Source organism: Rhinolophus hipposideros (genome assembly GCF_964194185.1).
Source record: "Rhinolophus hipposideros genome assembly, chromosome: 18".
Classification (NCBI taxonomy): Eukaryota; Metazoa; Chordata; class Mammalia; order Chiroptera; family Rhinolophidae; genus Rhinolophus; species Rhinolophus hipposideros.
This window is the reverse complement of record NC_138064.1, coordinates 31868776-31940864: the sequence shown is the minus strand read 5'-3', so window position 1 is coordinate 31940864 and position 72089 is coordinate 31868776. Positions and strand designations below refer to the sequence as shown.

Genomic DNA, 72089 nt, shown 5'->3' with positions numbered 1-72089 from the left:
CTAAGTGATTAACAGGCAAGTGGAGTATATGGCATGGATATGCTGGACAAAGGGATGATTCATGCCCTGGGTGGGACAGCACAAGATTGCACCACTCAGAAAGATGTGCAATTTAAAACTTATGAATTATTTCTAGAATTTTCCATTTACTATTTTCAGATTGTAGTTGACCGTGGGTAACAGAAATCCACAAGTTAAAATTTTTATCTTCAAATAAGGACAATCTCACAATTTCATGGAAAGAACTACACCATGTACTGAATGCTGAATATCTGATCCTTCTTCCCCAATCAGTTCCCACAACACTGGTTGTCAGATTTATACCCCACAGATGAGGACATGAACAATTCTGCTTTGGAGAAAATAATAGGCCCAACAACCTGCAGACACTGACATTTAGAGGTTCCTCTAAGAATGCTGCCAGGTCTCCACTCATCATCCACTAAAAGGCCCACCAATCAATAAGCTCCAGGCACTTGCACAGAACTTCCAATTTTTTCATGTCTTCTTCTTGAATATACATAAACAGATACTCAAAAATCACAAGACATTTGACATGATAGTGATTAAAGCAAAAAGGGGAAAGTGGGACTGAAAATAAACAATGCAAGTTTAAATTAAAATTAAAAGATATTAATATCCTTAGAAATAAAAATATATTACACATCCATGACACAAGAATGCTATGAAGATGGAACATTTAAAGAAAAAGTCTTAAAAATAAAAAATAATAGTTGATACAAAAATTTCAACAGAAGAGTTAAAAGAGAAAATTAAGAGAAAAATCAAAAATATAGTATAAAATAAATGGGAAAAGGAGATAAGAAAATTAAAGAATCATTCAGAGAAATCAAACACCTCACTAATAAGAGTTTTGAAAAAGAAAACAGAGAATCTTACCAAAGAGACAATACAAAACTTGTTGATAAAAATAGCAGATTGAGCATACCCACTTACTTTTAGTCTCTCCCTAACCCACACCAAAATGACTATAAAGGAATTTGTTTTTAAGTACATAAATATAGTGAATGAAAAGAGAAAAAGCACTAAAATTTTGGAAGCTAGAAAGCAGAGAAATCAGTGGTAAATGACTAAACAGAATGAGGAAACTCAGTCAGAAAGCCAAGATGCAATCTGATTTTATTGCAGAGCTCCCAAAAAGGATAAGGAACTGGTCAGATGCCACGTAATTCTCTACATTGGGTGAATGTGTGTGTTGGCAGTGATGAGAGGTATTAGGAAGAAAGCACTACTAAAAATAAGTACTTAAAAAAAATAACCAGTTAAAACTTTCCCCAATTGAAAGAAGTCTGGAGATTTATGCTTTGCAGAGAGTAGAAAAGATGATCTCTGGCATATCCAGATGATTCAACAACTTGCCTCACCATGTACTCAGATCTTCCATTGAGCCTTTTAGTGCCTCACACTTAAATATGAACAGGCAAATATCACCAGATCTCTCTAAGAAAAGTCTTTAACATGAAAGACCAAAACAAACCAAACAAAATCAACTCAGTAAAAAGATATTTGTTACAAAGAAAACCTTCACAAAATCTATCAATATCTCAAATGGACACAAGATATGTAATCATAAAACAAGTAGGATTCCATGAAGGTGAGGGAGAGGAGAAACAGAAAAAAAAAGAGCTTTTGAAAATTAAAAATTATAGCAGAAATTAAAAACAAAAACTCAACTAAAGAATTGGGAACATTGAGAAAATCTCCTAGAAAATTAAAAAATATAAAAATGTAAACATAAACATATATCTGAGAGAAAGAAGAGTCTTAGAGAACCAGTCTAGGAGATCCAATATCTGAACAATAAGCATTCCAGAAACAGAGAAAATGGAGAAAAGGAAATCACAAATAAAATAATTCCAGAAAATTTTCTAGATGTCAAGATCATGAGTTTCCAGATTGGCAAAGTCTCAGCACAATGGATTAAAACAGATCCTCAACAAGGCCTCATAATAAATTTCAACACACTAGCTGGCTAAATAAAAGGTGGTTAATATTCAACAGAGGGAAAATATAAGACATCCAAAAAAATTCAGAAATCAGAATGGCAACTGGAATTCTTAAAGAGCAAGAATGGAACTTCAAAGACAATAAAATAATGCCTTAAAAATTAACAAGGGAATGATTTTAAACCTGGAATTCCATTCTCAATCAAAGGATCAATTTGATATTCAGATAAAATTAAAATATATTCAGGTATTCAAAGTCACAAAAAATGTACTTCCCCTGTAACCTTTCTGAAGATAATACTGGAGGATGTGCGCTACCAAAATGAAAGAGTAAACTAAGCAAGAGGCAGACATGGAATGTAAGAAAAAGAACACCAATTCAAAAAATGCAAAATGAATACCTAAGAAGTAACTGGTCCTTCCAGGGGGATAGTTATAGATCAGTTAGGAAAGTTAACCAGTCCAGGCTCCAGAAGAACTCTCTCTCAAAGATGAAAGTGATCTACCACCTGATGCTTCTGAACATACTGAGAGATTTATACGCGCAAAAGACTTTGAGTCTGAATTAATATGTACAAAGAAAACAATGCAAATGAAAAACTAAGACAAATATTTATCTGTGAATAGTATTAACATGATCATAATATAAACATTGAATATTCTTCTTAAAAACATTATGATACTTGGAAGATGAGGTGAATAAGAAATGATTGGATTTTCTAGTCAAGATGGAGAAGTAGGTAAATGCTGTACTCACTTCCTCGTAGGACTACATCAATTACAACTAAACTACAGACCAATCATCATAGAGAATCATCTGAAGTCTAGCTGAACAGAAGTCCTACAATTAAGGACATATAGAAGAAGCCACCTTGAGACTGGTAGGCGGGGCACAGACAAGGAACAGGCTGGTCCCACACCACCTGTGATCATTAAAAATTGGGAGGTAGGGCCAGCCCAGTGTTTCAGATGGTTAGAGCTCCATGCTCCTAACTCCAAACACTGCCGGTTCGATTCCCACATGGGCCAGTGGGCTCTCAACCACAAGGCTGCCAGTTCAACTCCTCGACTCCTGCAAGAGATGGTGGGCTCCACCCCCTGCAACTAAGATTGAACACAGCACCTTGAGCTGAGCTGCCGCTGAGCTCCCAGATGGCTCAGTTGGTTGGAGTGCATCCTCTCAACCACAAGGTTGCTGGTTCAACTCCCGCAAGGGATGGTGGGCTGCGCCCCCTGCAACTAGCAACGGTAACTGGACCTGGAGCTGAACTGTGCCCTCCACAACTAAGACTGAAAGGACAACAACTTGAAGCTTAACGGACAGCTTAGCTGTCCTCCACAGCTAAGATTGAAAGGACAACTTGACTTGGGAAAAAAAAGTCCTGGAAGTACACACTGTTCCCCAATAAAGTCCTGTTCCTCTTCCCCAATAAAATCTTAAAAAAAAAAAATTGGGAGGGATATCTTGGCTGCAGAGATCCTCCCTGAGGAGAGAGGGGTCCCAGCCCTACACCAGGTTCCCCTGCCCAGGGTTTCAGTGCCGGAAGAGAATTACCCATAACTTCTAGCTGTAAAAACCAAGGAGATGGTGGCTGATTGGGATGAAGGGCGGTTGCAGTCCCAGGTGCTCCCCTTGGAGGGCCCACACCAGACTTATTTGCTGATGGGCTCACTTGCTCTGAGCTCCATCACTGAGGTAGCAGCTCAAAAGGCACCAGGGCATACGGGAAAGAAATGAATTGTCTAGCTTCAAGGTGAGGGCTGGAGGGACAGCTTTCTCCTGGACGGAGGAGCTGGCAGAAGCCTCTGTTTCTCTACTGAGCCATCCAGCTCCCTGCATGCAGACACATGCAGACGCCATATCTGACTCTACATCAAACTAGCTATCCCCTCATCTGCCGTCTTAGTTATTCCCTCAGATCCCACCCTACCTAACTTTTGGGCACACCAAAGCTGCTTCCAGTCACTTTTCCACACAAACCACCTGCCTTGGCTCATGTTGCAAACTTTCCTAAAATCTGTCAAAGGTTCACAAAACTCAAACAAGCAGATTCTGGCTTTGGCATGTCTTATACTTCTGGCTGAGCCACCCTAAGTCACCCTGCACTACTGACAGCCAGCCTTGGTTCATGGCTTGGCCTCTCAAGGAACCTCCAAGCACAGTGCAGGCAGTGGCCATCTCTGAATTGTTTTGTGGCTCATGCCAGGTGGCTCCAGGCAGGGGACAGACTGTGGCTGACCTTGGCCTGCAGAGGGTCACCTCTCAGGAGGCCCCAGGGCTGGTAGGCCCAATGGCCAGCTTTGGACTGGAGCATCACCTGACTACCTCCAAAAATAACACACCCTAAGGTCCACTGGGCAGGCACTAGAGCCCCATTAAAGTGAACCCTGCTCCATAGGGTCAGCCCCTGTATAACAGGTCCTCCACTATAGTCACAGCCAGTCCTCACAACCAATCAGCTGAGAGTCAATCCTTCCCAAACAGCAATTAAGGCTCAATCACAACAGGAGAGCACACAGAACCCACACAAGGGACACCTTTGGAGTACTCAGTTCTGGTGACCAGGGAGACTGTGCCACTGGGCCCCATAGGACACCTACTATTAATACATAAGTCACTTTGCTAAGGCCAGGAGGCATAGCAGCTCTACCTAATACATAGGAACAAAAACAGGAAGGCAGCCAAAATGGAGAGACAAAGAAACATGTCCCAGCTAAAAATAACAAAACAAAGCTCCTGAAAAAGAACTAAACAAAATGGATACAAGCAATCTACCAGATGCAGAATTCCAAACAATGGTTATGAGCTGCTCAGTGATCTCATGGAGAACTTCAGCAAAGAGATAGGAAATGTACAAATGGAGATAGAAAACATAAAAAAGAACCAGTCAGAGCTAAAGACTACAATAACAAAAATGAAGAATACATGAGAGGGAATCAACAGTAGATGAGATGAAGAAGAGGATCGAATCAGTGATTTGGAAGATAGGGTAGCAGAAAACACCCAATCAGAACAGCAAAAAAAAAAAAAAAAAAGAATCCAAAAAAAAAAATATGACGAGAGTTTCAGGGTCCTCTGGGACAGCATCAAGTGTACCAACATTGGCATCATAGGGGTACCAGAAGAAGAGAGAGAACAAGGAATTGAAAACCTATTTGAAGAAATAATGACTGAAAATTTCCCTAATCTGGTGAAGGAAATAGATATACAAGCCCAAGAAGCACAGTCCCAACAAGATGAACCAAAACAGGCCCACACCAAGACACATCATAACTAAAATGCTAAAGGTTAAAGACAAAGAGAGAATCTCAAAAGCAATCAGTTACCTACAAGGGAGGTCCCCTAAGACTACCAGCTGATTTCTCAACAGAACTTTGCAGGCCAGAGGGATTGGCAAGAAAAATTCACAGTGATGAAAAGCAAGGACCTACAACCAAGATTATTTTACCCAGCAAGGCTATCATTTAGAGTCGAAAGACCGGTAAAGAGCTTCCCAGACAAGAAAAAGCTAAAGGAGTTCATCATCACCAAACCAGTATTACAAGGAATGTTAGAGAGTCTTCTTTAAGACCAAATAATAATAATAATAATAATAATAATAATAATAATAAGGCAATAACTACATATTTATCAACAATTACTTTCAATGTAAATGGAATAAATGTTCCAATCAAAAGACAGCCTAGTTGAATGGGTAAACAAACAAGACCCTTACATATGCTGCCTACAAGAGACTTACTTCAGATCAAAAGGCACGCATAGACTGAAAGTAACACCACGGCTGTGGCGGCCCACTCTCCCTGACACTGGGGACCTCATTCTTTTCTCTTGAGGCCTGATTAGATGAGGCCCAACCACATTATGGAGGTTATCAAGTGGAATTCCTATATGAAAAATACTATAGACAGGTTGATACAGGCAATACTGGAAGGGTATTGGCTTCTGATGTTGCTGCTTTCCTGACAATATCAGAGATTCCAGACTTGATAGATGGGAAGATTTGAGATTTAGCTGACACAGATGGCAAAGCTATCCTGAACAAACAAGAATTCTTTGCTGCTTTTCTTCTTGTGGCATGTGCCCAGAATGGATTCGAGGTTTCACTGAGTAACTTGAACCTGGCTGTTCCTCCACGAAGATTTTGTGATACCAGTAGTCCTTGTTAATCAGTGGAACCTCTGAAACTGAGCTTCCACGGGCTATAAAACTGAAGATAAGGCCAAATATGATGCAATTGTTGATAGTTTAAGCCCAGTAAATGAATTTCTGCCTGGTGATAAAGTGAAACCAGTGTTGTTCAAGTCTAAATTACCTGTGGATATCCTTGGAAGAGTTTGGGAGTTGAGTGACATTGATCATGATGGAATGCTCGACAGAGATGAGCTTGCAATTGCCATGTTTTTGGTATACAGCAAGGTGGAGAAAAAGCCTGTGCCAATGTCCTTGCCTCCAGCATTGGTGCCACTTTCTAAGAGGAAATCTTAGGTTAAATCGCCTGCAGAAAAAGCTAAATATGATGAAATCTTCCTGAAAACTGACAATGACATGGGTGGATTTTTGTCTTGATTGGAAGTCCGTGAAATCTTCCTGAAGACAGGTTTACCTTCTAACTTACTAGCCCATATTTGGGCATTATGTGACACAAAGGACTGTGGGAAGCTTTCAAAAGATCAGTATACCTTGGCTTTTCACTTAATCAATCAAAAGTTAATAAAAGGCATTGACCCTCCTCACATTCTTACTCCTGAGATGATTCCACCACGAGACAGGGCCAGTTTATAAAAGAATATGATAGGATCAAGTCTTGTTGCAGATTTCTCTGCTATTAAGGAGCTAGATACCCTTAACAATGAAATAGTTGACCTATAGAAGGAAAAGAATAATGTGGAACAGAACCTTAAGGAGAAAGAAGATACTGTTAAACAGGGGACATGCGAGGTTCAGGATCTTCAAGATGAAGTTCAGAGGGAGAATACTAATCTGCAAAAACTGCAGGCTCAGAAACAGCAAGCACAAAAGCTCCCTGATGGACTGGATGAGCAGAAAGCCCAGGTGGAGGAGCAGCTCAAGAAAGTCAGGAAGAAATGCGCTGAGGAGGCCCAGCTGATCTCATCCTTGAAAGTTGAATTAACGAGTCAAGAATCACAGATCTCCACTTATGAAGAAGAGCTGGCCAAAGCTAGGGAAGAGCTGAGTTGCCTACAGCAAGAGACAGCAGAACTGGAGGAGAGTGTTAAGTCACGGAAGGCCCAGCTGGGACCTCTTCAGAAGCACCTGCAGGATTCTCAGCAGGAAGTCAGTACTGTGCAAATGAAACTGATGGAAATGAAAGAGCTGGAAAATCATAATAAGCAATTAAATTGGTGCAGTAGCCCACACTGCATTCTTGTAAATGGCGCTACAGATTATTGTAGCCTGAGCACCAGCAGCAGTGAAACAGTGTGGGGACAGAACCCAGAAAGCAGTTTCCAGGCTCTCGGCCTCACATAGAAAGGTGCTGGCTCAGCTAGTAAATGGCCATCAACTGTGATTGGATGGCCATCAGCTGTGGCTAGTTGGCTGTCAGCTGTAACCAGTGAGCCATTGGCCACTAATATAACTGCTGTGGCTACGCTATCAGAAGAAATGGGGGCTAGCAAGAAGATGGTGGCTGGCAAGTGCAGACTGCTGTTAGGATGGCGGGTTGCAGATTATGTAGATCCTGCTTCCTGTGTCTCCAGCCCAGCCACCAGCGAGAATATATTGGTTTGACTCCCCTATCTATGGCTCCGTAGATGTTCCTTTTTGGCCTCACCATATCCTGTGTTCTTGTGTGGGGAGCGGGACCAGAGACCCCTCAGGAGACCCTGCACAACAAATGGCGCAGCGAGCAGCGTCTCCCTTGTGACAAACAGCCAACCTGAATGAGAACGCTCATTTGAATGAGAAGGCCAGAGCAACCGTAAGTCCATACACCAGGAGTCTCCAGCAAGAAGCAGTTCTGAGTACTGCTTTCTGGTATGACTGATGAAAACGAAGTGGTGACCGCAGCTGTTAATGAAAAAGTTTGTCCTGAATTTACCAGTGACAGACATTGAAAAAAAGAAGATCCATTTATTGTAGAATCAAGGTCACTGACAGACGAATTGCAGATACAGACTTGGATTTTTTTTCCAGTCTGATCCTTTTGTTGGCCGTGATCTTTTCAAGGATGATCCTTTTGGGAAAACTTGAGAGGTGATCCTTTCAAAGGTTCAGATCCATTTGCATCTGATTGTTTCTTCAAGCCATCTTCTACTGATCCCTTTGTCACTTCAAGTACTGACCCTTTCAGTGCAGCCAGCAATAGCAGGAATACATCGGTAGAAACATTGATGCACAATGATCCTTTTGCTTCTGGTGGAACAGTTGTTGTTGCAGCTATAGACCCTTTTGCTTCTGTTTTTGGACATGAATCATTGGAAGGTAGATTTGCTGACTTCAGCACATGTTCAAAGGCTAAAAATGAAGATCCTTTTAGTTCAGCCACACTGAGCTCTGTCAGCAGTGTGGTCATTACAAAAAATGTGCTTAAGGAAGCATCAGTCAAAAGTGAAGGTGAACCCCAGCACTGCCACCAAAGAGCGAACCTCCAACAAAACCCTGCCCAGCACCACCTATATCCCTCTGAAGAAGATGTGATTGAATGGGCCAGACAGGAAGAGCAGAGGCTTGCCCGACTCAGCAACAGCAGGAAGACTTAGAACTGGCAGCTGCACTCAGCAAATCTGAGATTTCAGAAGCATGAAGAGTTCTCCAGTCCTTTGTCAATCATACAACACTCTTCTGCCTGAATACTGAAGCTATTTACAGTGTGTATCAAAACCACCTATGAGCATGGGAATACAAAAGGAGGTTTGAGATTGCTGTAAATATGGGGGTGGGGGGAAGATATTTCATGAAAATGGAAACAAACCAACAAAAAAAGTCGTGGTAGCAATGCTTATACCAGACAAAATAGACTTTAAAACAAAAGCTATAACAAGTGACAATTAAGGACCCAGTAATCCCACTTCTGGATATTTATCTGAAGAAACCCAAATGCTACTTTGAGGGGATGTGTGTATCCATATGTTCGTTACAGCATTGTTTACAATGGCCAAGCTGTGGAGGCAGCCTTGGTGTGTGTCAATGGATGAATGGATAAAAAGGAGGTGGTACATACAGACAAAGGAATATTGCTTGGCCAGGGAAAGGAATGCGTTCTCACCATCTGCGGTGCCATGGATGGACGTAGAGGGTGTTGTGCTGAGTGAAGTATGTCACACAGCAAAAGACAGATGCAATAGGATTTCACTTACATGTGCAATCTAAAGAACAAAATAAATGAACAAACAAAACAGAAACACACTCATAGATAGAGAACATTTTGACGGCTGCCAGATGGGAGGGGGGTTGGGAATGGGTGAAAAAGGTGAAGGGATGAGAAAGTACAAATTGGTTGTTACAAAGTAATCACGGGGATGTAGGGTATAGCATAAGGAATATAGTCAATAATATTGAAATAACTTTGTATGGATCAGATGAGTACTAGATTCATTGGGGTGATAGACGGGAGGGCGGTCAGGTGGGCAGGATGAAAAAAGTGAAGGCATTAAGAAGTACAAATTGGTAGTTAAAAAACAGTCATGGTAATGTACAGTAAAGCAGAGGGAATATAGTCAATGACATGGTAATACCTATGTATAGTACAGGCAGGTTCTAGACTAGTCAGGTAGATCACTTCTTAAATTATATAAATGTCTAACCATTATGCTGTACCTCTAAAATCAGTATAAAATAATATTGAACGTAAACTATAATTGAAAAATTTAAAAGGGGGGACAAGGCAAAGGGGAATAAGAGGTTCAAATCTCGAGGTACAAATAAGTCATGGGGATGCAATGTACAGCATAGGGAATGTAGTCAATAATATTGTGATAGCGTGGTATAATATCAGATGGTTGCTGGACTTATGGTCATCACTTCTTTAGGTATATAAATGTTGAATACTATGGTGTACACTTGAAACTAATATAATACTGTATGTTAGTTATATTTTAATAAAAATTTTAAGAAAATTAAAGAATAAAATAGGTAGGCTAAAAAAAGAGAAAGAAATGATCGGTGGTAGATGACAATCTAGGAAGATGTGCAACGTCTTCATTTCCAGGGTGAAATGACAATAGTTAGAGCCTAAAACTAAAATCCAGCAGCGGTCTAGAACATATGGAAATATGGATATAAACATCAAACAGAAAGGGGCTGGGAGAAGTTGCCTCTGAAGAGGTGAAAATGGAAGAATGTTTAATTTTAATAAAAATAAGAAAAAAGAAAACAAAAATATTAACCCCATAGTGAAGGAAATATATTTCTAGATTTAAAAGCTAAACCTAGAACTTAGCACAATTGATGAAACTTCAGAACAACAAGAGGATAAAGAGAAAAAGCTTCTGGAGAGTATATGTAAGACAGGGTGGGGAAAGGGACACACATGTTAAGAGCAAGAGAGTCCCCAGTTCCTCAAGAGTCTTCAAAACTCTGAGGCAAAATTATTTCTTTCTCACAATTTGTGCTGAACGAAACTATCAATTGAGTATGGGGAGAAAAATAAAGATAATTTCAGGCATGCAAGATTTCAAAAAAAAAAAAGTACCACCCTTTCTAAAAACACTAGAGAAGAATGCGCTGTGCCAAAAGGAGAGTAAACCAACAAAGAAGAGGCATCAGGAATTCTTAGGAAGACGTGAAGAAAATCCCAGGGTTAACAGCTATGTAGGAAGCTTGGAGAACTGAGGGCTCCAGGAGGATATTTCCATGGGAAAACAAAATAGAAATGATGTACCTGAACTACTGAGGTTTAGAAATCTGCAGAAGAGCTTAGCTTTTACATAACAAGAATAAAATAATTGTTCAAGGAAGGTAACAGGACACTATAATGCTTAGTTATAAATATTTTCAGTCGTAACTAAAATCGACTACTGATTGAATTCTTTTTAAGTTGTCTCCTTACTTTTTTGAAAGAATAGAAGAAGGGGAAGAAAAGGGAGAAAAGTGCACTAATATCTAAAATTAAAGGAATACCATTATCACATAATATTTAAGCAGATGGAAGAAAATCCTAAAAGACATGAAAGTGGCTCCTCTGTGATATGAGACTCAGATAGGAAAGGAAAGGCAGGGAACTGGCATCTGTCCTTGTATTTCAGTTTTTAAACTATTTACTTCTACTTTGAAATTTTTTTCAATTAAATAAAGAGGATTTCAACAAAGAAAAGTCCTCTGATGATATAAAATCTTTTTCAAATCAGAGATGAGATCTAATGGTGTTACCTGCAAAAGGAAAATAAATGTGTAAAATAATATGAATGTTTTGAAGGAGACGTTGCAGAAGAAAGAACAAGCAGGCACCAGACTAAATGATATTCATTTTCTTTGTGGGCTTCATAAAATTGTGGTAGACTTCAGTTACTAGACACACAACTGTAGCAGCCACTGTGAAATCCACTAGCCACTAGTATTCTGGAAAGTGATGCAAGGCTCAAGTATCCACTTCTGTAACTGACTTTGTTTCTAGGTGGAACTCCATATCCTTGGAATGGTTAGTGGCTTACTTTCAATGTGATCATTATATTTCCTATCTTTTTTGCTTTTCCCTTTTAGCTGCTTCCTTGAAAGAATTCTTAATTCTTCTGCAGGATGTTGATACCATCTTAAATTACAGAGTGGCCGTCAAGCAATAGAAAAGTGATGTATAATCTTCTGCATGACACTAGTCATCGTCATCATAACGACCAGCTGTATACTTATTACATCCAGCAAATTCACGTTCTTTGCTTTATAAATGACTAGCTGAACTGCTTGTGCCCATAGATAAATTGGAACAAAATGTTTGTTATCCAAATTCTTTCAAATTCTTATAAAATAATTATGTATTGCACCCCAACAGAGAATGTTACTGTATTCAATTTTAACATTGTTATACAAGGTCACACTGATGTAGGTGATGTTGGATCTGCCGGCAGTTTCTGAGTGTGGGCCAGAATCAAGTCTCGTGAAGCCGAAAAATGGAAACACGGACCAGGGAGAGGCAAAGAGTTTTAAAAATAGGATAGTTTATTAGAGGCAGGAGAAGAGGTTGTAGCTCCCGAGCGGGAGGGGGTCCCAAATGGGGGGTGCCCATTCGGGAGGCAAAAGCTCTTACTGTTATACTTTCCCTTTCCTGCTTGGGGAAGAGAAACTGTTTGGGGAAGGGAACTTGTTGGAAGAAGGGAATTGGCGCCTTCTAATGAAATTCGTCTACCAGGTTTGTTCTGCTTGTCCATCCTAAAGGAATTAACTAACCCACTCTTTATCTATCAGACCTGCTCCATTTGTCAGGCCAAAATGAATTTTATGATTAACCGTAAGGCTTTGTTACATTATGTCCTGGAGCAAAGGAGTGATTTCAAAACCTGAAGTTTTAGGATATGGCTGTCTTTTGTTTATTCCACCAGGGACCTCCCTGTCTACCTAGGGACATGCTAACTCTCCTGTATCAATACCTGAGTGTCATATTTGAAAATAAATGACATTTAATTAGATATGGAAATCCCATCATTAAAGAGCATATGTTGTATTTTATGTGTGAAAGCAATGCCTACAAATCCCACCCAAGAAAACTGGCCTGGTACCTATTTTATGGTTGAAGCTTCACAGGTCACAAGCAACATCACTTACTGGTTGGCCAGGAATCTCAGCATATTTGGGATTTCAAGTAGAAATGAATTTACCAGAATCTATAAGCAATGAAGGTGAAATCTTGGCAGGTGGGTTTTCTTGGGCTTGGTTTACTAGTTTCAGGATAGAAAACAAATAGATGCTTTTAAATTATTGAATCCTATACTACTTAATGAAATTACTCAGCAGAATGTAATCAGTTGGCCTCTATAGTTGCTCCATACTGAATGCTCAAAGAGGCACATATGGTCAGTTAATAGCCCTTGCTGAACTAGGCCAAAACATAATGAAACCAGCCTTTTGCATGTGTGTGATCAATAATAATCTCCAGAGGTTTTTTTTTTTTAATAATCAAAAGATTAGACTGTTAAGCTAAATTATTTAAAACTTGAAATAAGGTAAAAAGGTGAGCAGCAGGACCTTTCAATATTACCATGAGATATTGTTTAACAGGCTAAACCGAAGATTATTTAATTATCTAAAGGAATGTATCTCTGCTTAGCTTGGCTATTTTCTATTAAATACCCGTCTCTACAACATATATGTTAACTTGTAGATATTGACTGGTAGATAGCAAATTTAAGAACTGCTGGTGAATTTACCAGTGACAATGAACTTTGAAGGAAGAAATAATCTTTTATTGAGCATCACCCAAGTGTCAAAAACTATACATTACTCACATAGTCATAAAAACAACCTTGAGTGATAGGTGTTATTATCTTCATTTTACAAGTTAGAAAGTTGAAGTTGAAAAGGTAAAATGATTTGCCACATTATTTAGCGAGTAAATGGTGGAGCCAGGTGTCAAACCCTGAAGGTTCTTTTCAAAACCTATGCTCTTTTACGGTACTACATTATTCTACCCCTGTAGTATAAACTTTTTTTCTGATGACCGATAAGTTTTACCTGCCATTTCAGCAAACTGAAAATGATATATAAATGTCACCCCCCCCCCCAAAAAAAAACAACCATGCTGGTTAGAAAGGCAGAATTTCATGGTGAGAAATGTAAGTATATGTTCCGTGTACATAGAATAAAAGATCTATGAGTCATCTCCTGCAACCCACTAAGTGTTTAGTTGAAGATTGCTCTTTATCATCTAGCTAGATGGCAATTAGAAGGTGTGAGACAAAGTATCCCTTAGGAAAAACTGGCTAAAAAATAAATCATTTAAAGTGTTTTACAGACATTATCTAATACATTTTCACACATCCCCCTGAGCTACACAGCCCTACACAAAAAGCGATCCTAATTTGTTTATAGACTATTCAAAGGTGATATAGTATAAAATGGAAGGCCAAGATGCTGCTAACCAGATTAAACTTACCTAAAGCCTAGAGCAGTTTCGGCCATTTTAGCTGAAACACCACTAAGTTAATTAACCTCTATTGTTTTCCTTAACCTACTTAATGAAAATGTCAGTACCATTTGGGCTAGAAGGCTATGAAACCAAGCAGGTCATTTAGAATTTTTTTCTCCCCTTCAAGTTGCCCCACTCTTATCTGATCAATGGTTAACATCCGTCACCTTAGAAACACCGGGAGATATTTATATTCGCCTTCCCTAAGGGAAATGGTACCTTTTAAAAAGCTGTGAACTGTGAATTTCCAGCTAATTTAAGACAACTATTCTACAGAAAGGAGAATTTGTCTTAGCCTGTGAGGAAGACTCAGGGCAAAATAATAGTTACACTACCATCCCTCTCCCTTTATTTATTTAATGGATAGGAAATGTTGATTTCACCTGAAAAAAAGTGTGCAACTTGGGAATGGAGTGGGAGATGCAATTTCTGTCCTAGAGAAAGGGTATTGAGGGTGGTGAGGTGAAGCCAAGTTTCACATGTGAAAATTTAGTATGTATTGTGCTTTCTGGGTTTTCTTTTTTAAACATACTTCAATGTAAACAAGAAGAAACTGTAGTAATATTATGATAATCTTTCCCAAGCTAGTCCCCACTCGTCTTCCCTTGTCAGTATGTAGTCCCTGAGGACAGAACAGAAGTCATTCTTGATTCTCCCTCTCCCTTATCTCCCAAATGCAATCCATCAACAAGTTCTATCGATTTGATTTCTGAAATCTGTCTCCAAACTGGCCACTTTTTTCTTATCTCCTCAGCTTTCACTTTTGTCCAAACCAGTAAAGTGAATGAGGCTACCAGGGTAGAGAATAAAGACCTTTCTCAAAAGCACAGACGTTTGGGAAATGCTACAACTGGTAGAAGAGGAGCTGAAAACAGGGGAGAAACAATATGAGATAAAAGGAGAATTTAGATAGAAAGGATCAGAGACCCAAGGTTGACCCTCAAGCATTTTCCAGTCTCAAGACAAGTAAGACAGGTGTGAAATATAAGGTGAATTCAGAATGTGTTTCTTATATTTAAGACAAGTATGAAAGAAACATTTACTTTATACAAACTTCCAAATGATTACTAAGATTTCTGCATAATTTTTTTCTAAGTGATATCCTCCAGATTAAAAAACAAAACAAAAACAAAAATCATGTAATAAAATAATTGAGTACTACTTTAGAATTTCTTATTCTTTTGATTCACTTTTTGGATATTTGAGTAAATACAAATCAGGCATTTGGTTTTTGTTTTATTTTGTGTACAATCAACTTGATCAAAACTCCAAAGGCCAATCAATGTTCAAATCATTCTGATCAAAACAAGTTTTCAGTCTTCTACAGGAAATTGTTTACTTGTTCAGACAAGCCAAAATTCAATTTGGAAAATACTTCTCTACTCCATAATCTTAAAAATTCTAAGAAGAGAAGTGTCTCAATTTCCTCCAGTGTTCTTCATTAAAAGATATTTCATCTTAATTTAAGAAATATTAATATTTATTAAGTTCAAGGTATGTTCATATATTAAAAGATAAGTTTTAGAAGACGATATAGTATGACTTTCATACAAATATAAAATGAACATGTGTCAAAGCTTTGATTTAATTCACTAATTAATGAGGGAACCAGTAAGATATTACAAATAAGTCAAAGGAGAATTCAAAGAACCACACATATACGGACATTCAGAATTGTGAAATAAATTTGCTAAACAAATATAAAACTTCAAAACTGTTCAATATCTACAGAGTAATAATCAACTGAATCCCAATAAGATACAATTTGCATTTCTGTATACAAGAATCATTTGCATTATTATAAGTACTATATAACTTACAGCAATGTAAAATAATTTAAAGCCAATAAAAGATTCAGAGACCCTGTAGAATCAGATAATCTGGACAATGCCCAGTTTTCCATTGAAGACGATCATAATATCTTGGTCTATTTCTGTCTTTCACAAATTTTCCCTACAAATAATACAAAAAGTACTAACTCCCTGTGCCCCAATGCACAAAACCTGGAGGGAGGAGAATGAAGAAGAGGAAGATAAACATAATAACTGAATAAATTATAAGGCACAGTGGGTATGTCCCAAAAGACAGAATTTGTGTGTATTGTGTGCATCCCATACACACAAGACGCACAAGTAAGGAAGACCTCTGTTCTGATTGGATGGTGCCTGTGCTGAATGCATACTTAAGCATAGACAGAAATAAAGAACTATGGGAAATATGAAGAGGGAAAGAGTTATATTTCGATAAGGAGCCATAGGGCTTACTTCATGGAAGAGGAATGCAGCAAGTCTTTAAAGGAGAGAGTTTTTCTGATTGTAGTAATCATTTCACAAAGTATGCACATACCAAATCATCACATTACACACTAGACATATAAACAAATTTTATTTGTCAATTATACCTCAATAAAGCTGGAGGGGAAAAAGAAAGAAGAACAATTTTAAGTAAGCAGAATATGAGGTACAGGGAAAAAATATATTTCAAGTTAAGGGACTAGTAAGAGAAAAACAACAGACATATAATGTTCCTAGCTTGTAGTTTAACAAGGTTGGGTGAAATGAGAGCTAAACAGAAGATATTGAGATTTAGGCCGAATCATAGAAAACCTTAAACATATTAAGAGGCTGAGAATTCATTTTGTTCCAATAGGGAGGCACCAAAGCTTTTAAGAAGGGAAATGACAAGATCAAACATAAGCCTGAGACAAATAATTCTAGCAGCAGTTGAGATAAAAACTGAGATTGAACAGTGAGAAATTAGAGGCATAGAGGCCAGAAGAAACTTGTTGCAATGTGCAGGTCGGAGCCTAAACCAGAGCATTGTGGGGAGAAGAAAAGAGCTTTGAGGAAGGCAGAATGAACAGGATATTGTGATTCACTAAATAAGTGAGTCTAGGTTTTTGTACACGCATATCAGTTAAAAATTCGAGCACGCACCCCTCTAATTCATGCATATACTTATTTGGCTACAAAATATGTATTGATCTACTAATGAAGTAATATATATAATTTGAAACATTCACACATGCTCACAAACTTTTTTTGCTCTCAGAGAGAGAGGTTTAATTCATGTTTGGATGCTTAATTTCTAAATGGCTTGCTAATTTTGATGGCTTCATATCAGTAGTAACTTTCATCTCAATGTACTTAGAGCAAGATTCATGGTTTACAATGAGTGGATGTAAACTTTTATTTCAAACAATCTTGATAATTTCAAAGTTTTTTCTGATTTCTTACAGATTTAGGTTGTCCACATATGTTCGTGATGTATGTAATCTGTGTTTATATATATAATATATATGATATATATATATGTGTGTATATATATACATATATGTGCATATATATGCACACATACTTTTTTTTAACTATGTAATATAGCTTACAAAGAACTTGTATTAAGAGTAGGCGATCCCATTCTGAATATTCTCCTTTTTTGCTAGTGCTTGTATGATTAGAATTATCTTCAATTCACATTCCCCATAGGGATTTTTAGTCACTTTCCATTTTGTGAGTTTAAGTGAAAGGAGGTAATATAATCTGTGAATCCCTAGACTCACAGGCACAATGTACTCTCTCCTCAGGATTCCTCTCCAAGTGTACTTGACACGACTCTACATGTAGAGCAAATCAGAGTACCAGGGGAAGTCCTTATATTAAATATTAATGAAGCCCTTGTTTGATTGTAGTTAGGGCTGTTGGAATAACTTTCTCAGCCCAAGATGAAACTACTCCTGCCCCAGGGTGCCACATCAGCAAACTGAAATTTAGATAACTTTCCTGTCCCTGTAAATGCTCCACTTGACCAAAAATGCAATACATCCAGTCAGTCAATCCCCAAGCACCAAGCCAACTCTGGGCTCTATACTTGCGGCCTTGTTTCTTTTTATCGCAAACAAGGTAGACTGTGTGGCCCCAGTCGATCAGATAGTTGCTGTTTTTTTCTTCCTTGTTCTTGGTTCTTTATTCTTCCATCTATCTTGCAGTTCTCCAAAAGGAGACTATCCACTTCATAAAGTATTAAAGTTTGTTTGTATCACCTAAATTCTTTTCTTTCATCATTTTTAATAGGGATTAACTATAAATAGAAGTTTCAGTACTTTGTTCTGACTATCCAATAGCTCATCTTGTACTTTGTTCTGACTATCCAATAGCTCATCTTGTGCTTTGTTCTGACTATCCAATAGCTCATCTTGTACACGCACTACCCATTGAAAACCCATATTTTAGACAAGGCAGAAAGAAAATGAGTCAAAAATTAGCAGGAATGACTTGAAGGATAGTAGTATCAATGAAGTAAATGGTAAACATAACAGGATAATGTGTCTGGAAGGAAACTAAAACTGGTTCCTAACATATTGAGTCGGAGGTACCAAGAGATACATACTCAGTGAAGCTGTCCGTGAGCTATGTGACAGAGGTCTGGAGCACATGAGAGGAATCCAGGTTACATGCATGGGTCCAGTGTATAGTTGAAGCCAACTCGTAGTTTTCCCAAGAAGAAAAGCATGCAAACAAGAGAATTTTAAAAGGCACTTTCATGTAGGGGGTTTTAAAGCAAGAGGACTCTCTTCTTAGAGATGCATGGGAAAGGAGAGAAGAGAGCCCAGAAGAATGTAGTGGCATGGAAGCCATAAAGAGAAGATTTTAAGAAAGCAAATATTTCAACTATGCTGCAAAGCCAAGAAGGATGAAGCTAAGACAAAGACACTGAGCTTGGTTGACATTTGAAAGACTGGTTTCAGTAATTAAGGAGCAGAAGTCAGTTTTCAAGTGTTTAAAGAAACAATGAGTAGTTGGGGGAAAAATGGGAACAGTAACCATAGACTGTTCCTTCAGGAAGTTTGATGGTTAAGGGAGAAGACAGATTACGTAGAGAATTAAGGAAGGTGCTTTAAAGAGGAGGTGTTTGGTTTTATATGTAGAGAAAATAGTGAAAAGGGATAAACTGAAGGTAAAGGTAAAGAAGAAACCTTATGAGACCAGGTTCTCAAATAAAATGATGGCATTGCTACAATCAAGGAAGTAGATAAAAGGGAGAAGGGAGAAGAAGAATTTTTCAAGTCAGAGGGAAATATGGTTAATACGGTATTGCATATTTCAAAGTTACTAAGAGAGTAGGTCTTAAAAGTCCTAATCACAAGGGGAAAAAATTGTAACTATATATGGTAATGGTTGTTAACTACACTTATGGTGGTGATCATTTTGCAATATATACCATTATATTATACACCTGAAACTAATATAATGTTATATGTTAATTATACTTCATTGAACAAAATCACATCAGTATAAACAGTAATGAATGGACACAGTGGAGCAGAAACAGTTTGTATTAAAGATTCTCACCTCGAAACTGTGCTCCTCCTATTGCGTTGGCTGCTCCATTTCGATCTCCTTTTCCCGTCCTTTTTATCCCCATGATCTCCTGTGGTACAATGGGAAATAAATATTTGTGTTTAAAAAAAAAAAATGAAGGGAAAGGATAAAGTGTGGTAGTTTTTTGTTTTGTTTTTATGCACCTTGAACGTGTTCCTATCAGATGGTTTATCTTTTTATCAGCCTATTAGGAAGGTGAGGAAAACTTATGAGCATTAGTTAACATTCTGGACAGTTTAGGGGTGGGCAAACAAACTTGGAGCCACTAACTAGTTGTTAGCATCATCCAGAATTGAGCTGAAGAAAGTTCAGAAGTATGTCTGATCAGAGGAAATAAGACTAGATTTTTGAGCCAGCACTGAGGAAGATGAGTTAAAAGGATGAGACATTCAGGCAAGAAAACATGACTTAACCAAGGCAACAGCAAGGGGATGGAAAGAAGGCAACACATTTGAGTCATTTAGAAGGGAGAATGGGAGTGGAGCAAGTGGACACGACAAAGTCAATAACACTCTTTCTAAAATCTTGTCAGAAAAGGAAAGAGAGACAGCGAGGTAAATACACAGGAACACAGAGTTCATGGATGTGTTTCACTAAAAAGAGAAACTTACTGGTAGGAAAGAAACAGCCAGGAGAGAGGGAGAGGTTCAAGACGAGACAGAGGGAGGATGATTGACAACTGGAGTTTTTAACACCTCCAAGAAAGGGGGACAATAAGAGATTCACAGCAGAGGCGAGGAATTAGCTTTAAACTAGAGGGAAGAAAGGAAGAGCTCCAAAAAGTATTTACAGTATTTCAGAAAGCCTTCTGGAAATTGCAATTAAATAAAATGTCAAGTTTCTTTACTTTTGGCAGGCATTAAATCAACTCTGGTTATTGCACACTGATCAGAAATTCTAATTTGCTGTTGATGACATCATAGAAATTTTTAGGTTGTGATTGGTGGAGCCTATATTGTTAGCTGAGTTATTTATCTGGTTTTTACAATATCTGATTTAATTCTTCTAGCAAGCATGTGATCACCCGTGGATTAGAAGAGTGACAGCTGAAATTAAGCGAGCATTTCCAGGGAACAACGCCTAGTGTTTGTACACTTATTTAACTTTATTGCTTATTAGCATTACATCCATGACAGTGATGTATGTGATTTCATTTAAGTGACAAAATCTTTCAAGATATGGGATCTGTGGATGAAAACATAATAAAAAGAGTCCTTGGATGAAAAGAATTGAGATCACAAGACCTCTATTGTCCCTTCGCATCTAACATTCTATAATTTGAAGAGAGGCCTAGAAACATAAGTTGGGGAATGGCTAAATGGGAAAGTTGTAAAGAATACTCGAAAACACCCCAACTAACCAATGACTCCCTCTAAACAAGGCCAGGAGAAAGGGAAGCAATGTAAATAACCATTCCCACCTGGAAGGCAGCACAGGCGAGACCTAAAATTAAAATTAAACAAAAGAAGGGCCAAGGATAGATAGCAAGCGCTTAATAAAGGAGGAGTGCTGGCTTTATTGACCACCACAGAACAGAAATGATTGTCCTGAGCAAACTTTTTTACGTTTGGCACATCCACCCAGCCAACCCTTGTGTACACACACACAGAGTGAGATTCCTTTCTCACCACCGCGTACACCAAGCGAGGCTCATTCCGAACCTTCTACTCTTGGCGGTGTATCTTCGGCCACTGCAACTGGGCAAACTGGGGGCTTTGAAAAAAAAAAAGGTACAAGAGAAATGGGCCAAGAAGATGAGTTAAGAGTCAAGACTGGTCTCATCCGTGGGTTGGGTGCTTGGGCGACCAGCAGTCTCAATACCTGGCAAACCTGGGGACAGCCAGGCAGACCAGATAACCTTAAGATAAACACTGGTGACGTCGGGGTGGCCTTCGCACCCTACTGAACAGGTTCAGGGCGTAGAGAGCCCAGAAAAAGAGGGAGTGGAACTATGTGTACTTTTCTTCCGGAACTGTAGTTGTGTCGCCCCAAACTCGGCTCAGGTACCGGCCGGTAAACCCCAGAAAGCCCCAAGGCTCGCTTTTGGGCCAGGCTGGATCCCTGGTCCCCTCCTCACATCCCCATGTCTCTGCGGCCGCCACTGCCGCCCGCCGGCGCCCGGGACCCGGTGACTCCGGAGGGCCGTCCGCGGCCCGTGACCCCGGAGCCCTGGGCATCCGGACCCCCCTCGGAGGCGCAGCCGCTATTAAGGCAGGAGGCTAAAGGGGAGGAGGAGGAAGGGGAGGAGACAGGCGTCCAGGGCGCCTCTGGCACCGGCACGGCGGAGCAGCGGCGCAGGGGCTGGGGGGAGGCCGCCGAGGCCGCGGGCGCCGCGCAGGGGCAGGCGGAGGCCGGGGGCCCTGCAGCGGCGGGGGCAGGTTCCCCGGCGGGAAGCGCGAGTGGCGACCGCGGGGACTGGCGGCGGCTCCTCGCCTGGCTGCGGCGGCGGCGGCCCCAGTGCTGCCCCTGTGCGGCGCCCCTTCCCCGCTCCGCCGCGCACTGTTGTCATGGAGGAACCAAGATGGCGGCTCTGGCCTACACCCTGGGCAAGCGGGAGATCAACCACTACTTCAGCGTGAGGAGCGCCAAGGTGCTGGCGCTGGTGGCCGTGCTGCTGCTCGCAGGGGGCCACCTCGCCTCCCGCCGCTACCGAGGTGAGCGGGCCCTCCCCCGGCCCCGGCTGGGGGAGGCGGCGACGCGGCGGCTGGAGGCCGCCCCCCGCGCCCAACACACGCCCACGCTCACGCGGCCGCCCGCCAGTCCGCGCGCCGTGCTCGCGGGGGAGGCGGTGCCCCCACGTGCCCCCAGGTGTCCCCAGCGGCGGGCCGGGCGCTGCCGGCCGTCCGAGCGCACCCCAGGGCGGGCCGCCACCGCACGAGGCCCCGCGGTCCTGGGCCCCCCGAGCGCCTGCGCTGGGGTCGGCGGCCACCACCCGGGCCCGGCCAGAGGGGCGGCCGGGGGCCCGGTTCCCGCGAGAGCGGGCGGGGGCGAGATGCGCCCGGCCCGGGGCTCGCGTGCGGCAGGTCGCGCAGGTGGCCCCCGGGGACCGGCCCGGGACGCGCGGAGGCGGAGGCCGCCCTGCAGTGGGGCGCCGTGGTCCGGAGTGGGGTGGCCGATTCTGCGCCCGAGGGGTCCTGCGCCTTCGCTTTTGTCGAGTCCCTCCTCCGCCCTGTAACTACAGCCCGGCCGGCTGTCGCTGGACAGCGGCGAGAGCCGCCCCGTTTTCTTTTTGCCACCGGGGGCTACCGCGGGCCAAAGATGCCCCTGGCCAAATGGAGGAGGTGTCACCCAGCCTTTGTGAAGCGCTGGGAGGGTTCTGGGTTGCACGCTTTTTACAAAGTCGAGGCACTGGGGCAGACATGTGAAAAGAAGTTAGGGGTTGACCGGAGTCGAGGTGGGCAATGAAAGCAGGTTGGAAGCAGTTTGACAGGAGGCCTGCGCTGCGTGTTTTGAAAGTGGCATAAAGGGGGAAAGGAAATATGACCTCCTTATTTCAGGACGCACTCCTCAGTAATCAAGGGTATATTTACTTGTCCTGGTTGGTTGATTTTAAAAAAACATCCTGTGTAAAAATGTCCCTAGGAGAGAGAGAGTGACAGGCTGAGGGGAATTGATGATATCATCTTTTATTTTTGGCTCTTAGTAATATCGACACCTTTATCCGTGACTGTGAGATTAATTGGTCAAGATGTAACGTGTAATAAATTGACAGGTGGGCATTTAACGCTCCTTGCATTTAGCTTCTCGCCCACTTTGGCAAACATGTCCAGTAAACGAGGTATTGGAATATGAGCTCTCTTCTCATCCCAGGAAGTCTTTCAAAGTGTAGCACATTTTGATCAGTTTTGCTGCTTTGTTTTCACCAATACTTGAGGATTAAAAAATCTTAATACTGGATGAATAGCTCTTTATGTAAACACACTAAACCGATTTAAACAGTTGAATACTTTCATGTCCTTGAGGCCTTTCTCCTCTAGACCACAGCCATAGGATCTGGCAGGGCCCCGCTTCATCTGCAGTTCCTTTAACACATCATGTGCACAATAAACTAGCAATGTCGATGGCATTAGTTGGTGATTTTTAAGAAAATTTTGTAACTGCTATGAATCACACGCTGGTTTGGTATGAAAAGACAGTGATCTAATTCAATTTTGTGTGACTTTGGTGCCATATTCCTAAAGGTAAACATCTAATTTCCACCTTTTCTTAGGTTGGTGCAAAAGTCATTGCGGTTTAAAAGGTTAAAAAAGAATTGCAAAAACTGCAGTTACTTTTGCACCAACTTAATAATTATGCTTTTATCTTTTGGTAAGCTTGGATACTAATTATTATATTTAGATTATTTCATCCTTTCAAGATCCGTCATCCGCAGGGAAAGTAGAATGTCAGATGGAACCTTATGAGTCAGTGCAGCAATCTGGGGTTGTTTATAAAGCCTCCTCCAGAAGCTAGTTATCAGCTTCCCTAGGTGCTTCAGTGCCGTGAGTGTGAAGCAGTACACCTGGTGTACTTGCCCAGACTGAACGTCAAGAACTTGAGCAAGAGACTGGGAAAAATAATCTTACTAGGAACTTTTTAAGCCATCCTTACGCTTTGGCGGTGTCAAACTGAGTCAGAGGCAATATACACTTGATAACCATATACTTGAATCACAATATAAATCTTTAGACTAAGAAAGGATCTTCTTATATTAGATATAGAGGTTTTGGCAGTATATTAAAATCCCCAATCTGTGGATATGAATATGCCTCAAGCAAGGTATAGTGAATGCAGTTCGAATACATATGTTCAGTATCTCTTGCTTTATTTACAAACCACAGAAAGTAAGAGAATTACACACAGCAGAAAACAAAGCTTGGTAAACACCACATGCTAACATTGAACATTCATTACATGCCAGATACTGTTCTAAAGGTTTTACACATTTTAATTCATTTTGTATTTACAACAATTCTATTGAGGTAGATGCAATTACTATATTCCATCCTCTGCCCCTGCCCCATTTTTAACATGTCTGTAATCAGGATGAGTTTTTAAAACTTCGATTGCATGTCAGAGTTTAATTGATAACATTTTTCCTCCTGTTACATAAAATAGTGATTGTTATAATTAATGCTTTTAGATTCATCAAGTTACAGTATTATTTACATTTTAAAGATGACTCATGAGAGGTTAAGTTGCCTAAGGATACAAAATTAGTCAGTGACTGAGGTAGGATGTAGAACCCAGTCAGCCTCACACCATTATTTTATAGTCTGCCTTTCTCAGAGCTTCTCACATGGTGGTGATGTATAGAAGATGGAGTGAGAAAGCATTTTCCAGAGGGACATGTATTAAACCATTTAGAAAAATTAATTCAACCTCACAGTACCAGCCATAAGTTTTCCTATTCTTTTTCCAGAAAAGTGGTTTTTCTAAAAGTTACATGTGTAGAACTTCAAAATCTGACTATTTAGTTTTTTATTACCTATGTTGTTTTTTTTTTTTCTTTCATAAATTCCAGGCTCACAGTCTAAATATGCTTTGCCCTTTTACGTATCTCACAAATACCTGATTTTCTGTGCCTGCAATGGCCTTTCTTTCCTGTAAAGAAAGTACAGATTTCTACTTCAAGGCCTGGTTCAAATGTCACCACCACAGAAATTGAAATTAGGAATTAAGTATTTCTACGGCAATTAGTACATACTTACCATGTTGTATCATAATAATTTGTAGCCTTCTCCCCCAGACAAACTGTGAGCTTCCAAGGGTATTTTATTTATCTTTAAATCATCACAGCTTAACACACAGTAGGAACTCCATATACAATTATTGGATAGATTTTAAAGTCCTCATTTCCTTCAGTGTTCCTCTTAGCATTTGGTTCTTTGCTGTTAATTGAATTTCATGTCCTAATAGCATGTTCTGATGTGGACTTTAAAAAGTAGAGTTTACTTTTTTGTGTTTTTCTGTTTTGTTTTGTTTTGTATTATTATTTCCACATAATAAAGTAGAATGACATTTAAAAAGTAATTATTCTTTTAACTATATATTTTTCAGGCTTTATCAGCCTCTAACATTACTGAATTACAAAATGTCCATTAATATTGTGATTACAGATTGGAAACATTTCTGTGAAAAGAGGCCAGTATCTGTCACCCTAAGGGTAGTTCCAATCTCGATATATTTTAATTTTTTAATTGACAAAGTTAACTTGCTTCAAATGCCTTAATTTTGTTGAAATCTAATTCCTTTCTATCATTAGGCATATTAAATACAAATGTTAAACATTGCATGTTTTGGAGAAAAGTAAGTTCAAAGCCTCAGAAATTAAAGCAAGAAAGAAGCTGTAGGTCTCTTAAGCTTTTCTTTCTTTGCTGGAAAAATCCTAATCTAGATGACTCTACTTGTAATGAGGCGCTCCTAGCTTGTCTTAAGAGAAATGTAAATGGTGATTTTGTTTCAGCACAGACTAAAACATAACTTGCTGAATTTTAGGCAAACAAAATATGCTGGAGATTATATTGTAAACTGTATGATTTGGTATTTTCATGGTTGGTAGTAAGAAATACACAGCTTTGGTAAGATAATTCAGTCTAAAGGTACAGTGTACCAGAGGTATTCTATTCAAAGGAAAATAAAAGCTATGCTTTATTTAGCACATCAGATGTTTTCTTTAGTTGTTACATTTTGTTTTTCAGCTTTTTTTTCTCCTGTTTGTCGTTTTACTTATTTTGCTTGCTTTTTAGTATCTCTCTATTATAGAAAAATCATGCATAAAAACCTAAAACTAGATTGACAAACCAGAATGCTTATGCTTAAGATAACAGAATGAAGAGGAAGACAGCCATTCATCTAGATAATCTTGGTATTGGAGATAGCTGAAGTAAATAATTCTATCCCTTTAGTTACTGTGTGTGTGTGTGTGTGTGTGTGTGTGTGTGTGTGTGTGTGAATGTGTGTATGTGTGTGTGTGGCGTGTGTTTTCATAGCTTGATTTATCTGAGCACTTGGCAGCGTTCGTCTCACGTGGGTTGTATTATTAAAGTAGCTATCAAAATTATATGAGGCAATTGAATATAATGACTGGAGATTTTCTTCTGTTTAGGGTTTTTCTGGGTAAATTTTGAAAGAAAAATATGTGCCAGCATATTGTTTATTGTTAGTATACATAATAAAAATATGGCACGTTCACTTATTTTAACATCTAGATTTACATGTAGTGATTTGATCCAAAAAATATTTCTTTCCCAGAAAAAGAAAACTTCTTTTAGAGTTTGGAATTTTGTGGAGTTTTCTTTTCTAGATTAGGTTAATTTATTTTTAATCAGACTATAACAGTATTTATTATTACTACTATTTTTATGACAAATACAAATATTAAAAAAGCCAATCTCTTCTTGTATTTTCAGTTGTCTAGTTAACAATTCTTTTACTTTTCTAATGAATCTTTATATGAGATTCTCTCTATTAAAATAGCTAGTAGTTTGTCTTCTAATAGGACCTTAACTAATATACAGAGACTATTAAATTCAGATATGGGATTATTAAAAAAAAAACAAACTTGCATCAATAAAGTATTTTAAGAAGAATCATCGTCAACAAGCATTCATGAGCAAATTAAGAATTTCTTCCCTGGAAAGACCAGTAGTCTCAAAATGCATACTGTGGTTACAATGTTTTTTTTGCTTAGTAACAACTTCAGATTTTTTGCTATAGGTTTGTAGTTTTTTTTTTAATATGGGCTCATCGGATTAGAGCTGTTTTCCACGAGCTGAACTACTGAAAAATAGTGTGTCAGTAGTAGTATTGAGAGGGAACAAAGAACTTTGCATTTTTAAATACATTTTCTGGTGGAGAAAAAACTGATTATATTAAGATGTTGCCATGGTATGTCCCTCTCCAGAAAATCATACTGAGAACCCATGTAGATGATTAATAAAGAACATAACCCCACATACTGAAGATTTATCAAGGTGTGTTTCTGTTTAGGCTTCTATTAGAAAACAAAACATAAATAACCTTTTTTTTAAAAAAAAGGGAGGAAGAAAGAAAAGAAGAAAAGGAAGATCAAAGACTACCTAGTTATTTGCAACATCTTATAACTTTTTTAGAATATAAATGCATTACTAATTGGTATGCTCCTGTAGTTAGTTCTGTCTTAATCCTCGATTATTTATGTAGCTTAATTTTGTTTTTTAGAACTGGAACTAGTATTTAATAATTAGAAAGAATTAAGAACTGATTATTTATAGTTTCCTTAGAGAGATGTTATTAAAAATTCTTTGAAATACAAAAAGCTTGCACAGGCTACATATATAATTGCAAAAATTTAATTGATATTCTGCTTTCCTTATCAGTTCTCCACCAACACAGTAATACAGCATTTGTACTTTTCTGTTCTAGTTTAGAATTTATGACACTGAAGTAACATTTTCACTATTTATACATAACTGTTTTTCTTGCATCTGTATCACCTTTTATATGTATGTTGGCGAGATAAATAGATTACTGGATTGAGAGGAGAGATGTGTTCTACTTTAAATATCTTCAGGTCTTCTCTATCCCCATTCTGAATGGTTCAGTACAATATTTGTTCTATAATATTTCTCTTATCAGATTCCCTGTCCTGACTTTAACAATTTTAAAACAAATAGAACGTGCTGTTGACTGTTAATAAAGAACTTGAGATTAAATTAAATAATACATATAACCCCATGGTTAATCTAAACATCTCATTTTTCCCTCACCATTTTACATATTTGAACTTTTTTTTTTATTTGAACTTTTTAAAGAACTCCAACACCCTCTTTAACTTCTTCCTAATTTAAGCAAATGTACAGAAAATGGCCAAAGGAAGAATGGTGACCACCTGTCCCAGTTTACACAGGACTGGAAGGTTTCCCAAATGTGGTACTTTCTGTGTAAACCTGTGACAGCCCCAGCCAAACTGGGAGCTGTTGGTTGGCCATCCTAAAGGAAGGCAAGAGCTATCAAGGGAAGTAGAGAGGCTGAATATTAATAACTGAAATCTACAATTTATTACTGATACTGACCGTGTGTATCTTCGGCCACTTTGTGGCTGACAGTTTTAAGTCTTATCTTTGTACGACTGTAAAAGGATGCAATTTTATTAAGTTTTTTAAGAGGTTCTCAAGTAAGTCTTTTTCTCTATTCACACATTTACAGACTAGAGATGACATATTTCCTCTTAGGGTAGTTGTGAAAATCAAGGAGTGAGCATAGAAAATACTTCAATATTAACTAGGTTTCCAGACACGCTAAAACACTATGTATTGGAATAGTTGAATTCATTTCCAAAGTTTTCTCTTTTATCCTTAAACTTTTCTTTCCCAACTAGAAGTAGGAGTGATAAACAGATATAAAGGCGAGTTTGAGATTGAGATGATGTCCCCAGAAAAAAACCCTAAAACAGAAGAAACGGCCAGAGCAGTGAATGTACCTTTTAGGAGTTAGGAGCCTCTTCTAGGGTGAGGGAACTGTCATTAGTGGCTATTATCCTACTGAATAGTAATGCAGTGATATTTATAGAGTTTCTCATAGATGAGTAATATGCACCTAAAAGGTATAGTGAAGCATAGAAAACTTTGTTGTCTCAGAGAGTTTACATGGGGTCAGATAACCAACATATGAAAATTTAACTATTGTTTACAACACTGTTGTGTTTAACTGTTATAGGCAATGATTCATGTGAATACCTTCTTTCAAGTGGCAGATTTCTTGGAGAGAAAGTTTGGCAACCTCATAGTTGTATGATGCATAAATACAAAATCAGGTGAGCTTTCTTCATTGTGTTGTTTGTTTTTTCTAGGATGGATTGTAATATCTAGTGGAGAGGGCTTGATGAAGCAAAGAAAGTGCTGTATGGTACTTCTCTATATGACTGTAGAGAATTGGTGCAGGAGGGTGGGGTAAAAGTGAATCCAAAGTATGATTGATGCCAAAAACATTAGGGAAAGAGCTTTGGCCAAGCTGCTTTCTCTCAGGTGAGATATAAGCATGCCAAAGACAGTATTGCCCTTGAGTGAAAGACTCCTCCTGTGGGTCTTGGAGAGCTACCTCATGGACTAATTCGGAAATAATGGCTATAAAGCAAATATGGTTGGAGTACATCTTAAACACTTAATAAATGGGGGCTCTTCTTATTGAGAGTTAGTTGATCATATAGGGACTGGTAGGTTAAACAAACGCGGCCACCTATTTTTAAAGCAGCGTAACTATGTATAACAATGCTGTACTAATTTCTTCACAAACTATGTCGTTGAAATGTCACTGTACTGATTTTATTTATTTTAATTAATGTTTCTCTGTGATTTCAGTGAGGCAAAGAACTGTCTTGTAGATAAACATATTGCATTTATTGGAGATTCCAGAATCCGTCAATTGTTTTATTCTTTTGTAAAACTAATTAATCCTCAATTCAAAGAAGAAGGAAATAAGGTAAAACTTGTCTATTTTCGCCATGAGGGTATTGTTTTAAAAATTAACCGACTGAATATTGTTAGGAGGAATGTACCTCTTCACATTAAGACAAGAAACTGTGAAAAGTTTTATTTTGGTTTTGAGAAAAGTGGAGGGTAAAAAAGGGATGATTTGCTATAATGGGGAACATAAAAACAAGATGTGGTGGGGAAAAGTATTGACTGGCAAGCCTTTTGTTAACTTAAACTTTTAGTTTTCAGAAATAATAAATTCTTTCCATGGAGAAACTTCTAAAAAATTCCCTAGAAAGAAAATAAAGAGAAAGTATTCCTTATCCTCCTTTCAATATTTGCCATATTTGTTTTCAGTCTCTTTTTTAAAAACATTTGTAGTGTTTTAGCATGTACAATTTATTTTTTTATTTATTTTTTTTTAAATTTATTAAAAAAAATCTTGTTGGGACACCCAGGAACAAGGGACACAGAGGGGAGTCTAAAAAATAGACTGCAGGTTTCTCCCTGTCTGCCACACTTAGTTAATGAATGCCAACTACAATCTCACATATATATAATGTGATGGTTCAGTGCGAGGCCGGAGGGACAGCGGACGGGGGGAGGGGGGCCCACAGCGCGAGGGACACAAACGACGAACGTCCAAGCACCACCCCGTCCCGCACACCCGAAACCAACAACAACAACAAAAAAGCTATCTAAATTCCCTTAGGCAGGTAAGGGGGAGGTGAAAGGCTCTTCTTGAATTTGTTGGGCTTTAATTGTCTTCAGCTCAAAATAACCTGCATGCCATGGTGGCACGATTCATGGCATGTTTTGGGGAGACACTTCCAAGCCCCTACGGTTTCTTAAAAATAACCAGCTTAAAATAATCAATATCCCATTCTTGGGAGGGGGTTCAAACTCTGCTCTCCCTCACTGCTAATTATCTGTAAATTCTTTCCTTTTATTTTTATTTTTTTAATTTTTTATTTTTTTTATTAAGGAGGACACAGCTCACAGTGGCCCATGTGAGGATCGAACCAACAACCTCGGTGTTATTAGAACCACGCTCTAACCAACTGAGCTAACCGGTCACCCCATTATTAGCATGTACAATTTAATGTCTTGCTTCTTTCCCTATCACTTATCATAATTCACCATATTTTTTTTTTATTTTTTTTTTATTGGGGAATATTGGGGAACAGTGTGTTTTTTCCAGGGCCCATGAGCTCCAAGTCGTTGTCCTTCAGTCTAGTTGTGGAGGGCGTAGCTCAGCTCCAAGTCCAGTTGCCTTGTTTCCAATCTTTAGTTGCAGGGGGTGCAGCCCACCATCCCATGCGGGAATTGAAGCGGCAACCCTATTGTTCACAGCTTGTGCTTCAACCAACTGAGCCATCCCGCTGCCCCTCCGGTAGCTCAGCAGCAGCTTGTTGTCTTCAATCTAGTTGTGGAGGGCGCAGCTCACTGGCCCATGTGGGAATCCAGCCGGCAACCCTGTTGTTCAGAACTCACCAACTGAGCCATCTGGCCACCCCATCACCATATTATTATATAATCAACATATAGATCTTCATTAATGGCAGCATATTGAATGGATATAATGTAATTTTATATAACTTTCCCTTTTCTCAACTTTCGGTATTTTCCTAATTTTTTTATTTTGCAGTTTAAAAGAGGACGTTTTTATTTACATTTTTGTGTGAAAACTTTGCTTTTTTAATTTCCTTAGGATGGAATCTCTACAATGAAAATATTAGGTTGAAGAAGATACTTTAAAAAGTATTGATTATGTTGCTAAACTATTTCAATTTATACTGTAATCAAGGTACATGAGGGCCTAATTTTCTTCAGCATGCTGGTGCTGGGCAGTCAAGCTATATAGTTAAAACAATGCAACAACAAATATATGCTCTTTTTACAGACAAGTTCTTACTTTAAAAAATATATCTTCTAGATAAGCATTCTTCTAGGAGAATAAAACTATATGTTATATAATATATACAAAAACTACATATATAAAATACATATCTTTGAAAACGTTAACAAGCATGAACATATCTCCATGTTTGTTAAAAATTATTTTTTGTGTGAATTATCTCATCATATCCTCCTGTTTATCCATTTTTTAAGTGATCCAAGGTGCTAATCCCTGTCTTCAATTGCATATGATTGGGAGTGAGAAATGGCAAGGAGAGAAAAGTGAAGAATTATAGGGGAAATAGCTCATGAACTTATGATTAAAATCTGCCTGTCCACATCAGCCTGCCCTGTGGTGAGGAGCTGGAAAATTAGGGACTTCATAACTAAGTACCTAGGCACATAGTAAAGATGATGGTAGTGGAGACTAAATTATTAGGAACTATTCCTTGCAAGAAGAGTCCTTAGGCTATTAGATGTTTTGTCAATAGGAAATAGCCAATAGGAAAAGGCTACTATTGATTTTAAATAATGGAATTAATAATGAATAATGGAATATAATTAATTATAATATAATTAATAATGAATAATGGAAAATAATACAGTCAACTTTTCATTTTATTTGGTGTCTACAAATGTAGTTTCCGTTTGTATTTATACACAAAATTATACAGACGAGTTGGAACTGTTTAATGACATTATTACAGTTCAAAGAAAAAAACTTTAGTAAACTTCTAAAAAAGTCGATTTCTGATTTCAAAGAAACAGTTTTAATATTTCTAGACTTAGAATAATGTGACTTCCTGAAAATTGGAATAATGGATTTAGCAACAGTTAGTTGAAAAAGGTATATAATGGTTTAGCCTACAGCCAAAAGTAGGTACAATATGGTACATTGCTTCTGAGGCCTACTTATAACACCTAGTTTTCCTTTTTTTTTTTTTTTTTTTTATCCTACATGTGCACAGTTATCCCACAATTATCAAATAAGATACATTTAAATTTACATGCATTTAAAAAGGATTTAAAAAGAAACAAAGACAGTTTGTCACAGTCTTAAAGAAACAGTTGTTGAGAAACTATTTAGTTCAAACTGCTAGTGGAGCATTTGCCAAATTGCGTTTTAATTCTCTTGTCTCTGAACAACTTGAGGACAGAGATTGTGTATTATTATTGTTTTTTAAAAATACATTTCTTGTGCCTAGTGCAGCTTGGCATATTATAAAAGCCGATATATATGTGTATATATGTGTATGTGTGTATATATATATATGTATATATACACACACACACACATATGTATATATGTATATATATTTAGCCTTGGATGGGTGGAATAGGAATATTGAAATAATTCTTTGAATTTGTTTCTTTTCTGTATTGAGGCAATCTTTTTTTTAAAAAGAAGCTTTAGAGTAGGACTTTTTTCAAACTATGATTTGTGGAAGACTAATTCTGTGAGAAGCTCTGGTCAAGTAAGTTTGAGCAGAGCTGGATATCATATCCCCTTCTTAGATGGTTTTAATTTAGGCTAGGATATTAAAAACTTGAGAAGTCTTGCAGCAAAGAAACCTGTTTGTTTTGATTCCAGCTGGAGGGCAAACTAGACACTCTGGGGGCCCCTTCTACCTCAAACCAACTAAATCCTAGATTTAAAAATGCTTATTGGTGTATTTCTAGAACTTAAGGAAATGGGAGACACTCACTGAAAAGGAACAAACTGTGAGGCAAAACCAGAGATGGGAACAATAACGGTAGGCATGCAGTAGAGATTCAGGTTGCCCTGAAGACAGGTGCCAATAACTGTTATGCCCTCTATGTAGAAAACTAAGCGTTGGGCCAGCACATTTCTTAGTAATAATATTGGAAGCCAGGACACAGTAAAATAATAGCTTTAACATTCTGGGAAAAGTAAATTTCAACCTAGAATTGTATACCTAGCATAGAAATTTCTCTATTCTTGAAATATAGGACATTTTCAGATAAACAAAAACTGTAAGGGTTTATTGCCAGATAGACTTATACTAAAGGATTTTTCTAAAGGATAAACTTCAGGAAGGAGGGATATAAGTCAGAAAAAAACTATCTGAAAGATAAGAAGGAATGGTTACAGAAAATAGTAAACATGTCTGTAAATCTAAACAAATAGTGCCTGTATAAATAATTTTTTTATACTTCACAAAAAGAACATACTAAAGAACTGGCAAATAATAACATAAGTCAGAGGGAAATGATCATATTTAAAATGTTCCAATATCCTCTTTACTCTTGAAGGTATTATTTTACTGTAAAACATAAGTTAAAGATGCCTAGTAAAACTTCAAGGGCAAGGATTAAAAGGATAGAATTAGGAATTACAAATTCCAAACCTGAAGAAGAAAAAATGAAACAAAACTGAACTCATCTAATGCCAAATGTGTTTTATGCATACAAACACACACATACATACCCATACGGACACATGCGCACACATGTATAGAAAGCCATTTACATGTACATGTAAAAATTGGTGTTTACATGCATGTATGAAAAATCTGCATATGTGAAGGAGATAGAAATTAAAAGGTAATATAGTGGAAACATAATCAAAATAAGTGCAAGTAGTCTAAACTTGTCAACTAAACACAGACTATCAGATTGATTTTAAAAGAGCTTTCTGCTACTTAAAAAGATAACAAAGTAAATTTTAAGGCATAAAGCATTATCAGGGATACAGATACTTTTTAATGTTGAAAAGTTCAAATCACTAAGATTTTAAACTTGTAGTTATTTAATAAATTAGCCTTAAAATACATAAAGCAAAAATTAATATGATTATAGTGAGAATTTGACAAGTTCTCCATCATAGTGGGAAAACTGTGCACTGCTCCTGCAATTAATGATAGGATAAGGAAATCAAATTAGTAAACACATAGTAGACTATTAACATACTGATGTTACAAACTTATATCTCAGTACTTAATACACTAAAAATTGAGAGAATATGTCTTTTCAAAGCATGCATGGAACGTTTTTTGACCACATATTGGGCCATTAGGCAAGTTCTGAAAATATCAAAGAATTGGTATCCTTGTTTCTCTATTAGGTAGGTTCCTTTATATTCTAACTTAACCTGATAAAAATTGTAGCAGCCTACAGTAAATGTTCTTCATGGTGAAATGTTAGACACATTTTCATTAAAGTCAGGAAGAAGACAAAGATTTTCATATTTTCTGTTTCTATTCAACATTGTATTAGAGGTCCTTAGCCAAAGAAAGGTAATTTAGAGATGTAAGGATTGCAAAGAAGTAAACTCAGGATTTCATATGATATAATTATCCATATAGAAAACACCAAAGAATCTATAGAAAATTTACTAGATATAATACAAATTTTAATGGCTGGTTGTAAGATGAACACAGAAAAATTCACTATAGTAACTCAATAAATCTGTTAAAATTAGTTTCATAACAACATCCCAGGAATATGGAGTTTAAAAAACACTATTTAAAATATACTGTATGCAACAGTAACAAAAACCATATAATATATAGTAATAAAAGTAGCAAATATGGAAGATCTATATGCAGAAAAAATCATAAAATTTTTTCAAAGGTAATTAAAATATATTAATAATTAAATGGAGGATATATACTACATTCTGGAATGGGAAGACTCAATATCATAAAGATGTTAGTTATTTCTAAATTGATCTATAGGTTCAATATAATTAGCATAAAATCCTAATAGGGTTTGTTGTGGAACTTTACCAGTTGATTCTGAATTTTATATATAAGAGCAGTGGACCAAGAATTAACCATGACAGATCTGAAGAACCAGGTGGAAAGGACTTTTTCCCCAATATCAAGATTTATTTTAACTCTGTATTAATTAAGACAGTCTGGTATTGGTAGAGCTAAATGAAGAAACAAGAACAGAATATAGAGCTCTAAAATAGACGCATGCATATATAAAGACTTCATAAGTAATAGATACGTCACTGAAGATCCCTGGGGAAAGGAAGGTCTATTTAATTAATGATGGTGAGGCAACTGGTTATGTATATGGAAAAAAGTGAAATTGGACCCCTACCTTATACCACCAAGTAAAATCATTTCTAGATGAATTTAGACTTAAATGTGGAAGCCAAAACTTTGAAACCTTTAGAAAACAAATGTAGGAGAATATCTTCATTACTTCAAGTAGGGAAAAGTTTCTTACATAAGAAACAAAAAATACTAACCATAAAATAAAAGATAAATTTATTTATTTAAGATTAAGAGTATCTGCTCATCAAAAGATACCTTAAAGAAAAGACTAAGCTATAAAATGGAAGAAGATATTTGTAACATATACCCAGGAGATGTAAGGAACCACAAATTAATAAAAATGATGACCCAACAGAAAACAGGAAAGGCATGACCAGGCATTTCACAGAAGAGGAAACATAAATCCTGGTGTAAATATGAAAGATATTTAATCTCATTAGTAATCAGGGAAATTTAGCCTTATTAGTAATTAGCAAATTAAGACCATACCTACTTGACTGACAGAAATTAAAACTTGACAATGGCAAAAATATGAAGTCTGACAAGATGTATTAGAGAGACCGTATATCATAAATTGTTAATGAGTATTGTTACAAACACTTCAGAAGATAATTTGCATTATCATGTCAGGGTGAACATTTGTATATATAACCTTTAGAACTATTTGGAGAAGCTCTTACACATATATTAAGAGACATATCCAGGAAGGTAACTACATATCAGTGCTGTTTATCATCTAGATTTGGTGCATTGTATCAAATGACCTAGACTCAACAAAAATAGTCAATGTAATATTTAATGTATATTGATATAACAAATTGACATAAATTTAATATGTATATATTAAAAAGTCAGGGAATGTTCTAGATTAAATGAAACTAAAGAGACATAACAATTAAATGCAATGCCTGATTTTAGTTGAATTCTAGATTAAAATATAAGAACTATAGAGAAGACATCAGGAAATTAGGGAAATCTGAACATGGGCTGTATATTAGATTAGATAATATTTCATCACTGTCAAATTTCCTAGGCGGGATTATACTATTACAGTATGTAAGGGAATGTCCATGTTCTTAGGAGATATATGCTTAAGAATTTAGTGATAAAGTGGTATGATGTCTGCAATTTACTTTCATATGGTTCAGCAAAAGGGTGTTTGAGTGGTCATTATAATTTCTTCAACTTTGCAAACTTTGCTGTAAATTTGAAATTTTTCAAAATTAAAAGTTGAAAAGAAAGTTAACTAAACAATATATTATTTGAAGATGCATATACATGTGATAAAACTATATAATAAAAAATACATAAACAAAATTCAAAATAGTAGTTTCCTTTATATAAAGCAAGGAATTAAGAGAGGGAGAGGTCCACATAGGACATTCATTGTGTTGGTAATGCGCTGACGTGTGCCATGGATTCATGAGTTGTAATATATTTTTACTGTACTTTGTGACTTACATATATGTGGCATATTCTTTTGTATATATCAAATGTCACATTAAAATAATAAAGGAAAAGAAGAAAGAGGTTGAATCAACTAAGCTATGCAAAACTAGGAAAAAGGAAATTCATGACATATTATTATTCCTTTGAGGAAGAATTTTAACAAAGTTGGGATGGGGTAGGAAGAGAACACTTGTATGATTTTGTCTGACCCAGTATTTCCCAGACTTATTTCACCAAGGATAGTCTTTTCGTGTAACGTGCCATTGAATTAATGGTCCCAAGAGCCCTTTCAGAAAATGATGCTTAAGCATCATTTAAAAAGTTAGGTTGTTGGTAAAAGCAAATTTCACAGAGATATAAAAATAAATATTGTATGTCTAGTTAAATTAATGAAAACATTTCAACCTTGGCTTTAGAAAGAGAATTAGCTTCTTATTGACAACTTCCTTCCCTACCCTACTCTGGGTTTTTAACTCTGAAAGGATTTCTGTTCTTTATATGGAACCCTTGGTTATAAGGATTTGTCTCCAGATTTTAATTTTTTCTCCAACTGGACTGTTGATCCACTGACTTCAAAGTGAAACCTATAATAACCTAGAGTCATACATGTCTATTCCTGTTCAGACAGGACCGATACCCTTATATTGGTAAGAATGGATTAGATATTGCAGCAGCAACAAAGCACTCTAGAATCTTAGCAAAACAGAAGTTCATTTGCTCCACACAGTCATTCAGGGATTCTTGCTGTTGGAATATCTACCATTTTCTAGTCGTACCATTGGAACATTTCATCCTTCAGTTTCTGCACCAGGTTAAATCAGAGACTAGAGGATTGCCTCGGGAAATTCAGCCCGGAAGTGACCCACATGACACCTAGCCATTATGTCAACCAGAACTAGTCATGTTGTCCTGCCTATCTAATGGGAATGAACTCAGGAAATGTAGTGGAGCAATCCATCTCTGTCATATATAATACTGGGACTAAATTAAAATCATGGTAATCTTGTTAAAAAGCTAATTTATATAGGCATGTTCACATATCTGCTTGTTTGTAATTGATGTTTTATCTTTGAGCTACACCTTAGATATTGAAAATCACATATAAACAATTTCACTAGTGTCACTTTTTGATATTCTATGTAGGTCTTTTCCCCTTCAAGTTGAATATAGATAATTGAGATATGATGCATAAATAAACCAACAAAAATAGCTAAAGGGAGAATTATTTACATAAAATTTATTCATTAGTATTTCTCTGTTGTCTTCTTTTTTATGGCAGCATGAAAACATTCCTTTTGAAGACAAGATTGCTTCAGTTAAAGTGGTAAGTTCATATAAAATAGTAAGCGAAATGTTATAATGTCGAAACTATATTCATTGGCTAATTTATTTGCAGATCGGCTAATGCTTTGTACATGCTAAATATATTTCAGTGTATTGATAGTGGATAAGAATCGTAAAATAATTGAATAAATGTATACACCATTTTGTGGAATAAAATAGAAAATTTGGTCTCAACTTTTATCCAGGAAAAAAATAATCCTGTACATTAATTTGAAACCAGTATGTGTTCAGGATTAATGTTCATAAAAGAATATATGTAAATTTTCTGAATTCCCAGTCAACAGTGATTTCTTCTAGATAGGGCGAATACAGTGGGAATCAAGATAAAAATATCCCACACCTAATGGAGCTTGCAAGTCATTCTAGTTTTCTACATACAAATAAATGCATGTGTGATAAGGATGGAAAAAAGGAAAACATGGGGCATTAGGAAGGTCCTGATCAAGAAACTAAAAGTAGATTTCCTCATTGAGGAAATGATGTTTTAATTGAAGCCTCAGAGATTAGTAAGAGCAGTGGAAGAGTTTATGAACATTTTCAGCAGAAGGAAGAGTATGTGCAAAGTGCTGGAGAAAAAGGAGCACGTAGAACATTCCAGGAGCTACAGGAGAACCCAAAGGGTACGTAGAGCAAGGGGGAAGATGGCAGCAGAAAAGGCAGAATGTCTAGGCAGAGACCACATTCTGCACCTTCTTAGCAGTTTTAAGGATTTGAATTTATTCTGAGGGCAGTTGAAATTCCTTGAGTATTTAAGCAGGGATGTGGCAAGATCACATTTTAAATTTTTGAAAGATTACTCTGACTAAAATATGGAACGTAGTTTAGGTACAAGGTGGATACAAGAACTGTTGTGAAACTCTTGCCAAATTGAGATGGAAGATGACAACGTTCTAGATAGGTGGTGTTTTACTTGTAAGTACAGTAAGAGTATATTACTGTAAGAGTATATTAATGTTTACTTTGAAAGGTAGACTTAACAGTTTCTTTGACTTTTTCTTTTCTTACATTTCTCTTAGGATTTTCTGTGGCATCCAGAAGTTAATGGTTCTATGAAACAGTGTATCAAGGTGTGGACTGAGGTCTGTATTTGAAAATATAGGCCTTTCTGGTTTTATGCAACCAAATTGTAGAAACTCTTGAATGTCCATTGTTTTTCTCCCCTTCCTCACCTGTCCCACTTCTATATTTCATACCTTTTTGATAGCAACTAAGCTGTGCTGAATTGATTCTATCACTTTACTGAGAAGTGAAAGTATTGTGATCCAGTATCTCTGCTATCACCCTTCTAACCCTAAGGCAATTGTGCTTATCCCATACTTTCCAGGCTTAAAATTTTCTGTTACTGCTGTAGCTCAGTTAATTCAAGCCCAAGTAATCTTTCTAGCACAATACACATTCTCTTGAGCATTTTGTCACTTCGTCCTTGACACTCATGCCCAGCTACTTAAGGAAACTTTTAATAGCCTATTTTCTTTCCCTTTTATCATTATATTTGTGACCCAAAAGTTGAGACTGGTATGTTTTGGCTCATAATGTTCAGAGATAAATCACATATAAAGGCAAGCATGTTATTAAGATCAGAAAACTCCTAAGTTTCCACAAGACCACTTTAGAATTTCCATGGTCATCTCCATAGTGCCTCATTGGTCCTTTAATTAAATGTGTATTGTTTCCCAGAAGGATTTACATTTGGGATGGATAAGACAATATTCAATTCTGTTGACCTTATTTTGCTTGATTACTTGTGCTACAGTGGTATTTTTCTTTGCATCTTTTTACAGTAAATGTTTAGTACTGCAACCACTTCATACACCAAATAAGCTTTTGTAAGATCTGGTGGGAACCTGGTCAACATTTCTAACTTTGTTTCTTTGAGAAAATGTATTTAAGTTTTCAAAGAAAATAAACATACAATTTCTAGAGCTCAACTTTCTGGTAAATTGGAGTCTTACATAATTGTGTTTCGTTTTTTATTTATATATTTTTAAATGTCTGGAAATATAGAATAATGTCATATGTACATTTCAAATGATTTAAACATAGGTTTTGTATTTGTGCTAGACCTGAATTTATATCCATTAATGTAGTAAGAAATTCATAAACATCAGTACAGTATAATTTATAAGTACAGCAAGTTTAAAGAAAAGCTTTGTTATTTACTAACCTGGAGATATGTTTTATATCCAGATTTTCAGTTCTTATAATTTGCTAAACTAGTTTTTGGAGCATTAGATTCTGTTGTAAAACTCCTTAAGGTTATTGGGAGAAAGGAAAGATTTAACTTATTTAGGTAGATGGCCATGTAATTACCTAAGATTGATTAGTTGATTGTTTTTATTTATTCAAAGAGTATATATGTATTGATTTTTTTTTTTACTGTTTCCATAGTAAGCTGCTAGTTTGAGAATACAAAGATCCATATTTTTATTTATGTACTATTGCTATCTTTGTGCTGGATATTATGAATGTGGCTGGGAATTAGCCCCACTCTCAGCCCTTGAAGAATTTCCACACTAAGTGACAGTGATTTTCTGATGAATGATGATACGCTGAGAAGTGTAACAATAGAAGTGTAACAATAGTGTAACAATAGATTGAGCACAAAAGACTATGAAAGCACTATGGACAGAGGCACTTAGGATGGGAGTTGGTTAGAATGTAGGTGAAAATCTAAGAAAGCGTTAGAGAGCAGATATTTCCAAAGAACTATAGGTCAAAAAGATGACTCGTGTAATCACATACCCTATAGAAATCTAAAGGCATACAAGCAGAGTTGAATTTAGCCAACTCAACTGTTATTCAACAGATATTTACAAATCTAGACACTAGGCTAGACACTGTTAATATCCTGGTTAACTAAAATAGAATTCCTCTCCTCAAAGAGCTTCTGGATGAGTGGCAGATATAGGTAATTAAGGTAGCAATGTAGTACCAAAATAAGGGAATTATAAGGTACAACAGCATTACAGAGGATAGGCACTAAATGTAATTTTAAAAGTTTTCAAAACTAGTTTTCAGATAAAGTGACCTTAAAGGCGACAGTTTGGAGTGAGGAACGAGGGTTTTCTCATGCACAGGAAATAACATGCAAAGATGCCAAAGATAAAAGTATTCAGGGAATCACCAGTGGTTTTAATGTTACTGGAGCTAGAATTCAAAGTGCTCCTTTATTTCTGTTTAGTTTTGGTTTTTAATACTGTGTGCTTTATTTTGGGAGACAGTTGAATAGAGACTAGTTTATGAATAATATCCTAAGCTATATTTGATGGGGTGTAGATTTACTTTATCCATTTTCTGATAACTTCTTAACATTCAGGATGTGTTTTCTAAAAATAAGGATATTGGGTTGAATATCTTGAGGGTAGTATCTTGAGAACCATTGAAAGTTCAAACAGGAGAATGATGTGACATAGTGTGGTACTAGTAGGAAATGAGACTAAATTGTGAAGAAACCAACAATTTAGATTTAAATCCATAGGTGAATGGTAGTCATTAAGAAGTCTGAGCTACTTAGATGGATTTGGGGAGTCTTGGTATGGACTGAGGTGATATTTGAAGTTGTTTGAGTGGAAAAATTGAATAGGCAGAGAGTTTAGAGAATAAAGAAGAGAGTTTAGGAATGCAACTATCCAAAAGATTCTAAGAAGGGGTGGTAAAAGTGGTAAGAGGAAAAAGTAAGAGAAGAATAACTGTCAGATAACACAGGGAAGGAAAGAGTTTTAAAAAGTGGATAGTCAGTAGTGTCACTTTCGGACCTAGGTAGGGTAGAATGAAGCTATATGACTTGGCAATCCAGAGTTCATTAATGGACTCTAAGAGCAGTTTTAATGGACTGAAGCCCAAAATCAGAATGTGATAAATTGAGGCATAAATGAGAGAGAAAGAAACTAGCATAGTGAAGGCAGAATGCTCTTCCAAGTAGCCTGTTGGCTAAAGGTGTGAGGGGGAAGAATTTGAGAGTGAGACAAGGTTAAAGGAATATTTTTGAAGATAAAAATGATTTAACACTTCGTAGATTGTGGGAAGAAAAGTGGAGAAGGCGGTTGACACGGATAATATGAGAGTTTAAGGAGATAATGGATATAATCCCTGGAAGTAAAAAAGGGAGGGGATATAGACATAGAGTAAAGGGTTAGCCATTAAGAGGAATAGGGACATATTTTCTTTACTTACTTGTCGGAGGAAGATAGTCTGGGAGAACATATGGATGAAATTGTAAGAATGGAGGAAGGAAAAGAAGGCAAGAGCACACAAGCCAGATGAATTCTATTTTCTCTTTGAAATTTGAGAAGAATTCGACTTGCTGTAGAGAGGGAGGAGGCGGCCAAGAGGGACCTCTATAATGAAACTAATATTTGGGATAAGCACTGTGAAGAAGGATGAGACAGGGAGCCACCTAGGGATAAGGAAAAAGTTTCACTAAAATAACAATGTCAAATGTAGCACTTTGTACTTTATCTTAAATTAGCTTATTTTAATACAGATTCTTGCTCCTCGTGAGATAGGCAGGAAGATATTATATATACCTTATAAAACAAGGGTACAGATTCAGAAAGGTTGGTTAAGGGTGCTATACTCGAAATAGGAATATCTCTGAAGGAAAATAGGTTAATTTTGTTATTTTTCTCTGCTTTCAAAGCTTTCTGTGAAAGTATCGATGAGTTTTATAATAATAAGACAATAACTCATTTTAATTTTACATATGGGTCTAATGTTTTTCTAATTTCTTATTTTTAATTGTTTGTTGTGCACATGATTGTAATACCAAGTCTTCTATGTTATGGAAGGTACATTGAACTCAGGAGTGAGAAAACTTAACTTGTAGCTTTATCTCTGTCAAGCTTCAGCTATAAACCATTCTGAGTACAATTGGCATTTGAGGAGGATTTTGACCAAATTGCTTCTTATTTTTCCCCACATTGTAGTCAATAATAACTATCAGTGTATTTTGTTCGATACATACTGGACTTAGCTTTCCCAAAAGATTATGTTTCTTTAGGGCACTGACCTTACATTTTATTTAACATAAACTGTATATTTTATGAATACTTTTAAATTGGCCAACATAACATACTAGCGTTTTACTCTTAAGCAGTTTACTCACAATTTAGAATAATATTAGGCCATATTAGATTTCCATAGTGGTTTTTGGTTTTTGCAGTTTTTGTAAAAAACACCAAAGAATTAACCGTACGAGCCTCATGCCATCGTGACTAACCATATAACCATGTAAGGTTTTTTTAGGCATTGGTTGTCCATCTTGTTATAATAAGAATCCAGTAAGGAACTCTAGAAAATTAAAACACATTTAGAAGGAAGAAGAACTGAAATTTAAGGGAAAAAATTAAGTGATGTTACTTATATTAATTCCCTGAACTGGATAAAACACTATTATAAAGATTTTTCTTTCTTTAGGATTCTGTTGCAAAGCCCCATGTGATTGTAGCAGGAGCTGCCACAGTAAGTTATTATCTGTATTCTTACATAATGACTTTTGTTTCATACTTACAGACATGCTAAGAAAAAGTTAACTTATGTTAAATAGAATTCTTGATTGTACTTATATTTTAATTCCTATTTCTATTATAATTAATGAGACTGGTGAATTTTAATAGAAAGTTCTGAATGATCTTAGGAAATTCGTTGTTAAATGTCAATATTATTTTATATATTCTTCTTGAACATTATATATTGAAACTCTAATTTTTTATCAGCTGTTTCTAACTGGCTTTACATATTTCATGAAATAATTTGACCATAATTCTAGCATTGAATAAAAATGGGAATTATCTTAAATAATAATCTTTGTTATAATAAATTACATACTTTAACTTTTCTGTGATAGATGCTGAATTAATGCTTAATTTTTACTTCGTCTTAGTGGTCTATCAAGATTCATAATGGCAGCAACGAAGCGCTTTCCCAGTATAAAACGAACATTACCTCCATAGCACCACTTTTAGAAAAATTGGCGAAGACTAGTGATGTTTATTGGGTCTTACAAGGTAAGGAATGAGTAATGAAAAAATGTCATTTTGTATATATTTTGAGGCATGGGTTTTTATTATCTTCTATTTCAAGAAGCAGAATTACAGCTTTATGAGAATAAATTTTGAAATAAGGTTTGCAAAATTAGAATAAATTTGAGTTATTTTCTTTCCCTTTTTGAACTGAAGGAACAGACTAACATATATAATATATAAAAAATAAATAATAAATAAATAAAAATATCCTCCGAGGAACCCCAGCAGACAGAATGGCTGCAGAATACATTCTTAAAACAAATGAGATACTTCCTTCTGATTATTTGTTTTTTACAAAGTATATTTATTGTGATTAGGAAATATAGGAAAAAATTATTAAGTCTATTTCATAATGTTAGATTCATTTGAAAGTAAATATTCTTTGGAATTGACAGAATACATTTAAATTCATACCATCAAGTTTATGCCTGGTAATGAAATTCTTTAAGAGAAAGTTGACATTAGATCGACTCATTTCAGGAGTTTATTGAATGTCTCTTATTTAATGCCTAGCACAATATGAAATGCCTTGGATTTTTTAGCACTTCAAGTTATTTGTCAGAAACTCATGATTATTTCCAAGTTGAATGTCAAGTTGAGAGAATTAAAAGCACTGGTGATAATCTGTTCCACAGTCTCTATTTACAGACTCATTGTTAACCTTTCTCTTACTAAAATGAGAAAAAGTTAAATTTAAATTGTTTATGGTAAATGATAAGAGACCTTGATCCTCAATATCACCTCTTAATTGTGTGAACAAAGTTTGCAAAATTAAACAGTGACAGAATGAAAAAAAGACTGGCTGCTATTCTTAATCAGATAGTCTCCTACAATCCTGTTTTAAATTGCCTTACCCAGTATAAACCAACATCCAAAAATTTTAATCCCTTAAGAAATACTGGAACATAAAAATATTTCCTGAAAGTTGTGTACCTAAGAGAGGGGGGATAAAAGTTAAGCCTACGGGAGATATTGATTGATTCAAAAATTGAATGTAAGATAGGAAATCTATTGCAAATCTTGGCCAGCTTTATTTAAAAATGAATTATTAGGTGGTTGGAATCCTCTGAACTTTAACAACAAAAAATGAAATGCAGTCAACTAAGTTGTATGACGACAGTTTCTACCAATAGGGATTTTTTTAATGTGTTTTTACTAATGTGTTTCATGTGCAGATCCTGTTTATGAAGATCTATTAAGTGAAAATAGGAAAATGATCACTAATGAGAAGATAGATGCCTACAATGAAGCTGCAGTCAGTATTTTGAATAGTAGCACGAGAAATTCTAAATCAAATGTTAAGATGTTCAGTGTTTCCAAATTAATTGCTCAAGAAACCATCATGGAATCTTTGGATGGCTTACATCTTCCAGAATCAAGCAGAGAAACTGTAAGAATTCTTGTGTCTGTCAGTAGAGACTATAGTATCTATGACAATGGTCATAGCTGTTACTCACTATAAATGTTAATTTATTTCATTGCAATCCTAATTACTTGTAATTATTCTACCTAAACATACATCTAGAAATAAGTTTGCTTTCATTACTGAGCTGAATATATGTGAGAGTTTTAATATACTCTAAGAGAGAAAGAAGTTATGGAAAGGAGGAAATGAAACTTCATTTATTGAGTGCTAGCTCTTAATATACCTTGTCTCATAAGTTTATAAGTTTTCATGTTTGAAAAAAACTGTTTTATGTTCTTACCTTAAACCTTAAAATTACAAGATTAAGCTTCTGTGAAGAGCACATTTTTTAATATGTAGAATAATTTTGATTATTTCCTTATAGTTCTTATACCCTAAACATTATTCAAGATACATAATAAATACTGAAAAAATCCATATTAACAGATGGAAAGGGATGTTAGGTTAAGTATGAAAGAGAGCTGCATAATTATGAATTTTCACACATAGTACAAATAGGTATTATTTAGAATTGTTGTTTTTCTATAAAGCAGTGATTTAACTTTTTTTGAGGATCGCATAACCTTGAGTGTTTGATATAAAGCAGTGGTTTTGTTCCTCTCCTACAGAAAAATGCATGTTTGTGTATCTACACACATGGTTCTTGATCTACTTTAAGAAGCTCCTGGAACTAGTAGTTAAGAACCTCCTGGAACTAGTAGTTTGGACCTCCTGGAACTAGTAGTTAAGAACCTTGGGATGCAGTTTGTAGGCTAGAATCTGCAAGAGTGCCAGGCACAGAACCTCCTGAAGTCTCAGGGCTAAAAGGATGAGGTTTTGTAAAAGGTTGAGCACTTTAAATGTTTATGCTTAAATAATACAATCATCTTAGAGTTCCAAAGATGCCCAGGCTACAAAGTTTTTATAAAAGTAGATTTGACTGAACCTTCAACTAGATAGAATCTTGACAGTTTGCCTAGAATATTTTTATTATAATGAAATCATGTTGAAGATTCCACATTTTATTTAACATCAGAAATCTTAAAACTGTAGAATCCTAAATAGTTCATAAACAAATAAATAGTTCATAAACAAATAAAAGGCATATTACAAATATTATTAGCTAAGAGTTATTTTTTGTGGCAGCTATTTTACATTCGTTTTCTTTTTTCACATCTAAGGACTGGGACTCTATCTTAAGTATCCTGGTATCTTCTGTATTAAAAGTCTGCTAATTAAAATTCTTTGGTCTTTGACATCTCTCAGTATTTTTTTAACTGAAGGCCATGGACCACTAGAAGCCATGAAATGAATATTTAAAAATATATATAGAATAGAACAGAAAAATGTGAGAGTGTATTTCAAGTAGTAGGATAGGCATTGTTTCCTATATATGTGTCTGGGTTATATTTTAAAATGAATTTTTCCCTATGGATCATAGCCCAAGAAGTTCGAAAAGCCCCAAACTAGCTATTGCAGATTGAAGGAACACCATTATTTGCATGAGTGTTTGGGAAATGTAGCAAAAAATAAAAAGCAGTTTGGTTTCAGTGCTGAAAAGTTGGTAGTATTCACAGGAGAAAATCTAATGCAAAATGCATTCCTGACAAGATAATAACCAAATAACTTGATTTGTTCACAGAGTGCAATGATTCTCATGAACGTGTATTGCAATAAGATTTTGAAGCCTGTAGATGGTTCCTGTTGTCAACCTCGGCCTCCTCTTACTCTCATACAGAAGCTAGCTGCTTGCTTTTTCACTATATCTATTATCGGATATTTAATTTTTTATGTAATACATCGTAACACTCATCGGAAGAATAAGTCATGTACTGATTTGGAAAGTGGAGAGGGAAAGAAAAATATTATCAATATCCCTGTATCTCAATTAGAAGTACTGTTACAGTCTTTCTGCAAACTTGGCCTGATTATGGCTTATTTCTATATGTGTGACCGTGCAAATCTGTTTATGAAGGAAAACAAATTTTATACACATTCAACTTTCTTTATTCCAATTATCTACATCTTGGTTTTGGGAGTATTTTACAATGAAAATACTAAAGAGGTAAGAGTCATTTTCTTTTTAGCTCATTTTATCTTTCTTATCTCATTACAAACTCTAAATTTAAAAAAATATCATGCCAGAATATACATGCATGTATATAGAAGAGGACAAAGGAATATTGTGGTTGTACTTTACTAAGTGGACTCTTTGTTGCTCTTTTGAAACAATTTTGAGGAAGTTCAAAGAGTCTGGTGAAGATTGTTGAAAAGTTGGAAAATAATGACCTATGAAAAAGATGTCATGGCTTAGTGTTATTGTGCCTGCATGGGGATGGAGAAAGTAGAGGGGCTTCCAATTTTATAATAGTCTTCAAACATGAGATACTATTATCTTTTATAAAGTAAAAAAATATAATTGTGTTAATAAATGCTTATGTGCACAAACATTTTATATTTATATATTTATCCAGTCCAACATATATACACACAAATTAGAATTTACATAATAATGTGGTCACTATTTACAATATTGTGAATTTCCTATTTTAGCATTGCTGTAATTGCTCAGAATATTAGTGTAATTCCTTTATAAGGAATGATTTACTTGCATTAATAAATTCTATTGTAAGAAATAACTCATATGAGGATGATTAATCAGTTCTTCATCTCCAGTGAGAATATCCTAGGGAAAATAACTATAATAATAGAACTTTCTCCTTTTTTTTTTTTTTTAACAATAGAGTATAAGAGAACTGTAAGATCTTTTCTAACTGAAATCCTGATTTTCTTAATGAAAATTATAAAATGCCATTTTTTCATTTACAAAACACGTCATAGTTTAAATGCAATCTTAATAGAAAACAGAAGTATCTACTGAATTACCGTTTAAAAATCTTTTAGTTTATATTAGTTTTCAAATTTACGTTGTATTTTAAATAGTTTTATTATATCTTTTATCAAGAAATAAAATGACAACAGTCTTTCACTGGTTTTACCCCCAAGGATCTTTTGACAAAAGCATTAACTTTATATCCCATAAGAACAATTTTAACATACTTAATATATACTGTCCAAATAATAGCTTCATGGAGAATTTTGAAATAGATTTTGGTTCTTTACACAGACTAAGGTATTAAATAGAGAACAAACAGATGAATGGAAAGGATGGATGCAACTTGTGATTTTGATTTATCATATCTCTGGAGCAAGTACAGTAAGTATTTTGAAGTTCAGAATATTTAGGAAATAATGTCACTTTCATATTACTTTAAGGGCACCAACTTTTTTGTGTTTTATAAGCTCTACCATTTAGAGACACCTCTTATTTCTAGCCCAATCTTTTTGCTTTCCCATTGTTCTCCTACCACTGACTCTTTGAGAATGTATAGTTTTAAAAACAAAATAAATTTTTTTTTAAAGATAAGGCAATAATTTATTTGTATTTACTTATCCTTAATTTTAATATAGTACAAACAGCTGGTAATCTAAGGATATTATTTCATGTAATCCTGTTGAACAACTAATTTAAAGTTACTAAGAATCTTTGTAAATGACACTTAATTGCAAAGGATTTAGAATAGGCAAGTTACTATGAAAAGAAATCAAATTAGATGATCATTTTACATTCTACTCTTCACCATATTTTAGGAAGTTTGAGCAAATATTTTTAAACTTTTAAAGTTTAAAAAGCTTAGAACTCTCTTGCCCCAGTGTTCAGAGAACTCAAATACTGATGGACTGCCATTGTAGACCATGTAGGATGTGCCATATTTTCAAAGTATTACCTTCTCCATAAGGTGGACCCTTCCTTTGCTCACCCAGTGCCTTGTGTACCTGAACAAAATCATTTTTTCCTTCTCCCTGTGTGTCTTAAAAGACTTAGGATCCTCATGGTCTGGGAACATCTTGGATTTAGCAAGGGTAGAAAAATGTATTCAGAGTTGTAACACTTCAGCTACATTACAATTAAAACAGCTTTTGAGGGTGAACCTAAGTATCTGATAACCACTTTACACGTAAGCTTTTATAGTGATGATACAAACTGATTTCCATCAAATATGTCGTAAAAATTTAAGAAACTCATTCATAATTTGGGAACTACTGAACTGTTTTATTTGCTTATATAAAGCACATGACTTGAAACAGTATTTGAGTCAATGATAAATTGAGATTACAGGGAAGTATTGCCCAGAAAGAAGTATTTTGAAATTTTCATAGCAGCAGTTAAGAAGGTAAATAATACTGGGATTTTTCAGATATCTCTAACAATTTGAAAGTAATTAAGCCTCTATTTTGAAAAATTGTTGGTGATTTTATGGATTGTTTGAAGGGCAAAAAGCAAAGGAATTAAGTATAATTTTTACTGAAATTATGACTATAATATGTGTATTTGTGGCAGCAGTGAAATTTCCTGTGACTGAAAGGGACCTAATGAATTCAAGTAGCTATGAAAGAGCAAAGACAGTAAAAGAGATCCGAGTCAAGGAGAGACGAAGATAGTAAAATTTAGTGTATAAGCCCAGTTCAGAGTTTGTAGAATAAATGTGGCAGATTCTCCAAAAAGTAAGTAGAGATGCATATTGAATGCTAGAAATATCTCTGACATATGAATAAAGATTAAATTAATTGGGGGGGGGGTTGTTTTAAGAAAATACCACTTAGAGACATAATTAATTGCTGACATATTAAAGGGTAATGCTACTGTAAAAAAAAAATCAGACAGAAAGAATTAATGGCAGATTAAGTTCTCAATTCAGTGATTTCAGAAAGGATTTGGATCATAAAAGGATGCAGGCAATTTGGCATTCTAGTATAATCATTTGCTAAGCTAGCATTCTAATACATCTTAGACTACACCCTATACATCCTCAATTACAGTTTAAAAAAATCCCTGTTCTGGAAGGACATACTTTTCATTAACAGATCATTTATTATGATTAATTAACATATCCTTGTTCTTTTATACTGCAGGATTTTGTGTTTAAAAATTACCTGTATGTACATCAGCAAAGCATTAGCATGGGCTCTAACATATTTTGGGACTTGATTCTTGCATATTTGAGAGATCATCTTCATTAAAATGTCTTTTTAATTGTCACGATTATTTTAATTACCTAATCTTAATGTTTTTTATTTTGAGTAAAATACGTCAAACTTTAGTTGTGCCGTGTTTTTATGCTAAAATAGAAACTGTGTCAAAAATCACAGAGAATTATTAAAATAGTACAGATGGTCTGGCAGATTGCAATTGCTGGTATACACATTCTTTTAAAACAATGTATGTCTAATATGACTAAAATACTATGAATTTAACATGGATAGTATAGCATAGTAGTTATATATAGTAGATGGTTTCATTTTCCATTGTGGGTTTTTCCTTTGAGAGTTTGTAAATTAGTTTTATAAAGGGACCTGAATGAAAGGTCTTGACAGAAAATTTGTGAGACTAGAAAAAGAACAGAACCAGAAGTCAGCCTAGCTACTAATTCTAATGAAGTTGGAATTTAAATATATTTTTAATACTGAATTTTTCATGTAAATAGCACTTAGCTCATGAAAGACAAAAAGAAAAACAGTTTAAATTAAAAGATTAAAGAGGAATGACAACTAAATGCAATGTGTGGTCGGTCATTGATTCAATTTCCTAAATAAAAACAAAACAAAAACATTTTCTTATACCATAAAGGACATTACTGGGACAATCAGGGAAATTTGAATATGGATTGTACAATAGATACTATTATATAAATTTCTTGAGTATGATAATGATAATATGGTCAGGTAAGAAACTATTTTTTCTTCTTAGGAAATACTTTCTCAAATATTTAGGGATGACGTCATGTAGTCTGAAACATACTTTTAAATGGTTCAGCATAATATATATAGGTGTCCATTGTACTATTCTTGCAACTTTTTGTTGGGTTAAGATATCTTAAAATAAAAATTTAGGAGAATTATTGAAATCATCCAACATAGGCACGAACTTCGCAATACACTGTGATAGTGTTTAATTCAATTTAAATAAATTGTTTTTCCTGTTTAAAGGTAATAACCAAATGCCAATTTTGTAGGCCCAGCCTCAGTTTTGAAGGGACTTGAAAGCCTGTTTTATGGACAGTGGTTAAAGTAATTGGGAATGGTTTGCCTAGATTTAAAACCTGTTTTTAAATAATTGTAGAACTCTTAGATGTAAAAGTGATTAAGTTTGTGCATATGGCTCTCAGTTATGGTAGCCAGTAGCCACCGGTGGTTATTGAGCACTTCCAACAGAGCTTTATCCGAATTGAGATGTGCTGTACTACATAAAGTGAAATGCAAACCAGATTAAGTATGATTAATTACAGTAAATATACTGAGTTGAAAAACTTAGTGTTAAAAAAAGACAATAAAACACCTCATTACATGTTCGAATGATAATACATTAGCTATATTGAGTTAAATAAAATATATTTATTAAAATTAGTTTCTCTTATTTCTTTTAACTTTTTAAATGTTCTGGTAGCCATATTAAAAATTTACTATGTGGCTCACATTTTATTTTTATTGCATAGTACTGTCCTACAGGACTGAAGTTGGTAGTTTTACAGAGTTAGATTTCAACTGTTCATGAAAAGTAAATTTATAGCAGTCGATGACCTTGTGAAAATGGAATGCATTGTCTTGGGAATTTGTTTTCTGATACTATTAGTGTTCACGTACTCGAAGGGAGCCCATTAGAGTGCATTTAAGAATGAAGTAAGGGCACAGGTTTAGATAAATTAGATAAATCCTGAAGTTATTTCAGTAGTACATTTGCCACCTTCATTGCTGTGATTCTAATGTTATACCCTCATTGAAAATTTCTGATCTAATGATGAGATAAGGCATTTAAAAACTAATGATAAGGAACAATAAATAAAAACTCTGGTATATAGATAGTTGGTACTGTAATAACTCAGAGGAAGGAGAAATGACTTTCATCTGAGAGTAAAGACCGGAAATTTTGAACAGGGCTCTAAAGAAGAATAGGATTTGAATAAACAAAATGTGGTTGGGAGAAGAACATTCCAGGGTATAATAAACAGGTAAACAAGGGAGAGGTGACAGGGAAGCACAGGGGGACCAGTTTAGGAGACAGAGAATCTAACAGTTTGACTAGAGTGGAGGCTGTGTTAAAGAATTTATGAATTATTATAAATTCAGGGTTTTCTTCCTTCCAAGAAAAACTATTAACCCTAAGAAAAGGAAAACGTTCAAGGATGCATTCGAGAATATATGCAAAAAAATGCATACATTCAAGGCCTTAGAAAGTCTAGTTAAGGTGTCTGTTTAATTATTGTATTTTATCCTCCAGAGCATCACTTGGGGAAGCACGTTAACTAAAGTGGCCATAAGCAGTGTTAATGCTGGATAATTACCAAGGTGGTCAGATTAGTCCTTAAAATAGAAGCCAAAAAAATGTTTACATCAATTTAGTAATTATCCTTAAAAGAATGGCCTTATAATTGCAAGAGTTGAATGTTACTTAACAAGACTTTTAAAGATCATTTTTAAAAACAGTGCGCTAGCTATGTTGTGTAGATCATGAATTTGCACCTAAAGGACCATTGCTTGGTGGACAAGTAAAATGACAGTGTTCTAAGGTTATGATAATTAGGACTTGTAAATGAGATAATATTTCCAGTGACTCCATAAAATACATATTAGAAATGTTGTATTTCATTCAACTTAGAAGTGAAGATGTGATGCTCTGAAAAACCATGGTAAGTGATTCTAAGGGTCTTGGTCATAAGCAAACATTTATGTAGGAATGTAAAATGAAATTGTTTTATAAAATCAGAGTGAGAAGGAAATAATATTTCTAAATTACCTTTGCATATGCTTTTTAAATACGTAGTTTTTGCTAAACAATTAAATATTGTAATTAGTCATGTGACAATTTTATTTACAAGTCTAAAGTCGATTTAAAGGGGCCAAAAGTATAGGATTTTTGTTTTGTTTTTTTTTCTCATTGGGAAAATGTGAAATCCAGAGTAAACGTGGTATTCAGCATATATGGTGATTAATTATTATAGATATCACAGGTTTAATTCTAACTGGATGAAATGTACAAAGTGCATTATATTTATTAACTCATGCATTCCTCACAAGAACTCTGAGGAAAGAAGTGATAGTATCATTTTGCAGTTTAGAAAACTCAAAGTCATATAGCTAATAAGTGGCAGAACCAGAATTTGCATCTAGGTCTGATTTCTACATTTCTTTAACCCCTGCTATGATGCCTAACTTTTGAGAATAAATCTTTTTATTGAGCTAATGCCAAATGGCAATGTGACCCATTATCTTGGTTAAATGTACTGGTTATGAGAATTCAAGGTATGATTAGTGCCGGTATGTGTTTTACAAACATATATTTTGTCAACAGTTTTTGCCCGTGTACATGCACATTCGGGTTCTGGTTGCTGCATATCTGTTTCAGACGGGGTATGGGCATTTCTCATACTTTTGGATCAAAGGAGACTTTGGAATCCATAGAGTATGTCAGGTAGGAATGCATTCATTTATTTTCATTTTCTGTTTTTCATTTCAATATGCGTTTGTGCCTAATTGTTGAGAAAAAAAAATATATATATATACATATATAGTTATTTTAATGAATAATTTGAATTTATGAGCTAGCACTTTAAAGTTGTGTTATTTCTGTGTTCTATGGTTAATAATTCGAGATAAATAATTCACTACTGAGGGAAGAGAAAATCTGAGACGAATGTATAATAAAAGCACTAGTACATAGGGGACAACATTGCTGATTCATTTTAGTTTGGTAGACATGTACAGTTGCCTGGGACAGTTATAATATGCTGTTTTCTCTCTCTAAGAAGAGGATTAATATTTATTAAATTTCTACCTTGTGCTGGGCAATTCCTGAACATTATTTTATTTACCTCTTATTACAATCCTGAGTTGTGATCTTCATGTGTACAGAGGAGGTCACTGAGGCCCAGAGAGGTTAAATAATTTGCCTATGGTTGCATAGCAACTGGGGTGGCTCTAATACCTATCTGCTCACGTTCTTTACTCTTTGAATGACATCACAGTCGTAGTAACTTACAAAAGTCCCCAAGATACTTTCTAATTTGAGTAATATTATTTTGTATCTATGAGAACTCTCAATTTCATCCCAAATGGGGTAAATCAACATCAAATAGAGATGAAATAGACACCTTTTCTTGAGGTAATCTAATCTCAGCTTATAAACTGTAGCCCTAAGAAAGAGAGTTATGATTCTTTCCCTATATTTAACAAGATGGCAGTTGTAGCTAGAGGACAGCTCAGGCTGGTGTTTTGCTGGGATTGTTAATATAATCATGTTTAAATGTTTTATATTCAACTCTTTACAGTGATTGTAGAACAAATATGATTTTAGGAATTAGTAAGATATACTTGTAGTTATTGTTTTAGTTTTAAATGTTTATATACTGTCAGAAAGAATCTGCCTTTACTCTTCATGAATATTTGGAATGAAAACCATTTTCTTCTCTTTTTAATAGGTTTTATTTCGTCTCAATTTCCTGGTAGTGGTGTTATGTATAGTAATGGATCGGCCTTATCAGTTCTATTACTTTGTTCCCTTGGTCACTGTATGGTTCATGGTCATATATGTTACTTTAGCATTGTGGCCTCAAATAATCCAAAAAAAAGCAAACGGTAAATATACTCTCTTACTAATGTTAATATATTCATTCAATGTGCAAAATTTTTTTTAGTTGCTAAAGGCTATTGTTTTCATTGAGACATGTAGACAGTTTAAATTTATGTGTAGTATTGACATTCTGAAAGTTTGTGTTCTTCTGTTTCTAAAATGTTACAGCTAGTAGCATTTAACAGTGCAGAATAATAGTTTGTATCTATAGTATGTGTTTTCCATGTTTTTTAAATTAAATTTTTCAAAGCCATTTTACCTATTAGCTAACAGTTTCGAACTGTCTTGTCCAGAGCCCGATGGAGAGAGCTAGAAGAGAGAAGAGAAAGCCAAATAGTGCTCAGTTCCCTACACCCCACTTTAATCTTGACAAGTGGGTTTTATTTGATTTCTTATATATATATTGAGATTTTGAATACACATTCATTTGCAAAAGGCTCTTTATGTCAAACAAGTTTAAAAAGTACTAATGTAATTTGTCTTCTAGACAACTCTTTAAACCGTTATTATTAACCTTGTTTTACCTAGAAGGAAACCTAAGAGTCCAAAAGGTTGTCATCTTCAAATCTCACTTAAACAGTTACTGGTGATGTTCAAAGTGAGGCCAAAGTCATTTGTCTTCACGCTTTTTCCCCTTAAAATCATGTCATTAAAATAGAAACTTTCCTTTTCTGGAACAATAAAAAATTTTATTTATAATATATTTATTTGATAATTTATTGATAATAAATTTATTGATAATATATTTAACTTAACTCTTTCAGCTAAACATTGTATATCAAAAAATATTTTCTGTTGACTTCCATTATGATATCAAATAATTTTTCAGGAAGGAGTTGAGTTGCAGCCTTTAATAAAGTCCACTAGTGTCCTTTGGACAGCTTCTGTAGTTTAATTCTTTGACACAAACCCACCACATTAATCAAATGAATAATCAATATGTATAAACTGTGAACAAATTACTTAAAACATACATATGTGAAAAATGTATCTTATGGTTCAATCCTAGTCCATTAGGGAGTTCGTAAGCTCTCTCTTTAGAATTTTAGTATGTAAGCTGTTTTACCAAAGTTATATTCAACATGAGTGTTTTTAAAATTACATTGAACAAATTGTTCCAAATTTTGTTATAACTTTCAATAATGAATAGGTATAATAGAATCCAGGAGATATTTTCAAATATATTTATAGTGGATGAGCAGCAGGTATATAAGGTATCAGGTGTGTGTTGTAGCCTCATTCCTAGCAAGGAGCCTCCATCTTTTTCAACTGTTTTTCCTTTTTATCCTACTTGTAATTTATACTACTTAGATATATTTTTCTGTATCCTCTAAGCAGCCGTAAATTATTCTAGAAACTATGCAGGGTCTTAATATGTTAAATAGAGATTATTTAATGTTTTCTTATGTAAATGTACATTACTTAGTAAATTAAATGTTTTCTCTCTTAGGAAATTGTTTCTGGCATTTTGGCTTACTGTTGAAACTAGCCTTCTTGCTGTTATGTATATGTTTTTTGGCATATTCTCAGGTTTGTACAGTCTTTTTAGTTTATATTTTGTTCTATTTTATTTTAAAGTTCAAGTCTATTAAAGTATGTGAGAAGCGTCAGACCTTTTTTTTAGCTTCATTTTTTAATGACTGTAATAAAAGTGTCACTCTGTAGTTGAGTACACAGTGTAGTTCCTTTGAGACCTATCTACTTTTGTTACCACTGTATTTGTTGTAAGAGCAATTTAAAGCTCTTCCTCTGGCATTTGTTCGGAATCCATTTTCTTGAGTTTGATCAATCAAACGTTTATTGAATGCCTCTTATAAGACACTACTCTGAGTGGAAATCAAAATTCTCTTGACACAATTTGCAACTTGGTTTGTGCATTATTCATTGCATCAAAGTGTTACTTGATTTTTCCTTGACTGCATAGAATAAACTTTTGGCAGTTAATAAAACCAACTTAGGAGCAAAAAGGTTTATATATATGTAGTATGTTTAATTTAATAAAAATGTTGGTAATTTTCTTATCGCTAACCTTTTATCCTCCTATTATGAGGGTTGAGATTTCTCAGCTAGTTTAGCAGGATGGCAGACTGCTACCTGCTGGTCAGCCCATCAGACAGATGTATCATTTGGGCAGTATGATATTCATAACGAAGTATTTTAATTGAATGCCTATAGTTGTGGTACGTTAGTTTGCTTTTGTCTCCAACACTCTCTGTCTTGTACCTGGCTGATTCAGGTGCAGATGTCATATAAGCACTGTGTATGTGTGTGTGTGTGTGTGTGTGTGTGTGTGTGTGTGTGTGTGTGTGTGTAATTCTATAAAGCTGGGTTTTGGGGGGTTTTTTTTGCTTATTTTGTAGGCTTTCATACTTATTTTCATACTTAGAAATAAAGCATTTATATTTCTTCGTGACCTCCAAGGGTTTTTGCAGGAGATATATAAAATAATAAGGAAACAGTAGGCAAATATATGAAGAAGTGCCAGGTAATTGCAACAGCTACTTAACAGTCATTCATTAAAGTTCCCAACACTCTGGTACAACTGAAGGAGAAAAAGGAAAGTGGATCAGAGGTTCAATAGTGGGACTAAGAAGGTTTCCCCTGTTTTGGATGAGTGTTGGCCACTGGAAAAGAGAAAATGTACATACCCAGTATAGCCAGTGTCTTTCACAAAATGGGTGCTCAGTAAATACTTGTTTAATGATCACATTAGAGACAAATTTTTCATCAGAAATAGTTGTAAATTATAAATACATCCTATATATATGTGATACATAAGGTCTTGTGTCTTGTGTATATGTATATATATACACACATATATATATCAAATAGCTACATATCATATTTCTATACTTTGTATAGAAATTTCTGTATCACATATATGTGATATGTAAGTATTTTGTATTGCAAATCTTGTTAAAAATCATCCTTAATATTCTAGAGCATAGATAGAACCTATTTTTAATAAGCTATAAGCATTTTAAATTCCGTCATTAAAAGGAGACTGTTATATTTCATTAAAATGATAAAGTTCTTCTGATAGAAGGATTCAGCATTACTTAAAATATAATACGGCTTTCATATTTTTTCTTTGATTTTTATTAGCCTTTTTAAAAATTGTGATGTTACATTTTTTTATGCTGTAACGTTAGATCTAACAATGGAGCTGTTCTTAATAGAGTTTGTCGCATTCTTTAGTCTGGAAATTGAGGTTTTTGTTCTATTCTTTGAAAGACTTCATTAATGTGCAGGCATGTACCCAAGACTTCTGCCTCTTTATTTTCAGATTTTTCAGGCTGTCGGGTTACAATTCACTAACTTGACCAGATAAAACTGTAAACTTTAGTGGCAAAAGTTAGTAATGGAATTTGAGTGTGGTTGAGTAAGGTGACTAAATTCAGAGAATTCTTCTAACTCAAATGGTTAATTATAGAATATTAAGGACATTTAGAGAAAGAAACACTATATTTTAACCATCACCATCATTCTATAGGTTATTGATACCATATTGGCTGAAGCCTTTTGTATTTTTGTGTTTCATCAGTAAATATTAGCTGTTTTGTATACTAGATTTAAAAAGTTTAATGGAATAATTGTCCAGTTACCAGCTATTGAAAGATTTTTCAGTCTCAGTAGCCTTTCATGTGCAGTGAAAGTTTAACAAAAAAGTTTTAAGTCATCTTAGCCATTAGTAAAATAATTTTTTCCAAGTGAAGTGATAAATGAAATAAATAGAATCTGAAAATTGTGAGTGATGCTTATATAATACTAACTTTAGAAAACTACAATGTATAATGAATTGCAAAGCAAGTCTTGATTAGTACTATCATAATTTATTTTCTGGATTCCTTCTCTCAGGGTGCATTTGAGAAGATCTTTTCCCTTTGGCCATTGTCCAAATGTTTTGAACTGAAAGGGAATGTATATGAATGGTGGTTCAGATGGAGGTTAGACCGTTACGTATGTATTTACCTTGTGATCTTTTGCCATTTCTACTTATACGTTTTAAAATTATTTGGAAATATTAAATATTTTCATTTAGTTTTAGAATAAGGAAACATGTTGATTTTATAAATCAGAGCAGTCCTGCCTCCCTACTATTTTTATAGCAGAGAAAAGGTATGCAATATATGTATATCAGCAGGAAAATACTGTAAAAATGTTGTATATGAAGTGGCCTTTGTTTGAGTCATAATTTTGACTTATAGGTGATTCTTCATGTATATGCGTCAGCCATTCAACACAATATTTATTGAGACCCAATATATGCTCTAGTGTTGGTGTTGTGAGGGGTATATTAGGGAAAGCCAACTTACCTCCAGGCTTCTAAGCCTTATAATCTAGTTTAAAACCAAGATTATGATTTACAATCGGGTGCTGAACTTTGCACTATGGATTTGGAGGTAGAAGTGTGCAAAGAAGAGAGAGCAGTGTCATGGATGATGCCATGAATTTAATCTTAAAGGATGGTTAAGATTCAGTTGGCCAACATAATATAAAACATCTAGCATAGCCTTTGGAAAATAATAGACACTAAATGTATTACCCCCCCTTTTCTCTTTTCCTTCCATCTTTCACTTAACAAATGTTTCCTTTATTTTTTTAAATAGTAATATGTTCCCATTTGCTTTTTTAAAAAGACTTTTTTTATTAAAATACAGCTGACATAAAATATTATATTAGTTTCAGGTATACATCATAGTTATTCAGCAGTACCCACCTAGTTCTATACAGTGTTATTACCACATTATTGATTTTATTCCCTATGCTACAAATATTTCCTTAATGCCTATTCTGCGCCATTTCTGGCTTCCAGTGCCTATGCACTTTCCACTGAACTGCATTGTGTTTCAAAACCACGTATGAATAAAAACCTTCGTTAAAGTCTTGACATCAAATATTTTTAAATTCTCAACTTTCTCATTAGAGCAGTCTACTATGACATGATAGTGCACGTTAAGTCTTTATTTAAAAAAGAAAGCTTCTGTGCATTCTGATCCGCCATATTTTTTTCACTCTTATTATGTGCATATAGTCCTTTTTAAAAGTATGATCTTGGTGGTGTTACTGTTGTTTGATTTGATTGAAAGTACCAATATAAAATGTTTTGTCTTGGTTGAATACATTTAAATTTTATTATGTGTCTTCAGAATAGTTTTTTTTATTACTTTTAAATTGTCTTTATTTCTTCACTTGCTGCTGAAACTGCTCCAATGAACCAGCTTATCTCATATTGTTAGGAGAGATGTTTGCTCGTCTATTGCTGATAGTTTGTAACAAGCATGGGCTTTGTTTCTTCACTTGAAATTTTACTCTTGAAGTTTAAGCCCTAGAAACTCTGAATCTTAAACCTTCTAACCTACTCACTTTTATACATATTTTTCTCATTTACCAATTTTTTTTTTGCTATTTATAGGAAAGTAGCTTTTAAAACAAATTTTATCTCTTATTTTTCAGGTAGTCTTTCATGGAATGTTATTTGCTTTCATTTATCTGGCTTTACAGAAGCGTCAAGTTCTTTCCGAAGGAAAGGGTGAACCTCTTTTTTCAAACAAAATTTCAAATGTTCTGTTGTTTATTTCAGTAGTTTCTTTCTTGGTAAGTTTCAAAATGTAATCTTCTAATTTTCCAACATCCTAAATTGTATAGAAAATTAAGAGATAGGAATTTAATCATTTATTTTTTTAACAATATTTTATTTTTCAATTACAGTTGGCCTACAATATTATATTAGTTTCAAGTGTACAATATAGTGATTAGACGTTTATGTAACTTATGATCACCCTGATAAATCCAGTACCCATCTGGCACCATACATAGTTATTACAATATTATTGACTATGTTCCCTATACTGTGTTTCACATTCCCATAACTTTTTTGTAACTACCCATTTGTACTTCTTAATTCCTTCCCCTTTTTCACCTATCTCCCAATGCTTCTCCCCTCTGGCAATCATCAAACTGTCCTCTGTATCTGTGGGTTTGTTCCTCTTTTGTTTGTTTGTTTATTTTGTTTTTTTGATTCCACATATAAGTAAAATCATATGGTAGTTGTTTTCTTTTCACTCAGCACAGTAGCTTCTACATCCATCCATGTTGCAGAAGGCAAAGTTTCATTCTTCTTTTATCGCTGAGTTATATTCCATTGAATATATGTACCATCTCTTCTTTATCCAGTCATCTATTGATGGATAATTAGGTTGCTTCTATATCTTGGCTGTTGTAAATAATACTGCAATGAACAGATGGGTGCATATTTCTTTTCAAAGTAGTATTTGGGGTTTCTAAAGCTAAATACCCAGAAGTGGAATTACTAGGTCTTTCTTTGTCTCTTGTTACAGCCTTTGTTTTAAAGTCTGTTTTGTCTGGTACCCCAAGAAATATTGCTACCCCAACTTTTCTTTCTGTTTCCATTTTCATGAAGTATCTTTTTCCATCCCTTTATTTTCAGTCCATATGTGTCTTTCAATCTGAAGTCTCTTGTAGGCAGCATATGTAAGGGTCTTGTTTTCTTATCTAGTCTCCCTGTTGACTTAAGCTGTTGCTCCAGGTGTGTCCCTTGTATGCATTGTGTGTGACCTCGTGTTATAGTTGAGACTTGATGCTTTTGGCACAGCAGTGAGCAGGATTAACCCTCAGGATGACTGGTTGTGAGGACTGGCTGTGACTACAGTGGAGGAGGTGCTGTGCAGGGCCTGACCCTACAGAGAAGGATTTGTTTTAGCGGGGCTCTGGTGCCTGCTGAGTCTGCCCACTGGGTGTGTTAGTTCTAGGGCCCCTGGGAGGGGCTCTGGTGCAGGCCAAGGTCAGCCTCTGCCTGTCCCTGCCTTGGGCCACTTGGTATGAACTACAAAGTGATGTGTAGATGGCTGCCATTTGTGTTGGGCTTGCAGGTACCTTGGGGAGGCTAAGCTGTGAACTGAGGCTGGCTGCTGCTAGTCCCGGGCTTGAGGCTGCTTTGCAAGAGGTACAGGACACACCAAGGCCAGATACTGCTTGTTTGGGGTTTGTGAACCTTTAAGAGATTTTAGGAAAGTCCACAGCATGAGCCAAGACAGGTTGTTTTGTATGGTAAAACCACTGGAAGCAGTTTTAGTGGGCCCACAGATTGGGTGGGGTGGGGAGAACAGTGTTAGCTAGGTTGATGGAAATCAGATATGGCACCCACCTGTGCGTGCAGCTGGGTGGGGGGAGAGCTGAACAAAGGAACAGTGGCTTCTGCCATCACTTCTGTCTGGGAGAAAACTGCCCCTCCAGCCCTTTTCCTGAAGCCAGACAATTCAGTTCCACCCTGTATGTCCCTGGTGCCTTTCAAGCTGCTACCCCAATGCTGAGCTCAGAGTAAGAGAATCCATTAGCAAATAAGTCTGTGCGTGGGTTCTGTAGGAGGACCTCTGGGACTCCAGCTGCCCTCCCTCTCATTCAGCTACAATCCTTATTGGTTTTCACAACCGGTAGTGATGGGGACTTCTTTTCCCTACACTGGAACCCTGGGCTGGGGAACCTGGTGTGGGGCTGGGACCCCTTGCTTCTTAGGGGCATCTGCTGCAGCCAAGATATCCCTCTGGATTTTTAGTGGTCACACGTGGGTGTGGGACCAGCCTGTTTCGCATCTCTGCCCCTCCTACCAGTCTTAACATGGCTTCTTCTGTATGTCCTTAGTTGTAGGGTTTCTGTTTAGCTAGACTTCAGACTTCAGGGGATTCTCAATGATGCTTGTTCTGTAGTTTAGTTGTAATTTTGAGGTGGTTGTCGGAGGAGGTGAGCACAGCATTTACTCTGCCATCTTGACCAGAAACTAATCAATTATTTTTAATAACTAAAACCTTTAAAAATTCTTTTTCTCTATATTTTCTAAATCGAACATAAATCTGAACTGAATACATATACAAGTTATTAGAAGTATGGAAAATAACTGAAAGCTTAGTGAAATAGGAATTTTAAAAGTTATAACAAGGTGTTTGGCACATAGAGCTCTCCCTGCCTTATGATCACTATGTCCAGGAAAGCATAGACCTAAGCCCTTTTTGCTGCTTTCTTATGTTTGGGCAGTTGAAACACCAAAACAAGTAATGAGCCAACCTTTGGGAAGTTTTGGCTAAAGTTTTTTTAAATATGATGAAGTATAATGTTATTAATTAATAAAACTTTAAAACTTTTGGAGAATGCTACCTCTTTAAGGCATAATTGTTTTTGTGAACTGATTCACATATTTATTTTTGTTTTAGACCTATTCCATCTGGGCTAGCAGTTGTAAAAACAAAGCAGAGTGCAATGAACTCCACCCATCTGTTTCTGTGGTACAGGTAATTATTTTGATTTAGAGAAATGCTTTCTTCTTAATTCTTGAAGGAATGCTATCTCTGGTGGAACAGAAATTTGAAATCAAATTTTATAAAATGTAAGTCAATTAATGTTTCTGAGCCCTACCTGCCTCTGTTGTAACAGGGATATTAAAATCTTTTTTTAAGGATTGTGATATTAAATATATGGAAATCATCAGTATTTGTCACTTATTAGGCATTTAGAAATTGTTAATTCCACTTTCATATTTGCTTTTTTCATGTGTTTATTCAAATTTCTTTATTTAATCGATCATAGTCATCTATGTGTTAAGTACCATACTACATGGAAGAGGTTCAATGTTAAACAAGATAGAGCTCCTGCCCTCACAGAACTTCTAGTCTAATAAAATATGGATCAATAAACATTCATTCATTTAACACATTTTTTTATTGATTTACCAAATATTTGAGACCTGGTACACACTAGATGATATGCTGAAGGATACAGTGGTAGCCAAATCAGTCATAGTTCCTACTCTTTTCGAGCCTACATTCTTATATTACAGATAATAATCATAAAATTGCCTTGTAATTATAAATACCAGTACGTGATGCAATAAGAGAGTATCATGAGGGGATATGACCTAGTTTGAGTTCGGAGTGAGGGTGGTTGGGGTCAGGGATGACTTCCCTGAGAAAATTAATCTGAGAATAGACAGATGAAGGCATAGCAGGCAGCAAGATAAGCCCTGTGGTGTAAAGGAGCATGCACATTCAGAGAGCTTATCTATGGCCATTGGGGCTGGAACTCAGAGAGCCAGTGTCTAGAGATGTGTGTGGTAGTGACTAGAAGGTGGGCAGAGGCTAGAGGCTTGTTTTGCAGGGATACTTCTGGTTGCAGGCAATCAGTGCATCGTGGTTAGTGTAATGATGGTGAAGTATAGGGCTCTCTGGAAACACATGGGACTTCTTCCTAACCCATCTTGATATCACAGCAAGGTTGGTGGAGAACCGAGTGTCTAAGCCGAAGCCTGAATAATGAGTAGCCCAACAAAAATGAGAAGGAAGAATTTCTAGGGGCTCTTCGCTAACAAAGAGAGAGAGGTCTTACGTTCTCTTCAATACAGGACTATTTTTATTCCTCTTAAACCTCTGTATAATCAGTAGCAACAAGCCTGTGATAGACTCTGCAAACACAGTTGGTAATGAAATTTTAAAGAGACTGTATTCATATAACATTTTCATGACTTTTACAGACAATACTAGTGCTTGCCCATAACTCTTTCCATATTGTATCTGATAACCATTTCTGTAACTCACATGATGGGAGATGTTACCGCTCTCAGTGTACCAATACAGAGCAATGTAAGGAGAGCTAAGGGAGACAGTGGCTGCACGCAGAATTATGGTAACATTCCCTCCCAATCACTGCCCTCCACATACTCATGTTTCCTTAGTTACTTTTTTTGTGTGAGGGCCTCAGCTGTTCCACTGCAGAGTAAAAGAGTGGACTGGGAGCACAAACTTGAGTAAATACTAATTGTATTGGCTTGCTATTTTTTGCAAGGGCACTTGTCCCCCGTTGTAAAAGTTGGAGAGCAACCAGGTAGCCCCAAATGTTACAGGTTACAACCCTATTACCTTTCATTCTTATGTTCAGATGTCAACAGAAGATCTAGGTGTGTGTGTGTGTGTGTGTGTGTGTGTGTATAAGACATTATGATTGTATAAATATATGTATATATGGTTATATATTCTTAGAGTACTTATCTGAGTGGACTTATTTAAGATTTTAAATACATACAAGATTCCTAAGGTCCTATTAGAAAGTATTTTCCCAGCCTGACCCCAGCAGTTTTAGGCATTAATCCCTGAATCCTAATTTTTAGGTTTGCCTATCAATTTTGATAGAAATTTCCAGAAGGGATTAACTGTAGAACAGCATACAGGTGATTAATCATAAATGATATATATTAAGTGCTTAGCTCAGAACTCAGCAAGTTATAAATGCTAAACAAATTTTAAGCATTATTATTATTTCTATATCTAGCTAATAAGAATGATTCACCAAACCTCAGTTGTCTTCTCCTTGGTTATTATTTCTTTGATTTTCTACTTCCCTAATCATATTGTTCACTAAGTGTATGACAAAACATAAGACTTGAATATGCTAACGAAATAAATACACATTGGGAATTGGTAGACAACAGAAAGAAAGAAGGAATGTGATATGCTTAGGACTATTCTCGGATTTCCTGATGCTCAGACTGGTGGTTTGTACATATATGTATCTTTCCAGCATTTTCTTTCTAGCATTTACAGTTTAAACAACATTTTAATTATAATAACTCATTAAGTGGTTTTATGTGTAAGGGCTTTATTTAGGTCTCACCTTTGTGATTTTTGCCATTTCTGTATACCCCTTCTACTATTAATTACCTGATATATTTCTTTAAATGACTCACAACATATGCTATAAAAAGTGCCTCAGGGGGGTGGCCGGTCAACTCAGTTTGTTAGAGTGCCCCATATATGTTTTAACTTTCACATTAACCTTTTAAAATAAATTTTGTTCCCGTTTGTATAGATGAGGAAACACACTGAAAGTACTAAAGTACCTTACTGTAAGTCCCAGAACTAATGAAAGGCAAAGGCTAAATTAAATTCATACTTGGGTCTCTTTGATGAGGATCACTCAACTAAATTATACCTAAATACCTAAATTCATGTGGGTCTCTTTTTCCCAATGACAGAGTTCTCCACATATTTCCTAGTTCTTCATTTTTTGTGTGTTTCAAAGATCTCTTCCCAGATCCTTTGACAAAATGCCTACAGTGATCAACGTTGAACATGTGGTTTTTCTCTGAAGTGTAAATAAATTTTCAGTTTCTTTTATGAGAGAAGGTTTTTGAAAGGTGTTTATGAAAATGGAAAAACTCTTTTTTTCTTTACAATTTCTTCTCTATGAAGAGAATGGATTCTCAAGAGAGTTCTTTCCTTGGTAGACTGGTTACTGGATATGTCACTGAATTGAAAGTTTACAGAATTCAAGATTGTCCCACCTGGTGCAAAACTATTGGGGAGAGGGATGAAGGTCAGGAGCCCAAAGGGTGGAGATTCTCTCTGGGGAGAAAAGAGCCAGAGGGAAAATATATTACATGTGAATGTAGTTTAAAACATCATTGGGCTGACAGTGCAGAACAAGCATGAAGACATCTTAAAAGTCATGCCATTTCCTTTATTTACATGGCTGTCAGTGGAAGAAAGATTTTGGAGAGAGTAATGGGGGTAGAGGGCTGCAAACCACACAGATACTTTTTGTAAGAAGCAGAATTGTATCATGGGATTTTGTAAATTGACCTAATAAGTAGGCCATATCACATACATATGCTATCTCCTTCTATAGAAAGGGCCTCAAAATGGCTTTCTATTTTTTCCAATACACATAAAACTGTTCAGCTATGTACTACATAGTATCTGCACTGTTACGCAGTATATAGATCACATGTTCAGAAACACAGTTTGGATAGCCTCTAGAAAAAATGACTTGCTAATACTTTATCATTGAAAAAAGAATTACATATGTATCAAGCTCAAGAACATAAAGAATAAAGTTATGACTTGAAAGAAAGTAAAATGCTCTTAATAAACAGATTATTGATATTTGCCTTTGTGGTTTTTCTTTAGATTTTAGCTTTTATCCTAATAAGGAATATCCCTGGATATGCCCGTTCAGTTTACAGTTCATTTTTTGCTTGGTTTGGAAAAATTTCATTAGAGGTTGGTGCATTAATATTTTGCTCTATTTTACACAGCCAAGTGTTACATGCATGTTTGCATGTGTGTGTGTATGAGTGTGTGTGTGAATGTGAATCTAACATACTTTTTAAAATCAGAGCTATGTTATTTATGGAATTATAGGGAAAAAAACTCAGTACTTTACAAAAGCAGTATTGTAGAATGTTTTTAAAGTCTTATTTAAATGACTATACATAGATGACTTTCACATATCCTTTATATGGTCTTAGGCTTATAAGCACAACCAAGGTGCTGATATTAGGAGAGAAAAAAATGAAATAGATATAAATGAAATCAAGCTGAGGGGATTTTGATTTGTTTTCATCTCCATAATATTACATTACTGGAATTTAGGTTATTTATTGATGCTTATCATAATAAAAATTCACCCTTATGATTGGAAATTTGGGGGAAATTTAACACAACACATTTTTAATGTAAAAATTTAACTCAACACATTTTTAATGTAATACCTAATATGAAATTATCTACAAAATCAGTTTCAAGTAGTTTTTGAAATGCATTCTGAGTATTCTGAGCTTTATTTGAGAGACTATTTTAAAACAATAGAATTCATGTTGTAATCATAAAAGATACATTTTAGAACATAAGCTTTATTTAAAAGATGCATTTTAGAGTATAAGACTTAAGTTGTCTTTAAAACAGGGAAAGTAAATTTTGAGTTCTTGAAAAAATGTTCTGTTATTTTTTTAAGTATCATTTATATAGAGAGATTGTGTAGAATTTTAAATTCTTGATTATGAATGACTTACCACGTCATTGAGTGTACAAAAGAATATTTATTTTGCCAGTCTCTTAATATTTGAAGCATGAGAGGTTTTTATCAACTTTAATTGAATGAATTTAGTATATCTATTACAAATATGTAAGTGTCATAATCCTCATATTTGTTGAAGTAGCTTAAGCATATTTCTACTCTGGTATTTTGAGGCAATGTGATGAAAGAATCATGTTTGGAATCACAATCAAAAGAAATAGTTGTGTCATCTAATATGTACTTCACGTAAAACTTGAAGTAAACTTTAAAAACAGGCATATATATAGTTCAAGACATTTGTCTGGCTATGCATAGCACACATGAGGACGTCTTAAACTCCATGCCATTTCCCACTCATATGTATGAGTGGGAATATACATAAATATATTAAAAATATATACATATTTGTACTTACATATAGTATACACATACGTGTACTAGATACACACACATACACAGACACACACACACACACAATCATTCTTTATTTGGTGTCTGAATACCACAGTCCAGATAACATTCTATCAGCTGCCTTCTACGTCATGCAAAGAAATGTTTGTAAAATTAGAAGGTCCCTATGGTTCATCTCTTGAGGACTTTGAAGCAGTGCTTCAGCAAGGTGGAGTTCTGGAGAGCAGGGTGCAGTAGACTATTCAGGGCCAGTCATATAATAAAAGAGAATTTAATGGTTTGGGGAAAGCCTGCTAATGTACTTAATGCTACCAAATGTTTAGAGTAGGAAAAACTGTTATATATTCATGAACCCTCTGTACATACATCTAACTTTGAATATTTTTCCTCCTAGCTCTTCATTTGCCAATACCACATATGGCTGGCAGCAGACACGAGGGGGGTCTTGGTGCTCATACCTGGAAACCCTATGCTTAACATCATTGTCAGCACTTTCATATTTGTTTGTGTGGCACATGAAATTTCTCAGATCACTAATGATCTTGCACAGATTTTTATTCCTAAAGATAACTCATCTCTGTTGAAAAGGTTGGCATGTATAGCTGCATTTTTTTGTGGACTTCTCATTTTATCATCCATTCAAGATAAATCAAGACATTAAGTTCTAAAAAACTTAAACTCTTCAAGCTAACTTTGTATCTGCCTGGAGGAGAAAAACATCTACCTGAAGATACAACTCAATGTGTAAATAAAAATTTGTGGTGAGAGGACAGCTCAGTGACGTCGGTTGAACATTTGTGGTTGTATATATTGGAAATGTACATATCCAATGTGAAATACTGAAAACAGTTGATGAAGCAGAGTGCATTGTATAGGACTGCATGTGAAACGTCTTTTCTACTGGATCTGCATTTCCATTTATAAATGACTTTAAGTTAACATATGAAAGCAGGGAAATAATTACCTTTCCAGTAAAAATTATAGATAACTTAATTAGCTTAGTGTCACACTGTTTTGATATTTACTAAATTTGTGGTAATAAGATTGTCTACACCTATATTCATCATGGAACTTCCTACTTCATTGAAAACTTTCTTACTGAAGAATGACTGCAGTATTGTTTTCTTATTATATGTGCAATGATGTGGAATGATAAACAGTATGCCTTTAATTTATGTGTTCTTGTTCTGATGTTGTATGTGTTCTGCCATGATTGTTTTTCTAACTGTGGTGTTCAGGTATGCAAGCCTAAATCTGTGTACACTTTGTCTCACAAAGTTGTTCTAGGCTCCATGACAGGGTTTTGTCATTGTCATGTTGTTGTTGCTTCTTTATATAAAAAGGCCAAATTTTCTTTCCAATTCCAACATTCACTTGTTTTCTTTCCTTGAGCTATACCAGTGTAATACCAGTTACCCTGTGGATCCATTTACTATGTTTTCCCCTGACCAATTAATTTTTGTATATTATTTCCAATGTTTGGAAAGCTCTTTATAACCATTTTGGTATTTCTTATTACTCCCCCCTAGGTTTTAGAATATTTATCAATGTAAACTTGTGCAGTCTAGTAATGATTCAAGTTGTTGTGATTGAGATGTATGACCATCAGTAGAATTTTAAGTAAACCGGTGACTTTGGGCAATATATGTTTTGGGTTTGGTTTGGTTTTGTACAAGCTAACTGTTAGAGGTATAAATTTATTTATCTGTTGTACAGATTTGTTTATGACTTTTAATGTTTGAAAGATTGCACTTGTTTGCTCTTACTATGTGTGGGATAAAATATATTTTCTGTTCATGGTATATGAAAATATGGAGTAATTTAAACAGTGAATAAACATTCTGTGGATTCTTATTTTTGTATTGGCAAAGTATCAATTAAACTATATGTGTTCTTTTTTTAACGAACTGAATCCATTAGTGATTGGTTCAAAAGTCTTAATTCATTTCTTCAGCTTAAATTTGTTTTTCCAATCTCTCAGTAGATAGAAGTAGATCACTGTGATAGTTGAAGAAGGGATAATTAAGTTATCAGAGCTTTGGAGGATAATGTGCCTTTCTGCCCAGGAAGTTTAAGCATTATGGTTTATTAGTAGTCTTATGTGAAGATTTTAAAATTTAACTATTATTTCTTTAGCACTGGATTTATGTGCTAGCTTATCTTCCCGTTAATTGAGGAATATTTCTCAGACAGAAATGTGTTCTTTCCTTTTCTCTCTTCTTCTGCCCTTACTTAATCTTTTGACATTTCCCAGATAGACAATTGTAATGATTCATTGCTCTGCCTCCTAGACTGCAGCCTTATAAGTAGAGAATGGTATAGTTATAAATCAAAAACTTCCAAGTACTGTGATCACATTATTCTTGTGGTGTGGCTTGCCAATGAGTAGAGTGCATTTTAATTTAGCTTGTAAGTTTTATCACCTGAAGAAGATTCTTCCCGATGAAACAGTTGAAAAAGAAAGATGACCAGTATTTCTGTTTTTGGGAAGCACTTATGTCTCCAATAGCAATACTCAAGTAAATATAAGTTTTCTCTCCTATTGAACTCAAGCCTAAAACTTAACTGTTAAACCCTGTTTTTTCATCACGTGCTCTTATTTAATATGTCCCACTACTTTATATAAAATAGTTAAGATGTAATGCATTTGTAATTAAAATTCTGTTTATATTTGATTTTCTTAATGAGTTTTTATGGATAAGAGGTTATTATGGTAGAAGTTACCACCATGATAGCACCTATATATGGTATGTTTTAATTTTTTTCTGCATATACTCAGATACTGACTAGTTATTGAGTCAGTAACTAGTCAGTACTGAGTCAGTAACTACATTACTCAAAAAGATGTTTAACAAAATATTTACATATGCTAAAATTAAGATAAAAACCACAGAGATGTTCTAAACTCCGATTTTCTGTAATATAAGTCACGTTGAGAAATGTACTATATGGCTCCAAACAGTACTTGCTTGCCTCAGGTCTATCCCAATCCTTCCCTGTTTCTTTTGCCAAACTTTGCCATTTTTATGGATAACCAACAAAGCATTCAAAATTCAGAGCCTTCACCTAAAACCATTCACTGTATTTATGTGCTAGATCCTATTATTTGCTTTAGGTGCTAGTATAACG

At 35.5% G+C, this 72089-nt stretch overlaps 1 protein-coding gene and 1 pseudogene across 3 annotated transcripts in view; both read left to right on the top strand.

Annotated features, from left to right (window-relative positions):
* Positions 1-8734, top strand: part of LOC308510228 (epidermal growth factor receptor substrate 15-like) — a 22264-nt pseudogene extending 13530 nt beyond the window's left edge. Inside the window, exons 3-4 of the transcript in view lie at positions 5836-7409; positions 7863-8734. The product of the transcript in view is annotated as an epidermal growth factor receptor substrate 15-like (transcript). The remainder of the gene's footprint in view (positions 1-5835; positions 7410-7862) is intronic.
* Positions 8735-21373: 12639 nt separating this feature from the next.
* Positions 21374-71635, top strand: CASD1 (CAS1 domain containing 1). 2 transcript variants are annotated; one of them, XM_081079543.1, is made up of 18 exons: positions 21374-22076; positions 29101-29197; positions 29742-29862; positions 38511-38555; positions 39592-39654; positions 43991-44035; positions 44457-44580; positions 45774-45988; positions 47646-48068; positions 49131-49220; positions 54411-54530; positions 55537-55693; positions 57139-57218; positions 59547-59648; positions 61146-61286; positions 63917-63994; positions 67661-67753; positions 69355-71635. In XM_081079543.1, exons 1-18 carry the CDS (start codon positions 21506-21508, stop codon positions 69619-69621), a joined length of 2832 nt encoding a protein of 943 aa, XP_080935669.1. In that variant the 5' UTR covers positions 21374-21505; the 3' UTR covers positions 69622-71635. The 2 variants fall into 2 exon arrangements, with proteins under 2 accessions (XP_080935669.1, XP_080935670.1); XM_081079544.1 differs by lacking the exons at positions 29101-29197; positions 29742-29862 and having other exon boundaries at positions 22000-22076.
* Positions 71636-72089: the final 454 nt, after the last annotated feature.

Excerpts from the sequence above, each read along its gene's own strand:
- CASD1 (XM_081079543.1), top strand. The coding sequence starts at position 21,506 with ATGTCTCTGCGGCCGCCACTGCCGCCCGCCGGCGCCCGGGACCCGGTG. Across the intron at positions 29,198-29,741 it reads ATGCATAAATACAAAATCAG|TGAGGCAAAGAACTGTCTTG; the intron begins GTGAGCTTTCTT and ends CTGTGATTTCAG. Across the intron at positions 38,556-39,591 it reads AGATTGCTTCAGTTAAAGTG|GATTTTCTGTGGCATCCAGA; the intron begins GTAAGTTCATAT and ends CATTTCTCTTAG.